The sequence below is a fragment of the Sciurus carolinensis genome, unplaced genomic scaffold (assembly GCF_902686445.1).
Source record: "Sciurus carolinensis unplaced genomic scaffold, mSciCar1.2, whole genome shotgun sequence".
NCBI lineage: Eukaryota > Metazoa > Chordata > Mammalia > Rodentia > Sciuridae > Sciurus > Sciurus carolinensis.
The window spans coordinates 2,224,059-2,296,147 of NW_025920141.1; the positions used below are offsets into that span (position 1 = coordinate 2,224,059).

At 40.1% G+C, this 72,089-nt stretch overlaps 2 pseudogenes; one reads left to right on the top strand and one right to left on the bottom strand.

The window, feature by feature from the left end:
• Positions 1 to 24,969: 24,969 nt before the first annotated feature.
• On the bottom strand, positions 24,970 to 26,502 carry LOC124974282 (thiosulfate sulfurtransferase/rhodanese-like domain-containing protein 2; annotated as a pseudogene).
• Positions 26,503 to 35,744: 9,242 nt separating this feature from the next.
• LOC124974283 (RNA-binding protein with serine-rich domain 1-like) lies at positions 35,745 to 36,561 on the top strand (annotated as a pseudogene).
• Positions 36,562 to 72,089: the final 35,528 nt, after the last annotated feature.

Genomic DNA, 72,089 nt, shown 5'->3' on the forward strand with positions numbered 1-72,089 from the left:
TTAGGGAGTCAGAGACAGGGTCAGAGTGGTGGTTAGTTAGGGCTCCCAGGAAAATAGATGATGAGACTGTGCCCATTCTTCAGACAACTGGAAGCTGCCTGTGATATCATTCTGAGGGGTTTGACACTAGGGTCTCAGATTATAAGTGGGCAGTGGAGAGAAATGTTCTCAGCTAATAAACTGCCTGGTAGAGTTATTACTGACCACATCTGCAGTGTGATACACTCTGGGAGAGGCTGAAGTGCACTCCAAGTGCCACAGCCCAGGGCCTCTCACCAAACTCCTGCCCTGGAAAACTCCTTCAGTCCAGACAGCAGTTGTCCTTGATTCCTGAAGGGCAGGGAACCAGGGAAACTCAACCAACCTATATTTGGACCTCCATGAGGTCTTCTGAATTATTATCACTTTCATGGAAAGAAGAGGACTCTCAGAGCTGCTTGGTGTTGGCCACTCTCTGTGGTGGAGCATCAGTCCTTCATTTTATGTTGGTAGAAAGACTCTACTCATCTTCCTTAATAGGTAATCCATGAGAAGTGAACACATGTGGGGTGACCTTCATTTTCCAGAATCAGATATGAAGACAACTGTGTTCTTTTCAAGAGAAAAAGGAGAATAGCACACAGTTAGGAAGGGCCCCTACTTGTATTCTGATTTGAGTTAGGCAGGTGTATTGATTAACATGTGCAAGTGTTGAAGTGTTGTGGACCTTGAAATCCTTGACTACACTATGTAGACAACCTTGTAGACAACAAGGACAACCTTGTAGACAACTTGCCACAATTGTCAGTTGGATCATACCTGGTTCTGTGACACTTTCCTTCCCATTATTGGGAGCTCAAAGGAAAAGGACCTCAGAATGGCTCCAATACCCAGGCCCAATAATATGACCAGTGACTGTGAAAATCTCTGAAAGCTGCATAACTCTCCATCACATCACCTTTTATAAACCTCAACAGCCTTTGCAGATCATGCCAGGAGAGGTTCTCAGGGAACTCAATACCTATCACACAGACCTTTTCCCTGGGAACAGAGCTTCTTGTGTCATGGTAGAAACTAGTAAACACTGGAGACAGGGCTGGCCAGATTCTGTTCCCCCATTAGGGAGTGCTGCAGTAAGTGCTGGGAGAAGCACCCACATGCTAGGAAGGATGAATTTCAGGGTTCCTCAGGCCCTACCAGGAAGAGAGTTTATTCAGTTGCTTTTTTGTTTGTGTGAGCCTAGGAAAGAAATAGAGGTGTATACAAGGAGGTGTCAACAAAAGGAAGACTGAGGAGGTGATGGGTCAATAATCTTTGGAAACTGTCACCTTCAAAAATGACCTTGGAATGCCTGGAACTACCCTGGAGAGCATGCCGAGGGGCATGGTGCCATTGAGCACAGTAAAATTTATCCATTTCTAGGGAGTCACGGAGGAGGTTGATGGATTGTCTGCAAAGGCTTTTCAAGGGGAGTCTCAGAGGCAGAGAAAGTTGACGTGTCACATTCAACAGAAAGTTTTCAGGGAATCCTAGTGTGCTAGAAACAAGTTTTCTCTTGGTATTCCTACAACTAATGTAACATAGCATGAAATTCACTCAGGAACATTTGCAAACTACCTGATACCCTTGCACACAAAGACCTGATCTTTTTCCATTTGTCCTAAGATTCCCACTGACTAAGGAACTGGGGGGCCTCAATCCTGCTGACATTTCCCCTCCTCCATGCTCATTTTGCTTTGCATCCACAGTATCTACATCACAAAACCAGGCATCACAAAACCAGGTGTACCCTTGTCTCTCTTCAGAGACCTGCCCTTTTTTCCCTCTGCCCCTGTGCCAACACACAACCTGTTCTGGGATGTGCCCCTGCCATCATGGGTGACTGCACCCATCTAGCAGCATAAACCTCTGGTGCTGTCTGCTTAACCTGGAAAACTGTGTGTGGCTTATCTGTTCACCTTTGAAACATGAGGGCCAGAACTGAGGCCAGGAGAGCCTCCTCATATTCAGAACACTGGCCACACTCAGGGACCCAGGGACCTTCTGTGGGAGTGTGGAGCATCCTGCTCCCTTCCTCACAGCAGCTTCTGCCCTGAGGACCACTGTGGCTGCCTCAGTCAGTGGGGCAACCTGGAACTATGGGGGCCCCTGTCACCAGGGCCTTGCCCCTCCAGCACCATCACCATTTGCTCAACTGGACCCCATCGTCTTCCCAATGGGTGCCCACCAATGGGGAGGTGGACAGTTCTTGAGGGCACACTGCCCATGTTCCAGACTGCAGTGCCACCAGGTGCCTCTAGTGGACCTTAGAGCATTGATGAAAACTTCAACCACTGGGAGTTTTCAGACCCTGGTCCACAGGCACCTTCCTTAGACTCCAGATGTGGAAGCACTCTCTTGCTTCCCCGTGTGAGTGCTCTCCCCAGGGTCCCCGAATTCCTCCTAGAGCTTTGACATGAGGAAAAGCGTGGGATGGAAAAAGGAGGCTGGGATGTAGGGGAACTGGAAGTAAGGTCCTGAGGTTTGGAGGACAAGTTCAGAGACCTATATTCCCAGAAATATTTATCTCACACCAGGAGAAGAAATGTGCCTTAACTCAGTTGCCCATCACAGCCCCATGAGTATAGGCAATCTGTTTCAAATTATCATCACCATCACATGGAGGACTCAAGGTCAGAGCAGGTATGTGAGATAATGTAAGCCAGGATTTGGAGCTGGCTGTCTAACTCCATATGATGGTCCCTCCCCCAGTCATTTCAGATTCCAGCATCAACCTGATTGTTCATGGCACAGAAGACATCACAATCAGAAGTAAGGTTAGGGATGCTGGCCCAAGACAAAACCCTACAGATACCACACACATTGTCCTGAACTCCTGATCATGACCCTGTGGTTATGGGGCACTCATGGGGAAGTTCACTGTCTTTGGATTCTGGATGGTTATGTTCATCTTTGCCCCACTCTGTAATCGTGCTCCCAGGCCATTGTGTGTACCATCTCAGTTAACTTGGGCTGCCATATCAGATGCTATAGACTCAATGGCTAAAACCCCAGACATTCATTTCTCACCATTCTGGAGTCAGGAGACACAGAAAAAGAATTCCTGACCCAAGGTCCCATGAGGGTTCCCTGTCTTTCTTGAGAATATGCCTGGCTGGCCTGTGTCCTCACATGACCAGCATCCCTTCAATGTCTCTTCCTTCTCCTACCAAAATCACTAATTTCCTCATGAAGTCCCACCTTCAGTATCTCATCTAACCCTCCTACAGACTAAAACCAATCTCTAAATACCATCACATTGGGGGTTAGAACTTCAACATGTGAATTTTGGAGGATAAAGACATTCACCATATAATTACCCACACCATTGAGGAATTCAAGTAAAATCACAGTCCAGTGCAGCTCTTAACGTTAATTTTGGTATAAGGTACATTGTTCCAGTGCCCAGTGCCAATACTTTTGACTTGAACATGATGGGGCAGATGCAGCAAAGGTAGGAGTGTGTATTGGTCCAGGTAAGTTGAGAACAGAGGGTGACCCTGTGGTACCTGACTACTCCTGATGAATTGCAGTACATTGCTTTGGTGACAGTCCCAACTGGAGCCCACCATATCCTGGAGGAGTGTGGTAAGCCATCCTTACTTAGCAGAATCAGACTAAGTTCAGTCATGGGATGCAGAGGCCTGTCTTACAGGACCGAAAAGTCACAGAAGCGTGTCCCAGATTGCCAGGAAGCATGTGACACCTTGTGAGAGTGGTTCCCTGTCTCCTTCTGGGATATTCCCTCTGAGAAAAGGGATCCCCTAACTCCACCCTATCCTGTCCATCACAGAAGAATTTCCTTCTGGTCTTTCCCCCTTTACCTGTGTGTCTATAAATAAAAGAGAGTTGAACTACTCCAAGTTGTTGTAGTTGCTAGAGGCCAGAGATGGCATGGCTAGACCTGTCATGCCCCTCACATTTAAAAAGAGTATTGGCTCTTGTGTGTTTATTGATAAGTAGATAAGTTTGGGGGAAATTGAGTGATATGCAGCCAACGTCCTCCTCCATCAGTTAACCCTTTTCTCATCCATGTAGGGCATGACAGAGATACACCCCACTGAGGAGGGCCTTTGAAAGAGTTTCCAGGAATGGCAGTGCACAAGCATCTTTGATCATCAATGAAACCCCAGAAATGTGAGTCAGGTTTCAGGACCCATAACCAAGTGTTGAAGGATTATGTATTGCACAGCAGGATCTGGTAGGTTCTGTCACCTATCTGTGTGTTGATTCTGAGGCATCTAGCTCTCCAAATTGCAGCACCCTCTAGTTAGAGGTCTAGGCAATCTCTGCAAATGTACCAGAAACTCCAACCTCAACGTTCCTCATTCCAACTCTGCATTGAGGTTCAGGGTCAGTTTGTGGAGGAGTAACAAGCCAGCCTCAAGTTCTTCTTCTGTTTGTTTGCTCTACAGAGGCCACTAGCCTCATGCCTGCCTGGAAATGGTCACTTCTTTGGAGTGGGAACTATCAGAGGTCATGAAAGTGGTCAATACTTCAACTTGATATTTCAGAAGAGGATGGCAGTGGGGAGTGTATGGAGGGGTTCAGCACCACATCTCCGGTCTATATCAGTATAGCTCTAAGTAATCCCTGCCATTCTAATTCTAACAAGTGAAAGAAGAAAAAGAAACAAACATCCCTCATCGGAAGCAACCCAATGTTCTCAATTAAGCTTCCACTTTCACATGACCTCTCCTGTGCCTCTGTCTCCCAGGTGATTCTTCCAGGGCTCATGGTCCCAGCATCAATATCCCTGAATTTGTCATGGGTGTTCCCTGATATGAATCAAATCCCTGACCAGCTTCTGACAGTTTCCTGATCTGTGTAGTTCCTGGAAAGAACAGGAAAGACCTGGAACAAGAGTCACCTAGGTATTCTGCCTGGGTCCCTCAGATCTCATTCTCTTCAGGTGCTACTTCATGTATTGTTTCCCCAGAACTGTGGTTCTTCCTTTGTAGAAGCTCCCACCTTGGACTGGCACAGTCCACTGCAGAATACATTCCCACATCCCTGCCACCAGCTTCTGCTTCGAATTGAGCTAGTACCTGCCTGGTATGCCTACATTGATTCTCAACTCAGTCTGTGCCTCCCTTACCCAAACCCCACCAAGACTTGTGGAACTTGAGACTTGACACCAAATGGTGCCAAGGGCCAAGGGAGGTTGCTGTCCAAAATAAGAACTTTTCCTTCAGTATGGGGAATTTAATTTTCAAGCAGAAGAGCCCCTTAGCACCTAAGGTCCATCCTAATTTTTTTTAACTGTGTAGTGATTTGGCCAAGTACGTGACTCCTTTTTCTCCCTACCTGTCCAAAGAACCAATACACCATCTTTGCAGGATTTGGATCCTGGGTGGGGATAGTGCATGGACTATCAGTGGCTCCAAATATCCTCCCACATGACTGTACTAGATGTTCCACCACATGCACTCTCACCTCCCTTGGTTCCTCAAGTCAGGTTGTCCAGGAGTAGGGCAGACCAGGCTGGGTCCCTGAACGCTGCCTTCTACCATTTGTTTGAAATGAAGTTGGATCCCCCATCCATGCAATGCTCTGGTCTTCCCTTTCCTGGTGTGCACCTCCAGAAATACAATGCCTAAGGCATGACCTGCTTGAGTTTTAGCAGCCAAACCCAAGGTGCCAGAGACCAAGGCACCCAAGACCTAGGCACTCAATGAGATCACACCTGAAGACATTCATATATGCAGCTTGGGGTCCACAAACTTTGCCACATGGAAGCCCTCACACTTGTCCACTAGACAGCCTTCTACAAACTTGGGAGAGAAAGGACTGGAGCAGCAGCCAGAAAAGGATGATTTATACCCAGATCCGTCTCCTGAGCTGCAATAATGAGGACTTTGTCAACAAGGTGGGCTGGGTCTACAATCTTGGTGTAGCTTCATAGCTTAGATTCTCAGTAGTGTGTGTGTGTGTGTTTGTGTGTGCATACACACATATATACATTCGTAAACATGTGTGAAGCTGGTGGTTGGGATTTAACACCCCCATGGTGCAGACCAGGATGGGATCATCACCTCTTCCTGTTTGTCCTAGAAGTTTCCAGACTTGGAGTCATTTCCTCCTAAGGTCACTCACACTCTCTTTCTTCTCTTCCCAGGTGTAGACTATGATTCACCTCTGCTTCCTGGAAAATTCTTCTTTTCTCTGAACCATATATAAATATCTTGGCCTTAACAAAAGAGCATAAGCAGGAGAAAGGACACACACCTAACCAGATGTAAAGGGGAAGGAGGGTCTCCCAGTAGATCAGGGGCTGGTGATACACTGGCTATACAAGAGAAGCAAGAACATATGACAAACAAGTGCAGTGACACCAGGAACACAAGTGGTTGGTGAGAAACAAAAGGTAGACCAGGAGAAAGGAGCACCAGGTAGAACTACATAGTTAAAGACACCAGGTTTACTGGGGCTTGGGGACAGACACCAAGTGAAAAAGGCAGAGAGAGATACCTGGTAAGCTAGAAGAATAAAGGACACAAGTAGGTAAGAAAGGGAGTTTCCACAGGTTTACAGGGGAGCAAGGGATAGAAGATAGATGAGGCATATACAGGACCTTGTTAACAGGGTACACAGGGCTTCTTCTATCCCCATCCTGCCTGTGATACATGACTCCTTGATTATGACTGCTCCAAAAAAGAGGATGTAGGTCAGGATAAGACATTCAAATGGATTTTATGCATTCAACTTCTTGAAACAAAGTAAATTTTAATGCAAAATTTAAGAAAGGCACAGTCTCAGAACTAAGGACAGAATTTCAATCAGACACATTTTACTTAAGACAAACCTATCACATCATTTTTGATGCTCTCAGAAAGGTGTGTTCCGTGGCTTAAATTTTTGTGGCTGTGTGGATTATTAGAATATTGAAATACTTCCATACTGAATACCTAGGAGTACTGAGTAGGCCCCCTGCTGTCATCCTGTCCCTTTGTCTCCTCTCACACTTGGGCTGTCATGATGAAGCACCATGACAGATTTGCTTCAACAACAGAATTTTATTGTTTCACAGTTCTGAGGATTTTAAGGCTGACAATTCACATGTCATTAGAAAGTGTTCTTCTGAGAGTTCTCTCCCTGGATTGTGTATGCTGTCTTCTCCTATGTCCTCACATGGTTCTCCTGTTGTGTACCTTTCTCCTAATCTGTTTTTCATGTGTATATATATAAAGAGTGAGCATATATATATATATATATATATATATATATAGTCACATATTAGTTGTATAAATTAATTAAATTAATGGGTTTCTTTGTGTCTATTCCATGCATACATGTATCATGCATGTCTTTTTATTATTATTATTATTATTTTTTGGTACCAAGGATTGAACTGAGGGACAATGGACCACTGAGTCCCACCCCCAACCCTATTCTATATATTGCTGAGAAGGGCCTCACAGAGAAGCGTAGGACCTCGCTTTTCCTGAGGCTGGCTTTGAACATGTTATCCTTCAGTTTCAGCCTCCTGAGTCGCTGGTGTTTTAGGCATGCACCACGGTATCCAGATTAAAATTTCAAAGAAATGGAACAACATACCAGAAAGGGGAAAGCAATGCAGAGAGGCATGTTTTTAGCAATAAATGCCTAAAAAAAGAATTCAAATCAACAATATCATGATTCATCATAATATTTTACAAAACAAAGAACAAACCATATCCAAAATTTTTGGAATCCAGAAATCAATAAATGTAATTCAAAATATCAACAGACTTAAAGTTAAGAATCATATGATTATTTCAATAGATGAAGAAAAAGTATTTGAAAAAACACAGCATCCCTTCATGCTCAAAACACTAGAAAAAATAGGGACAGTAGGAACATTCCTCAACATTGTAAAGTCTATGCTAAGCTCATTTCTGACAACATTCTACATGGAGAAAAATTGAAAATATTCCCCGTAAAAATTGGAACAAGGCAGGGATGCCCTCTTTCACTACTTCTATTCAACATTGTCCTCAAAACTCTAGCCAGAGCAATTAGACAGACCAAAGAATTTAAAGGGTTATAAAGAGGAAAAGAAGAACACAACTATACCAATTTGCTGATGACATGATTCTATATTTATAGGAGCTGAAAATTTCCACTGGAAAATCTCTAGAACTCAAAATGAATTCAGAAAAGTAGCAAGATATAAAATCAATTCTCATAAATCTAAAGCATTTTTATTCATAGGAGATGAATCCACTGAAAGAGAAATTAGGAAAACTACCCCATTCATATTAGCCCCATAAAAAATAAAGTACTTGGGAATCAGTCTAACAAAAGAGATGAAAGACAGCTACAATGAGAACTACAGAACACTAAAGAAAGAAATTAAAGAAAACTTTAGAAGATGGAAATATCTCCCATATTCTTGGATAGGCAGAATTAATACTGTCAAAGTTGCCATACTACCAAAAGTGCTATACAAATTCAATGAAATTCTAATTAAAAACCCAATGACATACATCATATAAATAGAGTAAGCAATCATGAAATTAATTTGGAATAATAAGAGACCCAGAATACCTAAAGAAATCCTTAGCAGGAAGAGTGAAACAGGGGCTATCAAATACCAGACCTTCAATGATTCTTCAGAGCAATAGAAAATAAAAACAGCATGGTAGTGGTACCAAAATAGACAGGTCAATCAATGCTACAGAATAGAGGACATGGACACAAACCCAAATAAATACAATTTTCTCATACTAGACAAAGGTGCCAAAAACTTACAATGGAGAAAAGATAGGCTCTTAAACAAATGGTACTAGGAAAACTAGAAATCCGTATGCAGTAAAATGAAAATAAACTCTGATCTCTCACCCTGCACAAAACTCAATTCAAAAAGGATCAAGGACCTTGGATTCAGACCAGATATCCTGCAATTTATAGAAGAAAAATTAGGTCCAAATCTGCATCATGCTAACTTAGGACCAGATTTATTTAAAATGACTCCCAAAGCACAAGAAATGAAAGCAGGAATTAATAATTGTGATAGATTCACATTAAAAAGTATTTTCTCAGGAAAGGCAATGATCAACAATGTGAGGACAAAGCCTCCAAAGTGGGAGAAAATCTTTGCAACACATACTTTAGAAAGAGCAGTAATCTTTAGAATCTATAAAGAACACAAAACTTTACACCAAGAATCAAAAAAAAAAAAAAGAAAAATCAATAAATGGGCACAGGAAATGACCAGACACTTCACAGAAGAAGAACAATAAGCAATCAACACATATATGAAAGAATGTTCAACATTTCTAGTAATAAGATGCAAATCAAAGCTACTCTAAGTTTCCATCTCACCCAAATTAGAATGACAATTATCAAGAATACAAGCAACAGTAGGTGTTGCTTTTATTTGTGCTATGGGAGTCCTGTTAAGAAAGTTTGATCATAAGCCGACATGTTGAAGATTGGGACCTACCTTTTCTTCTATAAGATGAACAGTCTCTGGTTTGATTCCGAAGTCCTTGATTAATTTTGAATTGAGTTTTTTACAGGGTGAGAGATAGGGTTTTAGTTTCATTCTGCTGCATATGGATTTCAGTTTTCACAGCACCATTTGTTGAAGAGGCTATTTTTTCTCCATTGTATATTTTTGGCACCTTTGTCTAGTATGAGAAAATCGTATTTGGATTTGTGTTCATGTCCTTTATTCTGTGCGATTGATATACCTGTGTATTTTGGTACCAATTCGATGCCGTTTTTCTTACTATTGCTTTGTAGTATAGTTGCAGTACTGGTATTGTGATACCTCCTGCTTCACTCTGCCTGCCAAGGATTGCTTTAGCAATTCTGGGTTTCTTATTCTTCCAGGTGAATTTTATGATTGCTTGGTCTATTTCTTGAAGGTATGTCATTGGGATTTTAATTGGAATTGCATTGAATCTGTATAACAGTTTTGGTAGTATGACCATTTTGATAATATCAATTCTGCCTATCTAAGAACATCGGAGATCTTTCCTTCTTCTAATTTTTTCTTTAATTTCTTTCTTTAGTGTTCTGTAGTTCTCATTGTAGAGGTTTTTCACCTCTTTTCTTAGATCAATTCCCAAGTATTTTATTTTTTTGAGGCTATTGTGAATGGGGTAGTTTTCTTAAGTCCTCTTTCTGAAGTTTCATCACTCATGTATAAAAATGCATTTGATTTATGAGTATCAATCTTATAACCTGCTACTTTGCTGAATTCATTTGAGTTCTAAAAGCTTTCTGGTGGAATTTCCTGGTTCCTCTAAATATAGAATCATGTCTGTTAAGTCTAAATTATTGATTGTGTTATTGAGATCTATGGTTTCTTTGTTCAATTTTTGTTTGGAAGATCTGTCCAGTGGTGAAAGAGGCGTGTTAAAATCACCTAGTATTATTGTGTTATGGTCTATTTGGTTTCTAAAATTGAGAAGGATTTCTTTAACATACATGGATGAGTCACTGTTTGGGGCATAGATGTTTATGATTGTTATATCTTGCTGATTTATACTTCCCTTAAGCAGTATGAAATGTCCTTCTTTATCCCTTCTAACTAACATTGGCTTGAAGTCCACATTATCTGAAATGAGGATGGATACTCCAGCTTTTTTGCTGAGAATATACCATCCAACCAAGTGCGAATACACTTTCTTCTCAGCAGCACATGGATCCTTCTCTAAAATAGACCATATATTATGCCACAAAGCTAATGTCAGCAAATACAAGAAGATAGAGACACTACCTTGTATTCTATAGGATCATAATGGATTGAAGTTACAAATTAATGAAAGAGTAAAAAACAGAAACTACTCGAACACCTGGAGATTAAACAATATGCTACTATATGATGAATGGATAACAGAAGATATTAGGAAGGAAATTAAAAAATTCTTAGAGGTAAACGAGAACAAAGAAACAACATATCAAAATCTCTGGGACACTATGAAAGCAGTACTTAGAGGAGGATTTATTTCATGGAGCGAATTTAATAAAAGAAGTAAAACTCAAAAAATAAATGACCTAACACTACAGCTCAAAGCCCTAGAAAAAGAAGAACAGACCAACACCAAAAGTAGTAGAAGACAGGAAATAGTTAAACTGAGAGCTGAAATCAACGAAACTGAAACGAAAGAAACAATACAAAAAATTGACAAAATAAATAGTTGGTTCTTCAAAAAAATAAACAAAATTGATAAACCTTTAGCCACACTAACAAAGAGAAGACGAGAGAAAACCCAAATCACTAAAATTCAGAATGAACAAGGAAATATCACAACAGACACGACTGAAATACAAAACATAATTAGAAGCTATTTTGAAAATCTATACTCCAACAAAATAGAAAATTTCGAAGACATCAACAGGTTTCTAGAGACATATGAATTGCCTAAACTGAACGAGGAGGACATACATAATTTCAATAGACCAATTTCAAGTAATGAAATAGAAGAAGTCATCAAAAGCCTTACAACAAAGAAAAGTCCAGGACCAGATGGGTTCTCAGCCGAGTTCTGCAAAACTTTTAAAGAACTCATTCCAATACTTCTCAAAGTATTCCAGAAAATAGAAGAGGAGGGAACTCTCCCAAACTCATTCTATGAAGCCAATATCACCCTGATTCCTAAACCAGACAGAGACACATTGAGGAAAGAAAATTTCAGACCAATATCCTTAATGAACATCGACGCAAAAATTCTCAACAAAATTTTAGCAAATCGCATACAAAAACATATTAAAAAGATAGTGCACCATGATCAAGTGGGTTTCATCCCAGGGATGAAAGGTTGGTTCAACATCAGGAAATCAATAAATGTAATTCACCATATCAATAGACTTAAAGTCAAGAATCACATGATTATTTCGATAGATGCAGAAAAAGCATTTGATAAAATACAGCACCCCTTCATGCTCAAAACACTAGAAAAAATAGGGATAGTGGGAATATTCCTTAACATTTTAAAGGCCATCTATGCTAAACCCATGGCTAATATCATTCTAAATGGTGAAAAACTGAAAGCATTCCCCCTAAAAACTGGAACAAGGCAGGGATGCCCTCTTTCACCACTTCTATTCAATATCGTCCTTGAAACTCTAGCCAGAGCAATTAGACAGACCAAAGAAATTAAAGGGATATGAGTAGGAAAAGAAGAACTCAAACTATCCCTATTTGCTGATGATATGATGGTATACTTAGAGGAACCAGGAAATTCCACCAGAAAACTTTTAGATCTCATAAGTGAATTCAGTAAAGTAGCGGGATATAAGATCAATGCACATAAATCTAATGCATTTTTATACATAAGCGATGAATCTTCAGAAAGAGAAATTAGGAAAACTACCCCATTCACAATAGCTTTGAAAAAAATAAAGTATTTGGGAATCAATCTCACAAAAGAGGTGAAAGACCTCTACAATGAGAACTACAGAACACTAAAGAAAGAAATTAAAGAAAACCTTAGAAGATGGAAAGATCTCCCATGTTCTTGGATAGGAAGAATTAATATTGTCAAAATGGCCATACTACCAAAAGTGCTATACAGATTCAATGCAATTCCAATTAAAATCCCAATGATGTACCCTACAGAAATAGAGCAAGCAATTATGAAATTCATCTGGAAGAATAAAAAACCCAGAATAGCTAAAGCAATCCTTGGCAGAAAGAGTGAAGCAGGAGGTTTCACAATACCAGATCTTCAACTCTACTACAAAGCAATAGTAACAAAAACGGCATGGTATTGGCACCAAAATAGAAAGGTGGATCAATGGTACAGAATAGAGGACATGGACACAAACCCAAATAATTACAGTTTTCTCATACTAGACAAAGGGGCCAAAAATATGCAGTGGAGAAAAGATAGCCTCTTCAACAAATGGTGCTCGGGAGAATTGGAAATACATATGCAACAGAATGAAACTAAACCCATATCTCTCACCATGCACGAAACTAAAATCAGAATGGATTAAGGATCTCGGAATCAGACCAGAGACCTTGCATCTTATAGAAGAAAAAGTAGGTCCAGAGCTTCAACATGTCGGCTTAGGACCAGACTTCCTCAACAGGACTCCCATAGCACAAGAAATAAAAGCAAGAATTAATAACTGGGATAGATTCAAACTAAAAAGCTTTCTCTCAGCAAAGGAAACTCTCAGCAATGTGAAGAAAGAGCCTACAGAGTGGGAGAAAATCTTTGCCAATCATACTTCAGATAGAGCACTAATCTCCAGAATCTATAAAGAACTCAAAAAACTCTACACCAAGAATGTAAATAATCCAACTGACAAATGGGCTAAGGAAATGAATAGACACTTCACAGAAGAAGATCTACAAGCAATCAACAAACATATGGAAAAATGTTCAACCTCTCTAGTAATAAGAGAAATGCAAATCAAAACCACCCTAAGATTCCATCTCACCCCAATTAGAATGGTGATTATCAAGAATACAAGCAACAACAGGTGTTGGCGAGGATGTGGGTGAAAGGTACACTCTTACATTGCTGGTGGGGCTGCAAATTAGTGCAGCCACTCTGGAAAGCAGTGTGGAGATTCCTTAGAAAACTTGGAATGGAAACACCATTTGACCCAGCTATCCCACTGCTTGGCCTATACCCAAAGGACTTAAAATCAGCATATTACACAGATACAGCCACATCAATGTTCATAGCTGCTCAGTTCACAATAGCCAGATTGTGGAACCAACCTAGATGTCCTTCAATTGATGAATGGATAAAGAAAATGTGGTATATATATACAATGGAATATTACTCAGCCATAAAGAATGATAAAATTATGGCATTTGCAGGCAAATGGATGAAACTGGAGAATATCATGCTAAGTGAGATAAGCCAATCTCAAAAAACCAAAGGAAGAATGATATCGCTAATAAGTGGACGATGACACATAATGGGGGGTGGGAAGGTTTAGAGTTGGGGTTGGAGTTGGGTTTAGGGAGGGGGGGAGGAAGACTGTATAGATGGAGGGGAAGGGTGGGAGGGGAGGGGGGAAGGGAAAAATGGCAGAATGAATCAAACAACATTACCCTATGTAAATTTATGATTACACAAATGGTATGCCTTTACGCCATGTACAGACAGAGAAACAACATGTATCCCATTTGTTTACAATAAAAAAAAGACACAGAAAAAAAAAAGAATCATGTCATCAGCAAATAGCAATAGTTTGAGTGCTTCTTTTTCTATTCATATCTCTTTAATTTCCTTGGTCTGTCTAATTGCTCTGACTAGAGTTTTGAGGACAATGTTGAATAGAAGTGGTGAAAGAGGGCATCCTTGCCTTGTTCCAGTTTTTAGGGGGAATGCTTTCAGTTTTTCACCATTTGAATGATATTGGCCATGGGCTTAGCATAGATGGTCTTTACAATGTTAAGGAATGTTCCCACTATCCCTATTTTTTCTAGTGTTTTGAGCATGAAGGGATGCTGTATTTTATCAAATGCTTTTTCTGCATCTATTGAAATAATCATGTAATTTTTGACTTTAAGTCTGTTGATATGGTGAATTACATTTATTAATTTCTGGATGTTGAACCAACCTTGCATCCCTGGGATAAAACCCACTTGATCATGGTCCCATATCAGTTAAATATATATTTGTATGTGATTTGCTAAGATTTTGTTGAGAATTTTTGCATCAATGTTCATTAAGAATATTGGTCTAAAATTTTATTTTCTCGATGTTTCTCTATCTGGTTTAGGTATAGAATGAGTTTGCGAGGGTTCCCTCCTCTTCTATTTCATGGAATATTTTGAGGTGTATTGGAATGAGCTCTTCTTTAAAGGTTTTGTAGATCTTGGCTGAGAACCCATCTGGTCCTGGACATTTTTTGTTGGTAGGCTTTTGATGACTTCTATTTCGTTACTTGAAATTGATCTATTTAAATTGTGGATGTCCTCCTGGTTCAGTTTAGGTAATTCATATGTCTCTAGAAACCTGTTGATATCTTTGAGATTTTCTATTTTATTGGAGTATAAATTTTCAAAATAGCTTCTAATTATGTTTTGTATTTCATGTCTATTCTGATATTTCCTTGTTCATTTCGAATTTTAGTAATTTGGGTTTTCTCTCTCCTTCACTTTGTTAGCGTGGCTAAAGGTTTATCAATTTTGTTTATTTTTTCAAAGAACCAACTATTTATTTTACCATTTATTTCTATTGTTTCTGTTGCTTCATTTTCATTGATTTCAGCTCTGATTTTAACAATTTCCTGTCTTCTACTACTTTTGGTGTTGCTCTGTTCTGTTTCTAGGGCTTTGGGTTGTAGTGTTAAGTTATTTATTTGTTGATTTTTTTTTTATCTTTTAATGATTGTGCTCCATGAAATAAATTTTCCTCTAAGTACTACTTTCATAGTGTCCCAGAGATTTTGATATGATGTGTCTTTGTTCTTGTTTACTTCTCATAATATTTTTATTTCCCTCCTGATGTCTTCTGTTATCCATTCATCATACAATAGTGTATTATTTAATCTCCAGGAGTTGGAGTAGTTTCTGTTTTTATTCTGTCATTTATTTATAATTTCAATCCATTATGATCTCATAGAATACAAGGTAGTATCTCTATCTTCTTGTATTTGCTAACATAGCTTTACGGCATAATATAAGGACTATTTTAGAGAAGAATCCATGTGCTGCTGAGAAGAAAATGTATCCACTCTTTGTTGGATGGTATATTCTATATACGTCTATTAAGTCTAAATTATCAATTGTACTATTGAGATCTATGGTTTATTTGTTCAATTTTTGTTTGGAAGATATGTCCAGTGGTGAGAGAGGTGTGTTCAAATTGCCTCGTATTATTGTGTTGTAGTGTATGTGATTTTTGGAATTGAGAAGGATTTGTTTGACATATATGGATGAGCCAATGTTTGGGGCATAGATATTTATGATTGTACTGTCTTGCTGATTTATGCTTCCTTTAAGCATTATGAAATGTCGTTCTTTATCCCTTCTAACTTTGGCTTGAAGTCCACATTATCTGATATGAGGATGGATACTCTGGCTTTTTTGCTGAGTCCATGTGTATGGTATGTTTTTCCCCATCTTTGACCTTTAGTCTGTGGGTATCTCTTTCTATGAGATGAATCTTTTGCAGGCAGCATATTGTTGGATTTTTCTTTTTAATCCATCTGCCAGTCTATGTCTTTTGATTGATGAGTTCAAGCCATTAACATTCAGGGTCATATGATTTGTATTCCTGGTCATTTGGCTCATTTTTGGTTTTTGACATGACTTGGTTTCTCCTTTATTTGGCTATCCCGTTAGAAGAGTTCCTCCCTTTGATGAATTGCATCATTGTTTTTCATCTCCTCCTCATTGAATATTTTGCTGAGAATGTTCTGTAATGCCAGCTTTCTTGTAGTAAATTCTTTTAGCTTTTGTTTATCATGGAAGGATTTTATTTCATTGTCAAATCTGAAGGCAAGTTTTGCTGTGTATAAGATTCTTGGTTGGCATCCGTTTTCATTCAGGGCTTGAAAAATGTCGTTCCAGGCCCTTCTAGCTTTTAGGGACTGGATTGAAAAATCTGCTGATATCCGTATTGGTTTCCCCCTGAATGTAATTTGGTTCTTTTCTCTCACAGCCTTTAAAATTCTGTCTTTATTTTGTATGTTCGGTATTTTCATTATAATGTGCCTTGGTGTGGGTCTGTTGTAATTTTGTATATTTGGATTCCTATAAGTCTCTTGCACTTGATTTTTCATTTCATTCTTCAGATTTGGGAAATTTTCTGATATTATTTCATTGAATAGATTCTTCATTCCTTTGGTTTCTTTCTCTAAGCCTTCCTCAATCCAATAATTCTTAAATTTGGCCTTTTCATGATATCCGATTTTTCTTGTAGATTCTGTTCATGATTTCTTACCATCTTCTCTGGTCAACTATGTTTTGAAGATTTAATATTTTGTCTTCAATGTCTGAGGATCTGTCTTCCAGGTGTTCTATCCTATTGGTTAAGCTTTCTCTGGAGTTTTTGATTTGGTTTATTGTTTTCTTCAAGGATTTCTGTTTGTTTTCAGTATCTCTAACTCTATTGAAATGATCTTTTGCTTGCCATATTTGCTCTTTTAACTATCAATTGGTGTGATCATTCAATGCTTGCATTTGCTCTTTCATCTCATTATTCAATGCCTGCACTTGCTCTTTCATCTCCTCATTTGCTTCTCTGATCATTTTAACTATGTACATTCTGAACTCCCTTTCTGACATTTCTTCTGCCATGCTGTCATTGGGTTTTACTGATATAGCTTCTAGGTTTGTTTGGGACATTTTCTTCCTTTGTTTTCTCTTATTGGTCAGGTATCAGTGGAATTCTGAGATATTGCAGATTTCCTCTATTGACTAATATTATCCCTGTAGATTTCCAGCATATCACCTCCTAGCCTTCAGTAGCCTGAAGTATTGGAGGAACTTGATAATGCAGTGCTCCACAAGTAAGCTGCCACTCTAGGGGTGGTGTCCTTCAGGTGGGGTATATGCCCTACTAGCAAACAGAGGCACTTCCACTTGTTGACCTATTATCTGCCAAAGGGGAGCTAGACTGTGGGCTAGGGCATGGCTGGTCTGGGCCTATGTCTGGACTGTCACCAAGGCCAGGGGAGTCTACTTGTGTGTGGAAGTCTCTCACTGGGCAGTCATTCTCAGAGAAGCTGCCTGCTGTCCAGATCTGCCACTGGGTACGGGGCTGGGGACTGGCTGTGTGCAAAAGCCCAAGACTCTCACTGGGTGGTCCTGCTCTGAGAAGCTGCCTGTGGACTAGGCCTGCGACCACATGGAGTCTGGCTGGGCATTGAAGAGGGAGACTGGCTATTCACAGAAGCCTCTTGCTGCCTGGCTCTGCTCCAAGAAGCTGCCTGCAGTCTAGGCTGATCCTCACCCAGTAGAAGAGACTCACTCAGTGACTCTGAGTTGGTCCCAAGTCTCCCAATACCTCCTCTTCTTGAATCCTGTGTTCTGCAGCAACATGAGATACAGACTCTCTCTAGTCCACCATCTTGGTCTCTTCAAGAGTTGGATTTTTGAAACAATAATAATTACAAGTCTGTAGCTAAACTGGAAAAAAGGAAAAGAGAGAAGGCCCAATTAAACAAAATTAGACTTAAAAAGAAGTGTTAAGCCAGAAACAATGAAATTCAAAGGATCATTAGGGAAATTTTTGAAACACCCTATGCCAAATAAATTAGAAAATGTAAAAGAAATGGAAAAGTTTCCAGATACATATGACTTACCATATTGAAACAAGGGGATACAAAATACCTTAATAGATCAAAGTCAAGTATTGAGGTTGAAGCAGTAATAAAAATTCTTCTGATTAAAAAAAGAAGAGGAAGAAGCATGATCCTAGAACCACATGGAATCATTGCTGAATTTTACCAAATTTTTAAAGGACAAATGCTGATCAAACTATTTCATAAAACAGGGAAAACAAGGCTTCAAACTCATACTGTGAAAATGATATTACCTTGGTAACAAAACCTGTAAGGGCACAACAGAAAAAGAGCTATAGATCAATACCTCTAATAAACATATGTAGAAAAATCTTTGATAAAATTCTTTCAGATGAAATTTAAGAGCACATTAAAAGAATGTGACTAAGTTTGTTGCCTTTGAAGGATGCAGGAATGGTTCAACAAATTCAAATGAATAAACTTAACAAGCATATAAATAAAATCAAAGATAAAAATTCCATGATTATCACAATAGATGAGAAAAATCCTTTCATAAAAATCAGCATCCGGACAGGCATGGTGGTGCACAACTACAATCCTGGCATCTTCAGGAGGCTGAGGCAGGAGAATGCAGAGTTCAAACCAGCTTCAGCAAAAGTAAGACACTAAGCAACTCAGTGAAGCTCTGTCTCAAATAAAATAGAAAATTGTCCTGTGACTCAGTGGTTGAGTGCCCCTGAGTTCAATCCCCAGTACCCTCCTGCCCTCCATACAAATCAGCATCTCTTTATGATAAAAAGCCTGCATAAATTGCATATAATATAACCATGTCTCAACATAGATAAGGCTATATATCATACAAAACTGAGAAAAGCTGAAAGCAATTCCTACATCAGGAAAAAGATAAAGATCCCCACTCTCAGCACACTTATCAACATAGTACCAGAAATTTTAGCAAATTATGAAGAGAAAATGAATAAGAAAAAGGACCCAGAAGAGCTAAAGCAATTTTCAGCAAAAAAAAAAGAACAATGCTGAGAGCACAACAATATCTGATTTCAAATTTTACTTGAGAGCCACAGTTATGAAAACAGTATAAAATTGTCATAAAGAGAGACAGGTAGACTAATAGAAAAAAACAGAGAACCCAAAATAAATACACACTGAAAATGACTATCAACAAAGGTGCCAAAGTATAGCAAAAAGTACAGCCATTTTCAATAAGCGGTGCTGGAAAAACAGGATATTCCAATAGAGAACATTGAAACTAAATCCCTATCTCTCACTGTACAAAAATCAACTCAAGATTAAAGAGACCTTAATGTAAGACATGATCCTTTAGAACTACTAGAGAGAACATAGGGAAACACTTCAAGATCATGGTGAAAGCAATGATTTCCAAGTTAGTACTCCAACAGCTCAGGAAATCAAAACAAGAATGAACAAGTATGATTGCATCAAATTCAAAACCTTCTGAACATCTTAGAATAAAATCAAATGAATAAAGAGAAAAGAAAGAGAAAGGGCAACAATTTTTGCCATCTATTCATCTGACAGAGGATGAATATCCATAATATAGGAAATACTTTACAACCAGAAAGAAGCAATATAATAAAAAAGTGGATAAATGACCTGAACAGACATTTCTCAAAAAAAAAAAAAGAAAAAGAAATGCAAACTGCCAGTAAATATATGTGAAAATACTCAACATCTTTAGCTATCACAGAAATGCAAATCAAATCTACACTGAGATTACACCTTACCCACTTGGGTAAAATGATTTCTCCACTTGGAATCGTTATTATAAAAATAGAAAGTAACCATTAAAGAAACACTGATAAGGATGTGGAGTAAATGACCTAACACTACAGCTCAAAGTCCTAGAAAAAGAAGAGCAGACCAATAACGAAAGTAGTAGAAGACAGGAAATAGTTAAAATCAGAGCCAAAATCAACGAAAGAAAAGAAAAAATTGGAAAAAGTAACAAAATAAATAGTTGGTTCTTTGAAAAAATAAACAAAATTAATAAACCCTTCGCCACACTAACAAAGAGAAAGAGGGAGAAAACTCAAATTACTAAAATTAGAATGAACAAGGAAACATCACAACAGACACAAGTGAAATACAAAACATAATTAGAAGCTATTTTGAAAATCTGTACTCCAACAAAACAGAAAACCTCAAAGACATCAACAAATTTCTAGAGACATATGAATTACCTGAACTGAATGAGGAGGACATACACAACTTAAATACACCAATTTCAACCAATGAAATAGAAGAGGTCATCAAAAGCCTACCAACAAAGAAAAGTCCGGGACCAGATGGGTTCTCAGCCGAGTTCTACAAAACCTTTAAAGAAGAGCTCATTCAAATACTCCTCAAAGTATTCCATGAAATAGAAGAAGAGGGAACCCTCCCAAACTCGTTCTATGAAGTCAATATCACCCTGATACCTAAACCAGACAGAGACACATCTAGGAAAGAAAATTTCAGACCAATATTCTTAATGAACATTGATGCAAAAATTCTCAACAAAATTTTAGCAAATTGCATACAAATATATTAAAAAGATAGTGCACCATGATCAAGTGGGTTTTATCCCAGGGATGCAAGGTTGGTTCAACATTTGGAAATCAATAAATGTCATTCACCATATCAACAGACGTAAAGTTAAGAATCACATGATTATTTCAATAGATGCAGAAAAAGCATTCGATAAAATACAGCACCCCTTCATGCTCAAAACACTAGAAAAAATTGGGGTAGTGGGAACATTCCTTAACATTATAAAGGCCATCTTTGCTAAGCCCATGGCCAATATCATTCTAAATGGTGAAAAACTGAAAGCGTTCCCCCTAAAAACTGGAACAAGGCAGGGATGCCCTCTTTTACCACTTCTATTCAACATCATGCTTGAGACTCTAGCCAGAGCAATTAGACAAACCAAAGAAATTAAAGGGATACGAATAAGAAAAGAAGAACTCAAACTATCCCTGTTCGCTGATGACATGATTATATATTTAGAGGAACCTGGAAATTCCACCAGAAAACTTTAAACTCATAAGTGAATTCAGTAAAGTAGCAGGTTACAAGATCAATGCTCATAAATCTAATGCATTTTTATACATAAGTGATGAATCTTCAGAAAGAGGAATTAGGAAGACTACCACATTCACCATAGCATCAAAAAAAAAAAAAATAAAGTACTTGGGAATCAATCTCACAAAAGAGGTGAAAGACCTCTACAATGAGAACTACAGAACACTAAAGAAAGAAATTAAAGAAAACCTTAGAAGATGGAAAGATCTCCCATGTTCCTGGATAGGCAGAATTAATATTGTCAAAATGGCCATACTACCTAAAGTGCTATACAGATTCAATGTAATTCCAATTAAAATCCCAATGATGTACCTTGTAGAAAAAGAGCAAGCATTATGAAATTCATCTGGAAGAATAAAAAACCTAGAATAGCTAAAGCAATCCTCAGTAGCAAGAGCAAAGCAGGGGGTACTGCAATACCAGATCTTCAACTCTACTACAAAGCAATAGTAACAAAAACTGCATGGCATTGGTACCAAAATAGACAGGTAGATCAATGGTACAGAATAGAGAACATGGACACAAACTCAAATAAATACAATTTTCTCATACTAGACAAAGGGGCCAAAAATATGCAATGGAGAAAATATAGCCTCTTCAACAAATGGGGCTGGGAAAACTGGAAAACCATATGCAACAGAATGAAATTAAACCCCTATCTCTCACCCTACACAAAACTCAACTCAAAATGGACCAAGGACCTCGGAATCAGACCAGAGACCCTGCATCTTATAGAAGAAAAAGTAGGTCCAAATCTTCAACTTGTTGGCTTAGGATCAGACTTCCTTAACAGGACTCCCATAGCACAAGAAATAAAAACCAAGAATCAACAACAGGGATAGATTCAAACTGAAAAGCTTTCTCTTAGCAAAGGAAACTATCAGCAATGTGAAGAGAGAGCCTACAGAGTGGGAGAATATCTTTGCCAACCATACCTCAGATAGAGCGCTAATTTCCAGAATCTATAAAGAACTCAAAAAACTCTACACCAAGAATACAACTAATCCAGTCAACAAATGGGCTAAGGAAATGAACAGACACTTCACAAAGAAGATGTACAAGCAATCAACATTATATATGAAAAAATGTTCAACATCCCTAGGAATAAGGGAGATCCAAATCAAAACTACCCTAAGATTTCATCTCACCCCAATTAGAATGGCGATTATCAAGAACACAAACAACAATAGGTGTTGGCGAGGATGTGGTGAAAAAGGAACACTCATACAATGCTGGTGGGGTTGCAAATTAGTGCAGCCACTCTGGAAAGCAGTATGGAGATTTCTCAGAAAGCTTGGAATGAAAACACCATTTGACCCAGCTATCCCACTCCTTGGCCTATACCCAAAGGACTTAAAATCAGCATACTACAGAGATACAGCCACATCAATGTTCATTGCTGCTCAATTCGCCATAGCCAGATTGTGGAACCAACCTAGATGCCCTTCAGGTGATGAATGGATAAAGAAACTGTGGCATATATATATAATGGAATATTACTCCACAATGAGAATGATAAAACTATGGCATTTGCAGGAAAATGGATGAAATTGGAGAATATCATGCTAGGTGAGATAAGCCAATCTCAAAAAAACCAAAGGATGAATGATCTCACTGATAAGTGGATGATGACACAATATGGGGGTTGGGAGGGGGACAAGAATGTTAGAAGGAGGGACTGTATAGAGTTAAAAGAGAGGTGGGAGGGGTGGGGGGAAGGAGAAAAATAATGGAATGAATCAAACATCATTACTCTATGTAAATGTATGAATATGCAAATGATATGCTGCTACTCCATGTACAAACAGAAAGAACATATATCCCATTTGTTTACAATAAAAACAAATTAAAAAACAAGGAAAATAAATTAAAATACATTTTCCACTTTAAAATAAAGATAATGAATGAACAACTATCCAAAATCCAAATTAACAAGAAAACTCTATGATGAACTCCAAAATGTCAAAACTGTAAATAAAAGCAGGATCCATTAGATGATATTAAAAAATGTAAACACCAGAAGAGCACAGACTGCAGCCAATAACAATGGATCCTCTGTTCATGAAGCTGAGTTGAAAAAAAAGGCTTCAGCTGCTAGGAGAACAGGGAGGTGTAGATAGTGTCAGAGGAGAAGCAGAGACGGGCAGGCAGCAAGGGAATACTTGGGACTCCTCACCAACAAGTATGGAAGTACTTCAATTCTGTAATAAGCCACAAAGTCACACTGGTTGGAGCCATAGATCCCAGCCCATGACCACAGGAGGAATAAGTCACTTCAGAGCACTCTGACAGAGGTGATACTTAGGTTTGAATAAAGGTATGAGCCCTGTATAGATAAGGCATCTTGGAGGATAAGTCCACATAACCTTTGCCTTTCCATTCTTCTTGTTTTTTTGAAAGTATTATACAATACTTTATTACAAATTTCATCTTAGATATTTAGCAAAAAGAACAGATAAGCACTAATCAGCCTCCTTTAAATTTTAAAAACCTCAAGAGTAAAGTTGACAAATTGATTGCTTGATCAGAACTACAATATTACCCTTAATATATACAGACTGAAACTACAGACCTCTGCCAGGTGAGCCAGGGCCTCACCTCTATAAAGAGCATCTACTAGGGTTGAAAATGGGCCCAGGAGTAGCACCATGCTGCAGAGATGGCCATCCCCACTCGACTTCTCCTTCAAACACAATTGCAGCTGAATTCTGAATCAGCAGAAACTGCAACATAATATTAAATCTGTTGGTTGATGTGTGGCTCTGTGTTTCTTGGGACCCATGTGACAGGGACAAGTGCCTGGCATGCTGACCAGAAGCTTGGACAGCCACAGGGTACTGCCAAATGATCTTCTTAAAGCAAATTTTACAGGGCCATTGAACTTATTTGGATCTCTCAAAGAGAACACTTAAAAGCTAGAAGAATAAGTGTTTGAGGGAACAGGCCTATGAGGGAGAAATCTCTTACAGAAATTAAATCAGGAAAATATGAAGGTGGGCCACATCTATAAGGGCATTCTCTATCAGATGAGCTGCTGCTGTAGACCATGGAATGGTAAACCTTCCTGTAAAGGGCCAGGCAATAAGTATTTTAGACTGTGTGGGTCACATGGTCTCTGCTGAAACTACTCTATTGTGCCACAGATCCTATGGGGAGAAATGGATAGGTCTTTTTCCACTAAATTTTACAAAAGCAGGCAGTGGGCCAAATTTCAGTATACAGAGCTTCTCAGGCAGCCAGAGAAGAGACAGAGGCAGGGGAAGGAGAAGGGGAATGTGGCAGTTGACATAAGTGGCCTGCTTTAGGAATCCATATTGAGGGCCACAATTCACATATTTGCACCAGGATGGACAGGTTTGCTGACAAGGGCAATGACTACTAATAGCCTGTGGCACAGCGAGAGAAGGCATGAGTGACACAATAACCAGGCTCAAGATTCTATCCCTCAAAAACTTTGGGCCATACATTTTACCATGCTCTATCATCTCCTGAATTAGAATACTTCAGTAATTGATCAAAACTTGACTCTATCTCTCCTCCCCCTGTGAAGTGTAGGTGGTCAACTTGGTGACCAGTTTGCCATGATGGCAAAGACTGACAATAAAGTTTCTGATTGCCTTTCCTGCAGCCTTGACCTTCTTCTATACATGGCACCCACTGACTCTGAGAAGGCTTGGGGAATGCTAAAGGCACCACTTACACAAGCAAAGGCCCATCCTCTCCAACACTGGGCTTTGGTGTGGGTTTACAGAGAGTTGTGCATGCTGTGAATGTTTCCTCGGGATGCATGGGTGTCAGGCTGTGCACTCACATTCCTCTTTTAAAAGTGTCCTGTGTAGGTCCTGAAGCCTGTCTGTCCCCTTTGTCTTGACATGTGACAGAACAGGCTGTGAATCCTTGTCCTTGACATGCAGGACAGCTCAAAACAAGATGGTGGCACTTGGGAGTGGAGCAGAGTTTATACTGGTCCCACTCTCCTCCACAGTATGAACATTCTGGTAACACATCACTGTTGTAGCACAGGGCATAACCCTTGTCAAAAACAAATGACTTCCCCTTATAAAAAGCATTGGGAAACTCTTCCAGGTACTTGTGGGTACTACCCTTGAGCGGGAACACTTCCTTACACAATACCTTGGCCTTCAGTTAGGCTAAGCCACGCTCACAAGGGATGCCCCCAGTGCAGTACATCTGCACCCTCTTCTCTCTGAAAGTTCTACATTTTTGTCAACAAAGCTAGGAAAGTAACTGAATTTCCTGATGTCTGGGGCTAAGCAGCCCTGCAATCGACCTTTTTTGCTTTCATAGAAGTTTCTGCAGTCCTGTAGAATAGTATCACTTTGTTTTTGATCTGGCTGAGATAAAAACTTTTCCACTTCTTTATGAAATTCACCTGGGGATAAATGGATTCCAGGCTTCTTGTAGGAGATCTTATTGAGGCTGATCCACATGGGCATGATTTCTTCAAATACACCAACATGCAAATCTGGAAAACAGTGAGCTCCTCCTCTGCTGGTGTTAAAATCTTTCTTACAAAGATAATCCATAAATAATGGACAAGAAAGCATGGCTTCTACATAGAGTCTGGTGGTCAATTTGCTTCCACCAACTGTCCCATTGATTCCTTCAGTAGCAATTCCAATCTTGCCTGTGAGGTGCACGTGGTGACACAGTGTTGTCTGCCAGGCACAGATCCACTGGGGATCCTCTAGGTCACAGTAGCAGTAATAAAGTAGCATCTCCCCTTCTTCACTGCCCAGGTCACTTTTCAGCTCATCAGGGACTAAAGCAGCTTGTATCAGGGAGCCAAGCAGACACCTTGTGGCTATGAGTAAAGTACTCTTTTAGAGGGTTCTCTTTGTCCACAGAAGTGATACTCTTTGAGGTACTCAATGTTGTGGCCAGTTCTTTAAAATAAAAGCAGTCTGGTGATAAATTTCATCAGCATGTTGTGTTGCCACATGTCTGTGGATGCTGATCTGGTTCATGAATAGCTGATGACAGCATTTCCACCATTTTTTTTTTTTTTACATTCGTAAGGAGATGCAGGAACTTCTTTGGTTTTGATGAAAAGGGCATAGGTCCACCTGTACAGAGTCTTTCCCAGGTTTTTCTCTGAGGACCTGCCTCTGCCTCGCAATGGTTGCCTTTCCCCACCCTGGAGTCGACACCCACGCTGCACATTCACTAGGCTTGAGACATCACCTCGCTCCGGAAGTCATCCTGCATTCTTACCATAGATCTCAATGCCTTGCCTTCTGGGGTGCTCAATAAATGCTGGTGCTCTAACTGAACAATAAAACATTTTTATCTCCATGTAACTTTAACATCCTAGAAAAGTGTAGACTGACCCATGAAGAACTATTTTCTGAATGGAAATCATTTTTGATGAGCCATTTTCACATTTGGTTGAAAGGTGAGTGCTCTCTCACAGACTGTCTACTTTCCTTCCAAGGTTCATCAGGGGAAAAAAGGAGGAGTCTATTCAAATTTTAAGTCAGAAATACCCCACCTTGGAATACATGACACACACAGGGTGGCTGATGAAGGGTTTTTGAAGCAGGGACCTCACACAGAGCTGTGGGCAAAGATGAGGAATCCACTGATGGACCACCTAAAAGGAGGCTGCACATCCAGGTGTGACAGGGAGAGACATGCTCCTGGATCTTGGCATGAGGCCACCATGGAAGAAATACTGCCACCTCAGCAGTGAGCTCAGAAATCAGTCCCTGCCAGGGTTGTCTCCAAGCAATACCACAGAACTCAGGGAATGAGCACACTGTCCTCTTCCCCCTCTAGCTTGCCTCCCCTCAAAAGTGTCTCTCATTAGGTGAAGGTAAATCATTGCCAGAGGTCCAAGAAGACATGCTGATGCAGAATGGCATGCACACAGGATGCTGCTGAGGGGTGACATGCAAAAAAGAACTAAATAGTTGCAGAGTTGTGAATGTCATATATGTATATGTATCTAATACATATATGTATATGTATCTGCATTGATGATCTGAGAGTTTTAAAGTGCTTCTCACTTAACCAACATCAGAAGATGTTAATAAAGTACATGCTGCATGACATCAGTGATGATTTGTCTATCTCTTTAGTGCAGCACTTTACTTATGTTTCTCTATTTATGTGTTTAGAGTGTTGCCAAGGTCAGATAATGGTTAAGAGAATTTGTGAGATGGAAAAGATAAACAACTTGAACTCCAAGGACTGAGAAGTAGTATCTAGTGTGGAAACATTGAAAGATTATGAAAATACAAAGCTAAGAAAGAAGAAAAGTATACATTACAGGGACCAAGAAGATTAAGAACAAAAATGGGCAATTATTTCTTAGCAAACTCATTGATGGAAAATTAAATAGAAAAAAAAGAAGTAATACAGGAAAGAAAAAGATTCTTGCTGACATCAGAAACAATTAGAACACATAGTTACTTAGTCATTAGAGCAACCAGCAGGAGGAAACTCTGTAATATTTGAAAACATTTAAACAATAGAGAAATTTGTGATTTGTTATGGGTTGAAATGTGTCCCCCAAAAGACTGTGACATCTTAACCCAGTACCAACATATATGAACCCATAAAGAAACAGATTTTGAAGACATTCAAGTTAATATGTGGACATTGAATAGACCCCAATTCAATGTGACTGTGTTCCAACTATGTGATGCGATCATCATACTCCAAGGGAAAAAGCACTGTTGCAAATGAAAAAACTCAAAACAGACCAAAAACAGGGAAGAATTGTACAATGTTATCTGTAAGAACAATTCCCTTCGTAGATGATAATGTGATTGACAATTTTAAGCACTTTGACTTCTAAAGAATTGTCACAGAAAAAAAATGGCTCCAAGCTTCCCCTGACACAGCTACACTATCTATCCTTCTCATCACATTAACAGTGACACAGCACACTCCAGACAGTCCTAATGGCTTCCCCCTGTGTTCGCTGATGTCAGTCACATTCATAATCATGCTTCTTTTACAGAATAAATTGTAATTATTTCCAGGGCCAATGTGGATTGCTGCATTTTTAAAACAGGTGGAGGTCTCTCTGTGCTTACTCAGAGGTTTCCCAGGGTTTCCCTCCCTAGACTGAGCTGTCATACCCAGAAAAGCCCATCTCTCCATAATCATGTGGCCATGCTTCTCACACCCATGGAACCACACTTACACAAACCACACAGGTGAAACTTCCAACCAGAAAGTGATAAAATGCTGTGACAGTCACAGTGAATGGGGATTAGAAAATGCTAAACTCTCCTCTAGGAATCATGGCTGGCACAGCCCTGCAGTCCTGAACAGGTTTGTGCTTTAGATTTCCCACCCTCATCCACTCTCATTATGTCTGCAGCTCTTCTTTCCCCCTTTGTCCAGTACTTGAAATTGCTTCCACCTGCTCCCTGATGTTGTCACAATCACTACAAATTTTATCAACAACATCTTAAGTGACACACATCTATCCATTCAGGGATCCTCTTGAAACACTGCAAGGAAGACCATTCCAACACCTATTTATATGCCTGGATAATCTATTGCTACAAACACTTTACATACCTATGTCCAACATCAAGAAAAATTTCAAAATGTGTATGAATTTATTTTGTACACTGTGGTCCCTGAAGTGAGAGAAACTTTCCACATTCCAGGTCTGTGACATAAGCAATTCACTCAGGATCTCCAAATTTATTTCTTAAAATGAGAATGAATGCTAATAATGTTGTAGTGATGGGAAAATGGGTTACAATATTACAACACTGCATAATGCCTACTGAATGATTTTATCATTGTTTTTATTTTTGTTTCATTATTATTACCAAAACAGGATGATTTTGTTGTTACCACTGTTTATATTTTTACTGCATGATTGCCAACTTAAATTTTACTTGCTACCTAAAACTACACACAATTGTTGTATATTGTTTCCAGAATTAGCCAATTAATTTTCTAGGACAAAAGATCATGTTTAATACCTACTAGAGACTTACAGTTCTGAGAAGAAAATGAATATTCTTTCAAGTAATTTTTCTACTCCCTTCTTTGAACATGATATTTAGTGGGTTTCTACCAATTTAATTTGTTTTTAAAGAACTGTCTTCTCTACTCCCAGTTACTGCTGCTTTCATGGTTAATCGAGCTGCACTCATGCAGCTCTTTAAACTGACTCTGTCCTTTCCACACTGCCTATGCACCCCTGCTCCTTGGTGCTGTCTCTCCAGCCCTTGGGTGAAATCCGGGGTTCCTTTAGACTTTCCAGCTTATGTTTAAAAATGAAAAATCCACTGGTTCTCTCCAGACACAAAATGAAGCCTGGTTACAGTAATTACATTGCCAATCCTAGTTTAACAGTCAAAACAGGACACTGCATTGAAACATTGAAACTTTCTCCCAGGAACAGCCAGGCTTTCTGAAATCATGTACAGCCAGGCCAGCAAGCAGGATGTAGACTTTTTGATTGGCATTTGATATATCTATCTCTTCCACCAGACCAGCCTAGTGATCTGTTTTCTGACCACTTTAACTCCAGCAGCTACCCTGAGATTAAAAGAGCAAGAAAATATCACTTGATGGATGCTATTCTTCCCTGAGCCCACAAGGATGCTCTCTGGAATACACATGTGATCAGAGGGGAAATTTCATGGACATTCCCTGCATTTTCCAGGCCCCTGCTCCTGTATATCGCCTGGTTGCTCATCACAGTTTTTAACTCTAATGGCGTAGAACTCTTGCTGTCAACATCTCTTTCCCAACCTCAGGACTTCTGAGCTATAGTCTAACTTTGGACCCTCTGATGGGAAGGCATTTATTCCAAAGTCAGTCTCTTCAGTGTTACTGGGGACTTCAACTTTCTCCTAGTTGACTCAAAGATGGTAAGAAAATGGTCTCTGATCCCCAAATGTCAGAAGAAACGTAGGCAGGTTCTCACAGTTGGTTCATAGATTGGAACTGTTTTAACAAAAACTGACAACAGATGATTAGGAAGAGCTTGCAGTTAAAAAAAGAAGAAGAAGAAAGAAAAAAGAAATGGTTCTAGTGCCAGGTTGCACTTGGGACTAAAAACCATTAACCACCTCACCACTGCAGATTACACTTAGTCAGAAAGAGGAAGCTCCGTCTGGAAACCATCTGATTGGCTGCAGTCAGCACGTTTGACCACAGGCCCGTGGTCAGATCAGTTCTCAGCACAGGATTGCCTGAAGCTGCCCTGCTGTGATTGGCTAAGACATACTTGCTTGGTTACAAGGGAATTCCTATAGTTAGATAGTTTACACTTATTTGCATATCAAGAGAGGTTAAATTTCACCATATATGGAGGCCACTTTGGGACAAACTTTGTCACCCAATATGGAGACCAACTTGGGGCAAATTTATTTCAGTTTAACAATTAGCACCATTTGTACATATTTTTAAATTTTTGAGAGAGTGACCAAAATGTAGACACCGATACTATCTTCTACAATCATCACAATCGGATTGCTTGAATTCAATATAGATTTCATAATTTCCCAGTGTAATGTTATTTAGATGAGCTGAGCATTCTGGAGCATGGCTATATTTGACCAATCAGGAAACTGAAACTGGAGGATCACGAATTTGAGGCCAGTCTCTGGAACTTCAGGACCAGAAACAAATTGTAGACCCTAAATATATATATATATATATATATATATATATATATATATAATTTTATATATATATATATATATAAAATTTAAAAAATGGAGATGTGACTCAGTGACAAAGCACCCCAAGATTCAATCCCTGGTAATGACTCTGCCTGAAAAAGGAAGTTAGATGTCTTGTAGGTTTTATGCCTACCATGACAAGTCCACGGGATGTGCCAGGACAGCAGTACATGAATGAGTACACGATGCAGTGTCCTCCACAGGCTGGGGAAGGTCATGCATTCCTCTCATCATTAAAAGGAAATGTGACACAATCCATTCATGGATACCCTGGGCCTCCAATTCTGTAATCATCATGTAAAATCCATTCTTTTACATCACAGAATTAACTTCTGATTCTCTGTTTTATGCCTATGATTTAAAAATAAAAAACACATAACAAATAAAATTAATAAAATCAAACTTCTATTTTAAAAATCACATTCATTTGCTCAATTTTTCTCTTTTGAAACAAAATCACTTTTAGTTTTTAATTCACTAAAAACAGAAAATAAATGACACAGACATTAATGTGAAACAATAATGGTTTTGGCAAAAATGCATAGTGGAATAACTTACTAGAAATGCTTGAAACAAGAATCATTTCACACTTCAGAATTTTCAATTTTGGAATATTTAAACACATTTTACTGGTTGAACATTCCTAATTCAAAAAGGTAAAAGTTAAAAAGTTCCAAAATCTAAAAGTTTTTGAGCAGTGCTATGATGTTCACAAAATTACAGATTTGGGATCATTTTCTATTTTCATTTTCACCTTGGGTATGCTTAAACTGTATGTAAATTATGGCATATGAACACTTCATAATTTTTGTCTTCATTCTTGTGGACTTGAACTCCTAGGAACTCCTGGCTCTGTTTCCTCTTGTTCATAAAATACAATGAGAATTGTCCAACAGGATGCAATATATGATATTGTTAGCAGATCAGAAACTCCAAACTTGGATCCTAGAGGCATAGGTGCAGGGGAAAATCCAATGAAGGGCATAAAACCAGCAGGAGAAGGGACACAGCTGACACTGGGGTCATCTCCTCACAGTAGTTTTAAAAGGCAGTAAGAGCAAACTGGAGGGGCAAGATGACCCCAGGGTACAGTCAGCAATGCTGCAACTGTAGCTCCCTCAGGTGGTTCTCAGTGGTGGCAGTTGGCAGAAAATACATTTGACAAACATTTTCTCTGTACCCTACTGACCTTGCAAATGCAGCCAAAGATTTCAGCTTTATCAAATTGTTTTCCTTTTCCATTGCAGGGATGGACATTTCACACATACCCTCCCCTCTGTGAAGCAGTAACTTCTCTTTTATGTCACCCAATGTCTTTCACAAATTCACCCAAGGACACCTTCAGAATGCTGGCACCTCCCTGGGTGTGGGTGACTTTTTACCATTTCCCAAATGGCAGGAGGAGTCCCTGCACAGTTCTCATTGGCATGAGGGACTTTTTGTGTTAAGGGGTTAACAGCAAGCTCCTGAATGTGCTTTCAGGTATCCAGACTCTAGAAAAGTGGTCTATTTCTCTTTGTTCATTAATATAGTTTATAAGAACACACAGTGTAGAAAGGATGCTTTAGCTTCTCCTTGAGCTGAGATTTTATTTTAACATTTATTAGAGGAGTCACATTTCCTCTATTTTTATGATAATTACTATCACATAATAATTGTACAAAGAAAGGGAACTCACTGGAATATTTCCACACATGCATACATGGCCCTCACACCACTTTCCTCAGCACCTTTTCCAATCCCTAGCAATCTTCTTCTACATTCAAATCTTTCTTTTTGTTTCCACATTTGAGAGAGAACATGCAGCACTTGTCTTCAGGTCTCTCTATGTCATTTCATTTAACACAATAACCTCAGTTCTATCTACTTTCCTGGAAATGATAGAACTTCATTCTTCTTTATGGTCTAATAATAGTCTGTCATATATATATATATATATATATATATATATAATATATATATATACATATAAAGAAGATATATGTACATATAAATAACATTGAGAATATGTATATATGTATATAAAGTATACATGTATATACATATATAAAGTATATGTGCATACATACATAGACATACACCTATATATGTGTATATATATACATATATACATGCTCAGTCATACCCACATATGTGTAACCATATTTTTCTACATTCTCATGCTGATGGACACCTAGGTTGATTCTGTATCTTAGCTATTGTGAACAGTGCCACAATCATCATAGGTATGCAGACATCTCTATGGGCAGACTTAATTTCCTCAGATAAACACTTAGAACTGGGACAGCTGAGTCACAGGAAAGTTCTATTTTCAGTTTTTTGACAAGCCTCCAATCTATTCCAAAAGTAAATATACTAAATTACACTCCCACACTGTATACATGTTCCTTTTTATCCATATCTTAATCAGTATTCATTAATGTTGATATGATAGCTATTATAACCTGAATAAAATCAAACCTCATAATTTTGATTTGTGTTTTCTTGATGGTTAATGATATTGAGCATTTTTCATATGTTTATTGGTCATTTGTATTTCTTCAAGAAAGTGTTTATTCAGATCATTTTCCCACTTTATTGGTTTATTTGTTTTTTATGTGGTTTTGAGTTTTTATATATTCTATATGCTAAGAAAAAATAATTGATAGACAGCCTACCCACAGCCTTTCTTGTGGGAGACATCTCTTTCCTGGGACCTTCCCAGAATCCACAAAGACCTGGTCTTTCAACTTCTCTGTGAAGAACCAAGTCCACTCATCCTCTCACATGACTCATGTCCCATCAACCAGTGAACCTATTCCTTCTCATGTGAACCAGCTCACATGAGGAAACTCCCCCTATCTCTCATCTTCTTGAAGATTTTCCACTGTCTGGAGACCCTGTTCTATAAGAATCAGCCACCTTGGGTTACACAAACAGCCAGGATGCAGGCTTTCTTTACACTTCCTTGGGCACAGACTGGGAACAACACTTCTCTGTCTGCAGCCAGGATGTTCTACAACTGAATCCTCACCCGACCCCAACAGCTTATTGGTTGATTTCATATAATCTTCATATCACTAATTTCTTACAACCAGAGGAAAAAGATGGGTCAGTGGTTACTGTTAAACTGAAATTCCTGAGACCAAGGATATCTTTCTGTCCTTTCTACCCAAATGAACTTATAAATCTAATACAATCTTGACCAAAATCCCAGCAGACTTTGTTTTGTAGAAATTAACAAGCTGATTGTAAAATGTATGTGGGACTTCAAATGACCTAGAATGGCCAAAATAATTTTGTGGAAGACCTAAGGATTTATATTACCTCATTTCAGGGATGAAAAAATAACGAAAGTTAGAGTAATCAGTTGTAGGATATCAGCATGAAGCTTGGCATACAGACCAGTGGAGGTAAAGAGACAGCTCAGAAACAGATCCACATACAAATGGTCATCTGATTTTCAAAAAAGATTCTAAGATGATTCAATGGGGAATGAATGGCTTTTCAACAGAACAACAGAAGTGACAATCCAAATAGAAAAATAATGACCTACACATTTCATCTCACATCATGTGTAAGAGGTTGGATTGTGATCTGCCAAGATGGACATCTAAGTCATAGGTTTCAGCATCTGCATGGATTTCAGGTCAGTCAATGTACAGAGGAGTGAGAATCCTTCAAGTTGAACACACTCCTCAGGATAAAAGGTGCTCTGTTTGAATGGCTTAGAGACACTCTGCAAATCCTCTGTCCTTGAGGCCTGGAGACATTAGTTTTAATAATAACCTTTGGGATTAGTGGAATCTGCAGTGTAAGCAAGATATGTGATTTGCACATGCATGAAGGTAACTGTCACATGTAACCTAGGTAACATGATATGACCCTGGAATAGGTAGTAAACTGGACTGGTTTCCCATGGAAGCCACTTTTGCTCTTTCCCATCTTCTATGCTTGCCTCTTTATTAGCTCTCCCCTTAAGCCTTATAACTGAACTCCAATTAACCTGTACAAGTATCTGTAAGAAAAGACCATGTGCTTGATTAATGGACCATCACAAGGTAATAAATTCAAGGATTTCAAATGAAATTGTAGGGGATTAGTTGAACAGCCTCTATATTCAATGATGAGTGTCTTTACAAGATGAGAGGGAGATACAGATGAGAGAGGAGAAACACAGGAGATAGCCAAGGAAAGAATTGAGGGAAGCCTATGGTTCTGCTGCCATAAGTCCAGAACACCTGCAGCTCAGCAGCTGAAAGAGGTTGAGAGGACTCTCCCTCAGAGCTGGCTGAGGAAGGAGGGATCTGACAACTTTTAGGCTTTGCTCCTCTGGAACCTTGAGGTTGAAAATGTCTGTTGTAAGGAGCCACCTTGTGTGTGATCATGTGTTACAGCATCAGCAGAAAAATAACAGAACACACAAAAATAAATTCAAATGTGTGACAGATCTAAGTTTAACCTAGGACAGTTATCTAGTCTAGAACTATAAAGTTTACATGATGAAATAGGAAAAAATTCTCATAACCTTGGTTGAGGTAGGGAGTGACTTTTTTGTGTGAGAGAAAAAAATGAATGCTATTCATTAGCAATAAATCAAAATAAATAAAAAGAAATTAAAACAATTTATTTTAAGAATAAACCATGAGGGAGCAGCTGAGGAGAGCAGGAGGAGGTGGTGGCAGTTAGAAGTTGCTGCTCTTTAGTGTAATTGGCAATCCATCAGGAATCCTTTCTCAGACTCAAGTTAGAAGTGAGAGTTGAGGTAAGTGAGGCCACCATTGCTGCTCTGAATTCAAGGGGAGAATGGATTTATCAGGAGTGAAAAAGAAGAGCTTCATAGGAGTAAAAAAAATAATAAAAGGTCCAGCACTAGGGATACCCCTCCTATCCAAAGCAAGGACCACTCTAAAGACAAAGGGACCACCAAGGACATGAGTGAGAAGGACCATGGCAGGGATAAGCCTAGGAAGAGGGGTAGTGCTTCCAGTGGAAGCAGTAGCAGTACCAAGTCTCTGTGCAGTTCCACCTCCAGCTCAGGATCCAGAGGCAGCACAATCTCGAGCAAGTCTCCAGTGCCTCCTCTACATCCAGGTGCTGGGGAAGCTCCAGCACATCCTGCAACTCCCATTCCAGCAGCTCCTCTAGATTCCCCAGTCCTTCTGGGTGCAGACATGGCAAAGGTGGTGATTATGCTCCAAAAGTCAAACAACCTAAAAGATGCAAAGGACAGCAAAAGGCAGAGCCCTTCCCCTAAATGCATTCCAAAATGCATGTTGGAAGCCTCACAAGGAATGTGACCAAGGATAACAATTGGAGATATTTTCCACCTTTGGAAAAATTTAAATGTTTGACACACCTGTAGAAAGGGTGCATCCTCATCTATCCAATGGCTATGCATGTGTGGAGTTTGAGAATCCAGATGAAGCTGAGAAGCCACTGAAACACATGGATGCAGGACAAATGGATGTCCAGGAAGTCACTGCTACTGCTTTGTTGGCCCTCTGGTCTAGGCCACCCACCAGCCCAGTGATTCAGCCCTCCCAGGAGAATGCTGCAGCCACCTCCCATGTGGCATGGGTGCCCCCTCAGAGGAGGAGGAGATGCACTTTACAAGACATAGGTCCCCCATTAGCAGACAGTCTTGTTCTGCAGGACACTGCCATCACAGAAACCACTCCATTCTAACTGTTCCAGATAAACAGACCACCAAAACTCATCTATACCTTATGTTCCACCAAACTCAGGGCTGTCACTTTACTATCTAAAGGATGGTTGGCAGGAAAGGACCCCTCTCTTGGGTTGGCTTCAAAGGCAGCAGTTGTGGCCTTTCCTCTGCAGGCAGGTTCTGGCTGCAGAAGTGCTGATGGTTCAGGGATGTGTCCATTGAGGTGCCCTGCAGTTTTCTGGTTAGAAAGCTCACCCATTACTGTCTGTTCAGTGGCAGAGCCCCCAGGGACCAGCAAGCTTCCTGGTGGCAGTGTGACCCAGACACTTCACAGATAACCTGAGCCAGTCTGTCACACCTGGTTATACTCTTGGTGTTGCTGGGCTATGTCCACAGGAAGGGGGAACAAGCCCCATTTCTTTTAAGCCTAGTCTTTTCCCTGCTTCTTGAATACTCTTCCTACCTTGAGGGTTGCCCCCCACCTGTTAGTTGCTATGCAACCCTGCCCCACATTTCCCTTATTCACTGAAATTGGTGAGCAAATTTTGAGCCAGCTCTGCAAGATCTTGACTGCCATCATGGTGGTCCTGCAGGATATCTTGGAGACTTGTACATTGCTTTTACCTCTCTCTTATAGTACAGTCAGTACTATAAACTTGTTTTGAGTTGTGCTACATAGTAGCATTTTAGATAAAGTTGGGTTTGTACTTTTTTATGTACTGATGAAAATGTATCCAATGACACTAGCATGAGAATGCAAAATTTAAAAAAACTCTACTAGGAATGTAAATGGCAAAACTGTAACTGGAGGAAACATCTCACAATACAGATACCTGACAATATACTCATATCTAACTGTACAAAGCAAACTTACCATTTCATAGATACAATAAAATTCTAATTAAAAATTAGGTAAAATGGACCTAAATTTAGGAGGGGAAGGTACTTGGGATAGAACTCTGGGGCAATGGAACATGAACCACATCCCCAGCCCTATTTTGTATTTTATTTGAAGACATGTTCTCACTGAGTTCATTAGTGCCGGACTCTTGCTGAGGCTAGCTTTGAACTCATGATACTACTGCCTACCAAACTGCTGGCACTATAGCATCTGCCACTGTGCTCAAGTCAGTAGACATACAAATTTTAAAAGACAATATATGAATGGTTACTAAGCACATAAAAACACACTCAGTCAATAAATAATCACAAATGAATAGCATACTAAGATAGGTCCACGTATGATACTTATTAAAATAGATCTAATTAATAAGACTTGACAGTAAAAATTCATGGTAAGAATATGGAGAGTCTAGAACTCTCACACTCTCCTTTCTGATGAAAATGGTACAAATACTTTCAAAAAGAGTTCAGCAATTTCTCTAAAATATAAGCATGGAACTACCATATTGTTCACTATCCTACTCTTAGATATCACCATGGAGAAATGAAAGCATGCATTTATACAAAGATGGGTATGTGGGTAAGTATAACAGATAATTAGAAACCACTTGTGCTAATAGCACAGACTCTTCACTCAGGCCTTTCAATGTCCAAACAGTAAATTCAAGCAGGTCAAAGTCTGCCATCTCTGCTTTCAATTCATATTTTATCTTCTTAGACTTTGGACCAGATCCCTGTTCAGTTCTGTACAAAATATACCAGGTTTATGAGTCCTAAATTTAGCTAACCTATCTTATCACACTAGACAACTGAGGACACCAATATAAGAGTAAGTTTCAAGATTTGCAGGGACATTCAACTGTGAGCTTTCATAACCTCCTGTTCCAGACCCATTCAGTGGCTCCTACAAGACTCCTGTCACTGTCATAAACTGGCACTCAGTTTAGGTTCTAGGAGCAGCAGAGCCTCACAGACAGATCATTCCACTAAATGGGAACAATTACCCCTCATTGGAACTGAGGCTGCCACACTAAGCTGGAGCATTTATACCATGTGTACTCATGACTCCCATTATGTGATAAGGCCTTCTCCAGAGCCACCTCATAGAACCAGTTCTGAGATAATGAGCAACCAGAACATAGCCTGACAAGATGAACTACTTTGCTGGCTCTGAAAACCCACATTCAAACCCTGCACACTTGACTTTGAAGCCTTTCCTGTAAAACTTCAAGTTTCCTGTCAATGCTTTGAAGCAGATCTTTGATCATTGTACCCCTACACCTGTTCTTCGTGGTGTGGCCACACTGATTAAAACTCCTTTCCAGGACTTCACCATTATTTGTCTCTTTGATTTGCATATTGGGACAGGTGGCCACTGGCATTAAGGTGCCATGATAAGCATGAATGCATCCCACTTGCAGGATGCTTCTTAGTTATTTCAGCACCCTGAAATCTGAGTACTGACACAAGACATATGTCCAAGCCTGAGTATCTCTTAAAACCTTAGAGGAAGCCTGCACTTCTCTAGGACTGGAAGCACCTTACATTCAACCTCTTCCTACCCAAGGCTGAAGAGGGAAGGGTCCCTGATGCCCTCTTCTTCCTCAAACAGCCCCAGTGAGGGCTGCAAGACAGAGATGGCTCCTTCATTCTCTAACTGGAATAGGAAATTCCTGAGAAAGGATTGGCATTTCCATGTCTGTCCTTCAAAGGAGATGCCATCTGAGTCCCTATCAGTGGATTAATGCCCTGATTACATTAAGGCCCTCATAACCCAAACTTTTCCTCTAAATCTTCATTGTCTCACAAATGAGTTTGCAGGATTCCTTATATCTCAACCGTGACAGCTTTTCCTTCACATTATTTGTAAATTAAATCATCTCTCTGTTTTTTCTTTTTTTGTCTTTTTAGAGATTTATCAGTATATTGCTATTTTAAAAGAAGTGCCTCTTAGTTGCATTGATAATTCTCTGCTGTTTCCAATTTTACTTCTTTGTTATCTGTTTCTTTTTTTGGGGGGGGGCTTCATTTTTTTCTTGAACACCTTTGTAATCCTTTTTGAGTTATCTTTTATTAATTAATTCAGCTTTCTTTCTTGAGTTATCTTTGAATTACTTGATTTTAGTTCTTTGTAATGTGGGCATTTCAGTGCTATAAATTTTCTTTTAATCACTGCTTTTATCTATAATCAAGAGTTTGATACTACATTTACTTCAAAATATTTTCTAAATTTCCATGAGTGTTTCTCTTAGACACATGGACTGTGATAATTGAACTCGTCAATGTGTTTAAGGAATTCAATGTTATCTTTCTCTTGGTGATTTCTACCTTAATATCAGGACATGTAAGTGTTTTGTGTGATTTCCATTCTTTCAAATCTGTGAAAGTTTGATCTAAGACCTAAGATGTGATTAGTCCTGGTTCATGTGAGAAATGGTGTCATTACCATGCTGGTCTTGTTACTATCACTCTGTAGTACAATTGAAGGTCTGGTATTGTGATACCAACTGCTTTGCTCTGTCTGCTAAGGATTGCTTTAGCTATGCTGGGTCCTTTATTCTTCCAAATAAATAAAGGTAGTGTGTCCTTACACAACTAAAACACATTAAAAAATAAAAATAAAAAATGAATCGTGAATGACATGCCACACTAGGAGGCTAAGTTCACCTCCCTGAATATTTTATTAAACCCGTTAGGCTAACAAGATTCCCAGGGATCCAATTAGGATGGCTGAAGATTCCTCGAACGGTGCTAAGAAATAGTCAACCCATCTCTGGGGTCCAAGTCACTTGAACCACCAATAAATTGTCCCCTATCCTGGGTTTAATGCTTACTGGGTGCAAAACAGCAGAGTTCTTTGTCTTTGTATCAACTCTGGGAGTATACCATCTGGATGCAAAGCTTGGACATGCATGGTTGGGGTAGGGGCCACAGTTCCCAGGTCCTCATAGGACAAGCATCCCAGACTTATGATCATTTACATTTAACAACATTCTTTTGTTATTTGTTCTTTTGAGATACACATGACAGTAGAGTGTATTTTGGCATATTATATATATAATTCCCTAAAGATTCCAGTCCAACTGGCCAAAGTGGGTTTTCCTAATATGACCACTATCTAATGCTTAAAGAAGACTTTCTCTCTCTACCAAACCTGCTTGCTGCCTCAGGGTTATATGCCAGATGGAAGTTTCATGACTCATCATGTCCTTGGGACCAATGCTGAACACCATGGTCTGGGAAAAGGGGGTCCTGACACTGACAACACAGTGTGGATACCCATATATTACATTAGCTTCTCAAGACCTTTGAAAGTGCTGGATTGAATAGCTCTCTTCCTAGGGAAAGCTACACAGGTTTAAGGCATATTTGTGTTCTTTATTATCAGGCCAAAGGACAATATGATCAATCTGCCAATCCCACACTAGTTGGACAGTTCAGTGTATTTGTTCCTTAGAGGACATGCCTGGAAACAGGACCACATCTATCACTGGGATATGACCAAGGGCAAGCCATAATATAATAGAAATATTCCTATCCCTTTAGTCCTTTTCTGTCACATTTTAGCACTTTGTAAATTACTGTCTCTGTACCTTTTTCATCTCATTCACTGACTGGGTTGTGGCCAGAACCTGCACATAGTCAAAGACTCCAGTTTCACATTCCATGGACAAAGGTGAGGATTGCAATAAATTTTTCCAGTTTCATGTCACATTTGTTGCCACATATTGGCTTCTAAGAAAGGTTCCCCCACTAAAGACAAATTCCACTTGCAACTGTGCCATCTACAATGTAAGGTCATGTTAAACCATCCAATTATCAGTACAAATTTCCAGTGAACAGCTCACAGGTACTACAATCCATACTGCATAATTCTTTCTTCTGCCTGCTCAGATTTTCTCCTGTCTCATACAACATAGTATGGATAACAGGTTGTATTGCTAAATCAGTACACATACTTGGTTTCACCCATGTTCAACCCATCTGTACACCAACAATTTTCAGGTAGGGAGATATTCCTCCTTAGGCTTGTGAGATCAATGGCACTGGGGCAGCCACCTGACATGATGAGGAATAGGTAAAGGCACCTGTTCAACAAGCTGTTGGTGAGAACTCTGCATTGCTGTAATACACATGCCATTTATTTAGGGCTGTGGGCTATAGGAAACTGATGAAATAGGTCATCAACTCACCTATGTAGGTACACCAGTTCACCTTATGTTCAGTTTAGTTTTAGACAGTGGCTCACCTATGGTAGGTCATTTCACACTCCTAAAAACTTCTGTTATAAAGGGCTGTAGATACTAGTTTCAGCTCCCTTCTAAATCAATGGACAAAATTCTTAAAGTACAGTTTTAATTCTTGTGTTTCTTGTCAGAAAGCTAAGTTCATGTCATCTGCTGGATAGGCGACATATAACCATATTGGCAGCCCTGGTAGGGAGGTACCTAAAGATTGTCCCAGGGCTATTGAATTTGTTTTTTCACATACTCTGTGCTGGGGATCATACTAGTTCCATTTGGCTCCCTTCTCCATCAGCCCAGTCATGGGCATTGTTATTAAGTGGAATGAGGAATGGAAGTATGCTAATAACCCAGGGGCCTAAAGGCCCTTCTACATTCTTCACATCATTTGTGATGGTGAAGGTGTTCACTTTATATCTTGCCATGCCTGGAATCATATGGGTCTTAACTGACCTGACCACCCAATGAATGTCATGGAGTCCTGGATTCTGTTGAGGTGAAAGCCCATCTCCTAGAATGTAAATGAGTTGTTCTACTGCACCCTATAACACAGGATGATATTCTCTAGTTAGCAGAATATCATTATAAAATGGAACCAGATAACATCAGTAGAGAATGAGAACTGAAGGTTCCAAGTCACCATGCCATGAGAGATGATAGGACTCTGTAGATATCCCAGAGGCCAAACCTGGAATGTTCACTGCCTTTCACAACAATTAAATGTGAACTTGCCTTGCAAGTCCAGTTTCAAAGGGTTGTAGAAAATATCATTAGCTAAGTAAAGAAAACCATGCACAGAGCCAAGGGAGAGTGTATTTCATGAGTATAAGTTTTAATTTGGAAGATGAAAATGTTCTGGAAATCCATTACATAACATTTTGAATATACTTAACATGATAGAACTATATATTGAGATGTGCTTAAGAGGTAAGTTAAAACAAAACAAAACAAAAAACAGATTTAATAACTTAAATATGTTCAGCATATTCAGTTTATGGCAAGTCAAATGTATCTAATGAACAGTTAAAAGTAAAATTAAATAAAGAAGGTAATCCACAAAATGAGAGGAAATATTTGCAATTCAAATTTGTTGAAAATTATTTTTGAGTTCCTATAACTCACCAAGGAAGCATCCCAATTTGAAAATGGACCAAGTACAACAAGCTATAGATATTTTACCATAGAAGTTGTACAGTGAAAAATCGTAGGAGAAACAGTACTGTCATGAGGGAAAAGCAAATCATTCACTCTGTGGTATCACCTTATATGAATTAAAATGGCTATTTTAAGATAAATTGGAAATAAATATTGATAAGGAGAAAAAGAAACCCTAAAATATTTTTGGTGGGGATTTACACAACTACTATGCAAAACATTATGATACTTCCTCCAAATGTTGAATATGGAATTATTACATGATTAGTCAAATCCACTTCTAGGTATATTCCCAAAAGAATTGGAAGGAGAGATTAAAACCAACACCAATGTGCACACCAATGTTCATGGCACCTTTATTCCCATTAGGCAAGTGGTGTAAACAACCCAAATTTCCCTAGATAAACAAAGTTCCCTAGATAAACAAATGAAAAATTATGCAACAGGTTGCACGTCCATGGCAGCAGGTGTGTGCCAGCATATCTGCCACTTAATGCTACTTGTCAGCCATGAGGTGAGCAGCTTTCCTCTGCTGTGCTCTTCCACTGAGATTCTACCTCACCTAGGTCCAGCATGGAGAAGGTAGAACCCAAAATAATGTTTCTTCCTCTAAGTTGTTTTTGTCAGGTATTTCATTTACAGGGACAAAATGTCGATTAATATAGGGATGATAGTTAATATTGTATATTTCAAAATTGCTAAAATGTAGACTTACATTTTCTAACAAGGAAATAAGTATGTGAAGCAATAGATAGCATATAGTAATTTATCTGACATAATATATCAAAACATTACATTAGGCCTATTATGCCATATAAATATGTGATTATTTGCTAATTCAAAATTAATATAGGGGCTGTGGATATACCTCAGTGGTAGAAAACTTGCCTAAGAAGTGTGAGGTACTGGGTTGGATGCTAGGCACTGCATAAAACGAATAAAAGAAAAGTATTTTCAAAAATGCTATAATCTATGACTCTCCAGACAACATAGCAAAGAAAAAATATATAAATTATGAAGACTGGAAATTAAAAGGGTGGAACTTACTGGTCAAAGTGTGGACAAGCTCTCACTTCCCTAACACTCATTCCTCTTTGAGATGGTCCAATCTTTCTCCCCACAGAGTGGTTATGAGTACAGTAGCACTAGTGGAAGTGGAATGAAATGACCAAGAGCTACCTTTCCGTGTGCCTTCCAATACGTGTCACATGACAGGAAGACCTGAACACTAGTGCTTGCCCTCCAGAAACTACTCTCCCACAGTCTGCCCCCTCTGTACATTCCACTCACCATCCTTCTCCACAATAACTAGATCTCCATTTTCAGGTTACACTGGTTGCTGAAAGGAAGTGGAATAGATGGAAACTCTGGTTTCACTTTTACAAAGGTAAGTAACTTTCCACTTCCTGTATCCTTCTGACTGCTGCCTATGATAAGATCCATCATCAAAAAACCCTCATGGGTCAGAGGAAGCCCTCAGTTTTAGCAGGATATGGCTAAATCTCTGGGATATGGTTGAGTAAAGGTTTTGTAAACTCAGGGTGTGGGGCAGTGAGAGACCATGGACCAGAGGTGACCACACTTTCCCCACCTGCCCTACCTCCTGGCCCCTTCTGTTCCAGCTACAGCCTGTGCCTCCTATCTCTTGCAGCCACCTAGGCAAGCTTTATGAAGACAGTACCTTTCACCATGTCTTACAAGGAGATGACCCAGATGAAAAGTACAAACCAGAGTCAGCTAGAGTCCACCAATCATGAACACTGTCTGTGCAGGATGCTCTAGACACTTCCTTCCTCCACTTGGATTCCCTCACTTCACTGAGTAGACAATCTCTGCTTCTGCCTGCCACCTCCTCATCAGACCTAATGACTTCCTCTGTTTCTGTTGGGTCACACTCATCCTTGAGTGCCTCTCAGTCACCAGAGTCTGTGATTCCTCTGGAACAAAATTCACCTCAGCCTCATGGATTTCTCTCTCCCATCTCACCATTCTGATCCCATGGCCTGCACTCTATCTCTGCTGGACCAAAGCCTTACTCCTCCTCAATATGACTCAATGACAGACTCACGGGGAACCACACCACAGAGCTCCTCATCACCAAACTGCTTGTTGCCTGCTTTTGAGTCAATGCCATCTCCTGTTACACTGCCTTCTCCTGTCACATCTCCTTCTACTTCCCATCCCCTTTTTCCTGTTCCCTTCCCTTCTCCTGTCCCATCACCTTCTCCTGTCACATTGCCTTCTCCTGTTCCTGCAATCTCAAGCCATGTCCCCTCCACTTATCTCATCTCATCCCTCTCATGGTGGCAGATGGCTACCACAGTCTGGTGTCTCTCCAATGATCCAAAAACTGAGCCCAGAGAGACCATGTTTCACACCCCACCAGAAGACTCATCCTGGGAAAACCACCTACTCTTACAGGCAGCAGCTGAAGTTACCTCTTTCAGTAAACCTGATATCCAGAAACTGCTGGAAATACTGATCAGCAAGACATAAGAACAGAACATTGATAATTGGAAGACAAAAGATGAATCAGACCATCCCCTGAATTCTCTGGGAAGCACAGTAAATTCACTGGGCAAGGAACAGAACATCACCATCCCAAAACCCTAGGACACAACAGGCAAGCCAGAGCAGCTTTCTTTTCTTCAGCACCTTTTACACCAAATGCCTGGGGGACCATTTGCAGAAGAAATGCAGCCAGCTCTTTAGGGTCCTCCCCATTATGCATAGCAAGTCCCTTGTGGCTGTTGTCAGCATGTCTGGACCCTCTGAAGACTTTCCCTGCAAACTTCCTAATTCCTTTCCAGTTTAGGTGCTGGATCCAACCAGATGACTCTATTTCTCCCACTCCTTGCTCCACTATGCTGTCCAATTCCAGCCTGTGACTCCAACATTGATCTGGTCCCAGTCACCATCACTGGCTCAGATCCAGAATCAGGACCAATTCACATCCTCTCTTCCAGGCATGTCACCCCACTTTCCCCTAAACACTGCCTGTGAATTTTCAGGTCCTACAAGTCAAGAGGGTACCCATCTGCTTTGCTCTTCTTCTTTTCAACACCTAAAATATGAACTTTTGAGGAAACAACTACAACAGAGACAGCTTTACCTTATTTGGTCCAAAATTCTCAGAAGACCTTCAGTCATCTCATTTTGAGAACAGGGCATCCTGTAACCATAAGCCCATGAAAAGGACCCCAGTGGATTTCCTCAGCCTTGAACTGAGGAGAACCTGGAGCAGCACCTTCAAAGGAGCTTATGCAACATCCATTTGGACAACCACCCAATATCTATCCATAACTGAATCTGAAGGATGCCTGGGACAGAGTCCCAAAAAGAGGTCAGGCAAAAAATAATTGTGGGTCTTCTTGGAACTCCATATTTACAGATGACAGCAGCTGTGCTATATAGGAATATGATTCAGAGAGGCCAGAAACATTTCAAGGGGGCATGGTTCTTGTTGAGTTTGGTGTTTCCAGGTGTGTACTTATCATGTCTCTGCCCCACCTGGAAATTCAAACACCCACAAGGAAACTGGGGATGGACCATGCTCAAAAGGTAAGGAAGCCTTCACAAAAAACCTCCCAGGAGATCTATCTCATTGATGCTGATTCTTGGTATGTGCTGGAGGGACATATTACAATTTTAAGAGAGATGCACAGGTGGGGCATACCCCTCAAGGTACTCAAGCACATGAATCCATTCAAGATTTAACACTCTAAGGCTTAACCACTTCCATATCCTCCCCTTCCCTCCTCAGCCTCTTGTAACTCCAGGACTGACTCCATTGCCCATGATACCAATGTCCTGGGAAAATTCATTCACAAAGGTCCAGGATTCCAGAAGGTTGCAAAATCTTCAGTTCCCACCCTGAAGTGTCCTCTCTCTGGCCCCTCACTTGAGTCCCTGAGCACAAATAAATCTGGTGACATCTGTGGGCTCTCAGAATCTCCATCACCTACACATGAGGGCAGACTGATCTCAGCCTCACAGTTAAATTCTTATGGGAAGAAATTGGAACAGTGATGCTCTTCTCAGTTCTGGAAAAGACACATGGGAACCAAGTCTCAGCCTTGAAAAAGGCAGAAAAGAGCCATTGAGGAAGAGAGGGGTGAGCTCACAAGGATCATGCCACAGTCTGACATCGGTTGTCAGGTTCCCATTTTTTAAAAGCTGAAGAAATCAGAGACCTTGAGGATGACGAAGAGTGTTCTGCCTGGGCAGTCTCCATGGAAATAAGGAAGACATCAAAATCCCCAAATGTTCATATTAATCTGGGGAATTTAGAATCTTGGGGAACCAGTAAGAGCCCCTCCCCCTTTAGTAGATCTGCTTCCCAGGAACAGTGATAGTCATGTCTGAAAGCATGCACTGAGCCACAGAACCAGCCTCAGGCTCTGGCTACTGGTGTTATCCTGCAAGACTATGCCACTGAAATGTTTCATGAGGACTGTGCCTCTGAGGCACTGTTGACTACAGACATCCTAACCTCCTAGGAGAGACTATCCAGCTCCCTCTGCATGTCCACTAGCAGTGTAACATCTTCCCAGGGTCTATATGAACTCTTAACCAGGGAAGAGAACAGCCAGGACCTGCAGGAGCCCCAGATACTTCATCCCCAGGACTCACAGAGGTGCAAGGGAAATAAGTTTAGGCCAACTGGTCAGAGAGGGGAAAGTGTATGGCCCAGGTCACAAGCCCAGAAACAGAGGTTTGCAGGAGAGTGGCCCTCCTGTGCTAGAGAAATGAGCCTCTCTATCCCTGCAACAGAGGTCATAGACACTGTGTGGGACAATTCCTCCAAGGCTATTTCAAATAGGCATTTTGGGACGGAATGAAGAACTTTCTGTAGTATATTTTCCCCAGGAAATGCAAAGGGCAGGCCAACTCCCTACCCAAAATCATGACACCATCAATTTCTACCCAAATTCGAGGATCAGTCACAAGCTGACTCTTTACAGACAAAAGTGCATCAGAATCCCAGGAACTCATGACCACATTTGGAAGGATCATAAGACAGAAAATGAAGTTTCATCATGACCTTTCTGCCTCCAAGAAAAACATACTCAAAGAGGAACCCCAGGCACCTGTGGGAGGCAATCCCATTATTCCAGGGTTCCTTGCTACCTGGACCAAAGGAGAATGATGGAAGCTATGGCTTGTGGTCACCAGGTAAGCTCCAGTGGCCACCACCATCCAATGAACAGAAACAACAACAACCATCAGGTCTTGCTGCACAAAGGATCTGCACCTCTGGCCAGCACAGCTTACGGGTGGCCACGTATCTCTGGCCACAACATGTACTATCCAATACACTGTACCCTTCAGAGACTTTTGTTTTCTGGTCAAAATCAACTTGTTTCTCACTCCTATCCTGCTAGGACAAAGTTTTCCCCATAACTGAGACCATACTGAGAAAAACTGTCCCCATGTGAGCCCATTTTTTGTTTAATAATGACTTCTTCATAATTGTGGTGACAACTGCTTTATAATATTGTTTTGAATAATTTGACAGGCTTCTGTCTGTTGTGGCATGTCATAGGGGATGAGGTCATGTCTGTTTTTCATTACAATGGATTCTAGAAGAGACTGGACATGCAGGGAGGTAACAGAAGCATTGAATACCTACCCCTACACCACATTCCTTCATTATACCTTAGGAATTCATGACTTTGATCATTACAGAAATAATATAATAGTCTTGGGCTTCTAAAAGATGGGACAATCCCATGAGGACCCTCCTCCTGATGTCTGAATCAGCTTTTCCCTCCACCCTCACCTTTGTGGGTTGTAGGGACTGTTTACCACGGGACTTACTAGCTTCACATGACACAAAATGGGCCCAGGGAGATTGGGGAGATGGGAGATTTCCTGGTCTTGAATTAGAGGTGGTCAAAGCCTCATGGCTGCTAGATACCTTGGTACCAACAGAGGTGCTTTGAAACCCTGCCTTACAGATGCTAACATGGAGATGGACCTTGCCAGCACCTTTTAGCTCAGGCTGAATGAGTTGGACATGTCACCTGCTTTTGCTCCTGCCTTCTGCATCTAGAGCCAGGATAAAAATTACTAGACAGGTGACCTCTCAGGGCTGTGTCACATGAAGCACATCAACCATCTACCCTGTCCCCCAACACCACTGATGGCACAAATATGCATACAATATCCATCTGAGAGTTGGGGGACAGTGGGCATAACTAGGAATGTGGAGGATTGAAATGGTGCCAAAGAAAGAGGCCGAATAATATGGTGATACCACAAATGTTGTCCTCAATGGGAAGTCCCTGAACTCCCAGTACCAGAAACCAAACTGGGGGGAGGAGACATCATGATTTCACCCTGGCTCCAGTCGTGCACACCCTGTTCTGGCTCCCAGGTCACAGGCCTGGAGAAGCCTCATTAGCAATGACACAGGCTAGAGAGGATGTAACCCTTTGGTAGGGAAGATTCACTTCCTGACATTATGTTGAATAAGGCTGCCTGTCTTTACCTCTTTAATTACAAAAGAGATGCATTAACAATTGGTGAAGTAGCCAGGACTAGGGAATTCTAGCTGTGACTCCCAATTTAGTGATATTTAGAAATAAACATGGTCCTCCCATGTCATCTTCAGTGGAAGGTGGGGACCTACTAAGGCCAAAAGGGTGGTCTGGGAACATGCCCACAAGTACTAATGAGTACATGAATGGATTCTATGGGAATTGGAAACTGAGGGCCACAGATGACCTGGATTTCTCCTTTGAAGGCAATAGTAGTCACTCTAAGAGGTCATTTTCCTGAGCAGAAAAATAACCTCTCAACCTGGGCTGGTGCTGGACTCTGGAAGCAGGAGAATGGTGTCTTCAGCAATAGATTTGGAGGGGCTAATGTGAAGAGGCTGCTGACCTTGTGGGATCCTGTTTTACTCCAGTGAGTAGCTACGGAGCATGGGTGGAGAGGCCTGGGGAGTGAAGGAACTGTGTATCTGGTTTGTCATCAGGATCAGTGGGGCCTGATCCTAGTGTCCTGGCAGAGCCCTGCTTTGCTAACTGAGAACACTTCCTATCAGCCATTTTCATCTCAAACATCTGGGACATTGGAGGCTGTGGTGACAATTCTTGCTTTCTGTGTCCAGTGAACCCAAGAGTATTTGAGCTACTCCCATGAGGTTCTGGTCATCTCTGTTCAAGCTCCTCAGGGTGGCTCAGACACATGCAGAGGACCTGTGGCAGTGCACATGGCTGGGAACCACAGCACTGAGGCCTCAGAGGTCAGGGTAAGGCAGTGAAACCATACATGGCACAGGAATTTGATGCATCCTGAGAGCCACATCCAGTCAGCCCATGTGCCAGATCACAGCCTAGCTCCTACTCCTTCCCTTCCTGCTCCAGTCAGGGGACAAAAGTATGATGATGACCTGGATTCTTCTGTGCCCTGAGTCCTCTTTCTCTGACACCAGCCCTGCCATAGCACATAATCTACTAGGGGCTCAGTATGTTCTAACTGCAATGTTCTTTCCCCAGGGGACTGAGACTCAAAAGTCAGCCCCCAAAGGATTGTGAATAAGGATACAGACCCACGAAATGGAAGGGTGCCTCAGTAGGGCTCCTGCTCATTAAGAGGACATCACAAAGGTTTGGCAGATTCCTGTTGTGGGGAAGGTTGTGCATGGTTTCCCTGGATTTCTTTCTAGCTCACCTCAGAGAGTTCCTGGTTTCTAAAGGGGTTTTTGATACACCTCTGCATCTTGGATCAGTTAACTTGACCATATTCCTTACTGTCATTTCACTTTATTTCCATTCCATTTTTATAGTACTAGAAATCCAGTGCCTTCAGTGATGCACCCTCAATGACTACACTACTACTATTCTTGCATCCAGAGATTGCCCATGCATTCCAGCTACTGTTTTCCCTATTATTAACTCAGCATCCTCCCAGACTCTGTCCTTGCCTCATGAGTCAGGGGCAGTGGTGACCTGAGCATGTGACCTTGAGCTAAAAGTTTTCAGCTGACCCAAACCCATGATCATGAGCCTCAGGCCCCAAGAGGAGAGGTCTGTGCCAGAGTTTTTCTCTGAAGCATGCATCTTGTTCCCTCATAGAGCTCAGCAGAAGAAGCTGAAATTAAGTACTGTCCACCAGTAACTCATGCTTCATCGAGCTTGTTTCCTACTTCCTTCCATCTAATGGAGTACTTCAAGGAAACCACTTTTAGAATCATGTCTACAGCAGGTGCTAATCTTCCAAGCAAAATCTTCCATTTCAAAAGAAGTTCACAGAGATGAGCTGTGATTCATGTGATTCAGTACTTTAAAATCTCAGCCATGCTGCTCCACTGCAACTGAGCACACAAACCACCTCATGAGAAGTTCATTTTGCAGGTGATTCTTATGCATTTGAGCAACTAGAACTAGGAGTATAGTTTAACATGTATGAAAATCATGAAGTTACACTGGTGTGCATAGTGTCTGTTTCATTTAATATCAGAAATAAATGCTGTAACAATTTATGTTTTTTTCATCACTGTCCTTTCCATCATTAAAGAAAGTAATTTCCATGGAATTATGGATAAAATATTGAGATTAAAATAATCAGAAAAAAATAACTGGAATGGAAAAAGTGCTGAACTAATTGAATACTTAACTAGAAGCTTTTAAGATATTTTATAAAATATGAGGGCTACTATTTTTTCATTTCTCACTGCTCTGTCTAAAGGAACTAACCAGAACAACTGTGAAGAAGAAAAAAGTTTATTTCAGGGCTCATAGTTTCAGAGGTCTTAATTCATGAACAGCCTGCTCTATTCCTCAATGCTTGAGGTGAGGCAGACAATCATGGTGGAAGAGTTTGCCAGAGGGAAGCAGGTCACATGGTGAGCAGGAAGCAGAGTCCATTCTTTAGATATAAAATATATACTCCATAGTCATGCCACCAATGAACCACTCCCTACAGACACACCCTACAACTTCATTTATCATTTATTCAGTAGGACCCTATCAGTGGATTAATTCACTGATTGGGATAGGAATTTCATAACCCAATCATTTCTCCTCTGAACCTTCTTGCACTGGCTCACACATGAGCTTTTGGGGGACCCCTCACATCCAAACCATAATATTTTCCTATCACCATCTTTTGTCCCTTCACCTTCTCCTATTCTATCACCATTCTCCAGGCCCATAATTTTCTCCTGTTTCATCACCTTCTTCTGTTCCATTGCCATTCTCTGCCCCATTGCCTTATCCTCTCACAGCAATCTCAGGCCATGTTCTCCACCTATCCCAATTCATTCCTCTGCTAGTGTAAAATGGCTGCCAAAGTCTCATCTCTCTCCAACTCCTCACACAGTGAATCCAAGAGAGATCATGTTCCCCACCACCAAAGGACTCATTCTGGGTAAAAAAACCCATGATTGCAGGTAGAGGCTGAAGGTACCTCTTTCATTTACTCTGCTGTCCAGAAACTGCTGTAGGAACTAGTCAGCAAGAGAGAATAACTGAAAATTTGTAATTTGAGAATAAAAAAGAAATAAGATGACCCCCTCATTCACTGTGGAGCACAAAAAAGTCATTGGGCAAGAAGCAGGACACTTCCACCCCACAAGCCTTCTAGAGCAAAAAGGCAAGCACCAACAACTTTCTGTTCCTCAGCAGTTAAAAAAAAAACAACAACAACAAAAAAAAAAAACTAAAGTCTTGGAAGACCACTTACAGAAAAATATAGCCAACTTTTGTGGGGCCTTCAAAACAGCAATGCTCTGGAGCCTTCGATAGGGATCCCCACTAGGCATCCCATTTTATTCAATGGACTCTCTAATTCCATACCAGTATAAGCTCAGACTAAAGTGCATGACACTTTTCTCTCAGCCCTTGCTCCACCAGATTCTCCAACCTCAATCTTTGACTCCAATCTTATCCTGTTCTCTGTCCCCAGCACTGGCTCAGATTCAGAACCAGGGTCATCAAACACTGTCTCTTTACATACTGTCAGCCATTCCCCTCTGGATAGTATCTGTTTCATTTTATGTCCTACAACCCAAAATGGGGATACAATGTTCTGTTCTAACTTCTTTTTAACACTTAGAATACCACCTTTTGAAAAATCAACTAAAAATCATGAGGGTTTTACCCTGTGTGATCAAAATAACCCAAGAAATCTTTAGATAACTCATAGCCAGCACATGGCCTCCCAGAAACAAGTCCACTACCAGACTACCATGGCATTTCATCAGCAATGAACAGTGGAAAAAACTGAAGTAACACCCATGAGAAGAGGATCACTCAGCACTAGAGTGGAGATTTCCACAAGATCCAGCTATCTTCAGACCCAGGGGAGCCCAGGATAAAACTGCCAACCACTGATATGACAAAGGACTAATATGGATCTTTCTAGAGCCCCACATCCAGATGACAGCAGCCAGAAGGACGGGGACCCCAGAAATACTCCAGGTGAGGAAATACTCAGGCAACGATCTGGAGTACAGTCTGAGATGATCCTAGAAGAGTTTCCCAATGAAGTTTCTAAAGGTCATCTCTGAGAAAAAAAATCAGAAAATAAAGGGACTTGATGAGACCTTCAAGTATTACACAGGAAATGATTCACCAAGATACCCAGACAAGAAACAAATACATATCTTGCATGTACATTTAAGAAGGATGTTGGAGCAGACCAAATAAGGCATGATTTCTGTAGGTAGTTGTAATTAAAGGCTTGAAACATACCATCTGTCTATCCTGTCTGAAAATTCAAACACATGGAACCTTGGAAAGGACCATCTATGAAAATTGGGAAACCTGCAGAACACCTCCCAGGAGCTCTACCTCCTGGATGCTGAAACTCAGCAGGTGCTAATAGCACATATTAAAGGTCTCATGTGGGGCAGAGATGGGACATAAATCTCAAGGTCCTCAAGTACATAAACCTCTTCAAGTTGAGGAAGTCTAAGCCTCAGTCCTTCCATAGTCTGCCTTTCCCTTATCAGCCTCCTTTGTTTCCAGGACTGAATCCTTTGTCCACATTGTCAGTGTACTGTGAGAACACACTTAGGAAGATATCACACCGCAGAATCCTCTCCCTGGCCCCTCACTTGAGTCCCTCAGCAGGATTCCAATTCTTGAAAACTGTGGGCCCACAGAGGTCTTCCAAATGGATAAGGGGGTAGCCCGCCCTTTCTGGGTCCCCACATAGGTCCTTGTGGGTAAAATCTGGCACAGCAATATTGTCCTGGGATCTGGAATGGGTACCTGGGAGTCAAATCCAAGCCAAGAAGAGGGAGGCATGAGCAATTGGATATTAGGATGTGGGTTCACTAGAACCATATCACAGCATGCCAACACTAAGTCAATGAAGACTTCCAAACTTCAAAGGCTGAAGACAACACAGAGAGACAGCTGAGAAGCCCCTGAAAAGGTTGTCACTATGAGAACTAGCAAGATGTCCAACTCTCAAATTGTTCATGTGAATCTGGGAAGTTCTGGGAAAAGTAAAATCCCCTCCCCCCTCACAGAATACTCCTGCCTGAGAACAGATGCTGAGTTAGACAACCAGCCTCAAAATATGGTCATTGGCATCGTCCTTCAAGGCTTTGCCACTGATGTGTTCCTTCAGGACTGCACCCCTGACATTCTGGCTTCCCAGGAAACTCTGTCCACCATCCTGAACATATCCAGCAGCAGCCCATCAACACCTCAGGGAATGTGTGATCTCTTAAACATCAAAAAGAGCAGCCAGGAACTTCAGAAGTCCAAGATCCAAAACTTTCAGAACCCATAGAAGAACAATAGCAAAAGGTTTGGTCCAACTGACAAGAGAGAGGGCTGCATATGGCCCAGGTCAGGCATCCAAGAAGGATGGTTTTCAGGAAGGAAGGCTTGCCATGCTGGTGGATGTACCCCCTGCACAGGTAGGGAAATAGGAGACACTATGGGGACATGTCCTCCAAGGCTCCTGCTAGACAAAGGACAGTCTCCATCAGAGGCATGTTAGGAACAGGATAAGTAATTTTTTGAAGAGTATATTCCCCAATAAAAGTAAAGGGAAGGCACATTACTAGAAAAATGTAAATTGTCGTTAGCCATTTCCCAATCCTCATGTCAGTTGTAAGCATATTACAGATAGCAGTCGGGGGTGGGGGTAACTGCTGATGCCAAGATACCCATAACCATTGTTTAATGGATCCAAGAACATAAAGTGGGGCTTCAGCATAAATTATCCAAGGATAATTTGCCTAAACAGGAACTCCAGACACTTGTTGGTAGATATTCCTGTTGCCACAAGAGTTCCTCCCCCTAGAGCAAAGGAGAGTGATGTGTAATTTTGACCTGTGGTCACTGAGCTCACCCCAAGGGACACAGTCTTCCTATCAAGAAGAATTGGATGAGCGACAGGGATAGCAATCAGAACATGCCTCCTAGGGTGTCTACACCACTCACGAGCCCCTACCAGCATAGTCCTAGATTGGCAGGCCACCATTTCACTGTCACACTGCTGTCTTCAGAGAAGTTTGCTTTCTGATGAACACCATCATGCTTCTCATTTCTTTCCTTTTGGCAATCTTTTCCCCAAAAAACATCTCATTCCACAAGGAGGAAAAGATTTTGTCATGACCATATTGTGGTGTGCTAAGAACATCTTCCTACTTAGATGTCTATTGTGTTTGAACACAGGATCTTTCTCATCTGAGGTAGGGTCTTCTGTATTTCCCATGATGGGGCATTGGGAAGGGGTTGGTTTATGCTCTTCCTCACAGTGGATTCTAGAAGGGAGAGGACAGGCAGAGAGGTCAAACTGACAGTGAGTTCCACCCTCACCCAATTCCTCACTGTATTATGTATTTATCATTTGGTTATCACATACACAAATAATAGAAAACTCTCAAGACTTGCCAGTTGGGGTCACCCTACACACACCTTTCCCAAAGATCTCTCAATCTGCCTTCCCCTTTCTTTCCCCCTCCCTTGAAATTTGGACAGCTTTGGAGAAAATTGTGTAGAAGCACCGTGTGTCATAGTGGCTTCACATAGGAGAATCTGAGCTCATGAAAGTTGGGGAGGGGCTTAGTGTGCTGGCCCTGAGTTCAGAATTGGGAGAGTGTAAACCCTCATATATCTGTGGGGTGCTGGGGATTGAACTGATGACTCTTTATCACAGATCTATAGGGTATTCCCCCAGGGCTATTAGTTTTTGCTTTGAAACAGGGTCTCACAGTAAGATGCTGAGACTGGTATCAAACTTGGGACCATCTTTCTCTCCTTTTGTCTTCTCTCTCTGTCATGCACACATGCACAAACACAAAAAAAATTAAAAACACACACACACACACACACACATGAACACTAATATACCATAAGTTGTGGAAGTGGTACACACCAGGCACTGTGGTTAAATTGGAATAAGTATTGATTTAAAAGAGAAATAGTTTTCTGCTTGAGGAATTGTACAGTGCAGGACAGAAAACACACAATTACCAAGAACCCCTCAGCCATTAATGTGGAACTACAGTTAAGGCCCATAAGCCCTGGCTTCAGCAAGGGAACTTTCAGAACCTTTCTGCATGAAGACTCTGCTCTTGTGCCCTCATCCCTCAGAACAATGCTCCACAGGTGCAGGCCTTGAGCACATCACAGTCTTCTGGGACACAGAGGAAATGGTTCAGTCTCCTACTTCTGGAGGAAGATAGAAATGTCAGGAACACATATGGGAGATGCCCCTTGGACCCTCTCAATAGCCCTTCTCAAGAGACCAATATCTTTCCCAGCCTTCCCCTTCCTTCTTTACTGTTCATAGAGTCCCCATAATCCCTATAGTGAAAGCAACGTGAGACATGCCTTTCTCAAAATCCTCTTTTGAGTGCCCATACCAAAGACCTCCCATGGTCCCCAGGCAGGTCAGGTCTGTTCTTCCTTGTTCATGCATCTGCCTGGCCCACTGCTATCTATGGTATTTAAGTATTTATCCAATGTCACACCCTCTTCCTCCAAGTACAAGGTCATGAGAAGCTGTGTGCCAGAATCAGGCACTTGGAGTAATACCACAAGTACTGATGAGTGCATGAACGAATTCTATGGGAATTGAGAACTTAGGGTCACAGATGACCTGGATTTCTCCTTTGAAAGCAGTAGGAGACACTCTGAGAGGTCATTTCCCTGAGCTGAGAAGTAAACACTCCTGAGCTGGTGCTGTGCTCTGGATGCAAGAGAATGATGTCTTCAGCAGTAGATTTGGATGGGCTGCTGTGCAGAGGCTGCTGACCTTGGGGGATCCCGTTTTACTCCAGTGAGTAGCTACAGAGCATGGGTGGAGAGGCCTGGGGAGTGAAGGAACTATGCATCTGGTTTATCATCAAGTTTGGTGGGGCTTGATCCTAGTGTCCTGGCAGAGTCCAGCTTTGCTGACTGAGACCCACCACACACCACACTTCTCACTGTCATTTCCACTAGGAAAGAAAGCAGTTTCCATGGAATTATGAACAATGGTTATGAGACTGAGACAGGAGTTAAGAAATATCTTGAATGGAAAAACACAAACCTGAACTAATGAAAGACCTAATTTAGGATACTTTAAAATTTTACAAAACACAAGGTTTTCTATGTGGCAGCAGCTAATGAAATAAGGAATCTAAATGTAGTTGTTTTGTTTGTTAATCAAAAGAATATTAAAGTTCCATACCTTACTGAATTGTGGTGGTGACCATGAGTGTGAGTAAGGTGAACATTCTCATGTCTTTATCTTGTTAACCTTACTAAAATTCAGGAATAAAATGAAAATTAGAAAATATAAACAATATAAATGTATTTTATCCTACTTTATTGTTGTTTACCTAATGATGTCCATGGGATTCCACTCTTGATTGCAAATTACTACATACTTTTATAAATATTCCCTGAAATATTATTAATTAGTAACACATTACTAAACTTATATGTGTAATGAACATGATTTCTTAGAATTTTCTTCCAATAATGTATTGCAGGCTCAGGTTCTCTAATGAAAATTTCTCACAATCAGAATTATACACATGGAAGGCATGTTTTCTTCTTAAAAAGATTCTCTACCCTGTATACTCCCACCTCTTTTAGTATTGCCATAGATTTTAGGGTAATTGAAAAATGTTCCATTTTATTCTACAACAAAGTGGAGTTCAACACCACAGCCCAGTGGAACAGCAGTTTCTCCCTTCCATCCTCTGACATCAGAAACCCCCAAAACACCTGTGCAGTGCTGGCACCTCCCTGGGTGTGGATGACACAATCAACATTTCCCTCACAAGGGCAGAAGCAACTCCTTGCACAGTTCTCCTTTGCATGAGGGGCTTTTCCATGCTCAGGTGTTCACAAGAAGCTGATAAAAGGGTGCATGAAATGGCTCCATCTCTTTGTTCATGACTATTGTTCATGAAGGAAATGGAACATTTCTTATGCTTTACTAAGTAGAAGTCAGGCATCACTCATCTTGAAAGCATATGTGGTCCCCACAAACAGGAGGCTTTTACCTTCCACAGAGAACTCTGGATTATACCATGGAAAGTGGGGAACAAATAACAACACGTGCCCCAGGAGCTGTTCCCTCTGTGAGGTGCTTAAGTGTTTGGTGCATTTAAAGTCAGTAGGGAAACACTAGTCCCTTCCAAGGGTCTCATGGGCATATCTGTAGGATTAGGAGTCCTGACCACACTCCACAGGGTCCATAATGAAAAAAGGCTATGCTGGCATTCTCAAGCACTCTCCATCATCTCCCTACTCTCCAAACACCCCTGTGTGTTTCAGGGCAAGGCTCTTATTCCCATACCTGATCCTAAGGACATGACAATTTAATTTATGCAAAATGGTGGGAACTGAGTCTGGTTAGTGATACCTGTGGGCCACCTTTATCACCTGGATCCCAGGTTACCAGTGAATCAGTTACACATGAGCCTCAGGTCCCCTCTCCCAGTATATTCACTGCATTCTGAGCACCTTACCTGACAGAGAGAGGGCACCTCCAAGAAGGTCAGAATTTAGTCACAGTCACTGACTCAAGAGAACCCAAATCAGGATGCTCCCCAGTCCAAGGCCCACAGTCACACTGCACAGGAATGTTACTTCAGATGTTCTAGGAGACCCCATGCCCTGCCCCCTCAAGTCTCCACAGGGCTGTGGGCCCAGATAAAAAATAATTATACAGTATCATTTTGGGAATAATAGAAAGGGAAAAAGTCTAAGTGTGTTTAATACAGACAAATTATTCTTAAAATTTTTTCATTTGAGGTTAGTTAAATCCATGGATGAAGACTCTATATAAAGAAGGTCAAGAATATACATTGTATAAGCCACAGCACATTATACAAAAGGGACTACTCATACTTATTACAAATAAAAGCCTCTTTGCCTAATGGCTCTACAGTGACCCTCAGGGAAAGTTTCTTGTTAGTGGGACAATAATAAAGGCACTTCAAAGGTCCCCGTGGCAATGCCTCATTTCTTGCAGTTGTGATTAGTTTACCATTGGCATGACTAGTCACCTGGCAGATGAAGTCCAGAGACATGGAGCAGATTCTATCAGGGTCCTAATTGTTCCCGTAAGAGTCTATAAGTTCTTGGCAGGAATCTCCTTAAGTCACAGTCCATTCTGAGTTGTTCAAATACAATGAGACCATGTCTAAAGCAAGTCCTATAGAAGGGCAACCACAGCTGCAGTCATCACTCGATGCTTGGATGGAATAACTGCAGAGTCCCCCACTTCAGACCTTCTGTATGGAGGATGCTCATCTTCACTGTGGACCAGGATCCACAGGGACCTGGACTCTCTGGGCCTGGGAGGTACCTCTACCACTTGCTCACTAACAATGAGGAAGACAAGGATTCCCCTTCTGCTTGATATGCACACACAGATTCTAGTACTTTCTTCCTCATGTCAGCTGCCTGTACCACATGGTTCCAGGAGCTGCACTCGAGGCCAGGAGATGCTACTTTATAGGAAAACTGTTTAATTTTATACTTTAAGGAGCCTCTAAATAAACAAAACATTTGATATTCCCAAATCAATATGTGATGTATTGTCTTTGTTTTACCTTGGGCAAGTAAAACTATTCAAAAATAAAACAAAGTGAAAAACTTCTGATTTTATGACTTCAATTTCTTAATAGAAAGTAATTTTTAATGCAGAATTTAAGATGGCAACAATCTCAGTATTGAGGGGAGAAGTTTTAATCAGACACATTTTACTTAAGACAAACCTATCACATCATTCTTGCTGCTCTCATTCCCCATAGACCTGGACCTACCCTGAACTTGGATTCCATCTTAGCCAACCAGTAGGAAAATTCAAAATGACACCATTTTATTCAACAGTGTTGACAAGACCCACTGAGACTTCACCACATCCTTTTAGGAAGATTGATGATGGAGGTGGCCTACTGTAGGAAGATGATGGCAATGTGTGTTTAAGTTTATACCATGTCTCCAAGCTGATCATATATTTAAAATATCAATTATTCTCACAACATCACTAGAAATATCAGATTGGCATCATGAATGAATGAAATCAGTGTTTTACCTTCAAGGAGGGACATTCTGCACATCCACTTTGGATTTTGGATTTATACTTTATGTATGTCTACTAACACTGTACCCAAGACCACTCATTTTTATCAAGCAATCAACCCCTTGACAAGATGTCCTTAGTGGTCTGTGGGCTGTTTACTAAATGACTAATGCATGAGATCACTTATCATCACTTCCTGGGGTACAAACAGTATGGTAGCCCTGAGTTCCATGATGCTCAGCAGAGACAAGAAAACTTTCTATACTTGCCTAATATGATTTAAACATGTGCCCTCTAATTCATATGTGGTCTCAACCACCAACATTTCACAATGTGATTTTTATTAGGAAATCAGGCCTTCAAAGAAGTAATTAAGGTAAAATTAGGTCCTTATTATTGGCCATAACCCATTTTGATTGGTAATCTTTAAAAAGAATAAAGTATTCTGGTAAAGGAATGAGGCGTCAAACAAGACTGCTATATCAAAGCAGTGTTAATCTTCAAGAAAACATGGGACAAAAAGACCTTGGATAAGAGTAAATTAAGCAAATGCATGACCACTAAACCATCTTCACTGAAGATGCTTATTATGGTATGAATCCAGAATGTCCCTGAAAGGCTCATACTGGGACAGCTTGATCCCCAATGCAGTAGTATTCAGAGGTGGGATTTTAGGTAATGATTGATCTATGAGGACTCTGACATTTGACATGGATTGATGAATTCATAATATAAATGGACTATTGGGAGGTGATGGAATCTGTAGGAAGTGGGATCTAGATGAAGGGTGTGGGTCCTTGGGTGCACTACCTTGGTAAATATATCTTGTCAACAGTCCCTTCTTGTCACTTTCTCTGCCTTCCAGCTACCATGAGGTGAGAAACTATACACTTCCACACCCACCTGCCATGATTTTCTGCCTTACCTTAGACACAAAGTAATGGAGATTGACAACCACAGAATTAAATCTCTGTAGACATGAATCAAAACAAGTCTTTCTTACTTCAAGAGTTTTTCTCAGGTATTGTGTCACAGGAATGAAAAAATAGGATAATAAAAAAGGAATACTATACCCAGAAGAAGAAGGAAGATAACATCAGCAAATATGAAAAAGCAAATCCCACTACAGGAGAAGACACAAAAATGAGATAAAGTAAAGAAACATATATTATCAATATAGTAAACTATCAAACTTTTTTTTTTTTTACTTTTTTTTCTTTTCATTTTTTTTATTGTAAACAAATGGGATACATGATGTTTCTCTGTTTGTACATGGCATAAAGGCATACCATTTGTGTAATCATATTTTACATAGGGTAATGTTGTTTGATTCATTCTGCCATTTTTTCCCTTCCCCCCCTCCCCTCCCACCCTTCTCCTCCATCTATACAGTCCTTCCTTCCTCCATTCCTGCCCCCCTCCCTAAACCCAACTCCAACCCCAACACTAACCCTTCCCACCCCCCATTATGTGTCATCGTTCACTTATTAGCAATATCATTCTTCCTTTGGTTTTTTGAGATTGGCTTATCTCACGTAGCATGATATTCTCCAGTTTCATCCATTTGCCAGCAAATGCCATAATTTTATCATTCTTTATGGCTGCGTAATATTCCATTGTATATATATATACCACATTTTCTTTATCCATTCATCAATTGAAGGACATCTAGGTTGGTTCCACAATCTGGCTATTGTGAACTGAGCAGCTATGAACATTGATGTGGCTGTATCTGTGTAATATGCTGATTTTAAGTCCTTTGGGTATAGGCCAAGGAGTGGGATAGCTGGGTCAAATGGTGGTTCCATTCCAAGTATTCTAAGGAATCTCCACACTGCTTTCCAGAGTGGCTGCACTAATTTGCAGCCCCACCAGCAATATAAGAGTGCACCTTTCTCCCCACATCCTCGCCAACACCTGTTGTTGCTTGTATTCTTGATAATCACCATTCTAATTGGGGTGAGATGGAATCTTAGGGTGGTTTTGATTTGCATTTCTCTTATTACTAGAGGTGTTGAACATTTTTCCATATGTTTGTTGATTGCTTGTATATCTTCTTCTGTGAAGTGTCTATTCATTTCTTTAGCCCATTTGTCAATTGGATTATTTACATGCTTGGTGTAGAGTTTTTTTAGTTCTTTATAGATTCTGGAGATTAGCACTCTATCTGAAGAATGATTGGCAAAGATTTTCTCCCACTCTGTAGGCTCTTTCTTCACATTGCTGATAGTTTCCTTTGCTGAGAGAAAGCTTTTTAGTTTGAATCTATTCCAGTTATTAATTCTCGCTTTTATTTCTTGTGCTATGGGAGTCCTGTTGAGGAAGTCTGGTCCTAAGCTGACATGTTGAAGCTCTGGACCTACTTTTTCTTCTATAAGATGCAAGGTCTCTGGTCTGATTCCGAGGTCCTTAATCCATTTTGAGTTTAGTTTCAGTGCATGGTGAGAGATATGGGTTAGTTTCATTCTGTTGCATATGGATTTCCAATTCTCCCAGCACCATTTGTTGAAGAGGCTATCTTTTCTCCACTGCATATTTTTGGCCCCTTTGTCTAGTATGAGAAAATTGTATTTATTTGGGTTTGTGTCCGTGTCCTCTATTCTGTACCATTGATCCACCTTTCTATTTTGGTACCAATATCATGCCGTTTTTGTTACTATTGCTTTGTAGTAGAGTTGAAATCTGGTATTGCGATACCCCCTGCTTCACTCTTTCTGCCAAGGATTGCTTTAGCTATTCTGGGTTTTTTATTCTTCCAGATGAATTTCATAATTGCTTGCTCTATTTCTGTAAGGTACATCATTGGGATTTTAATTGGAATTGCATTGAATCTGTATAGCACTTTTGGTAGTATGGCCATTTTGACAATATTAATTCTTCCTATCCAAGAACATGGGAGATCTTTCCATCTTCTAAGGTTTTCTTTAATTTCTTTCTTTAGTGTTCAGTAGTTCTCATTGTAGAGGTCTTTCACCTCTTTTGTGAGATTGATTCCCAAATACTTTATTTTTTTCAAAGCTATTGTGAATGGGGTAGTTTTCCTAATTTCTCTTTCTGAAGATTCATCGCTTATGTATAAAAATGCCTTAGATTTATGTGCATTGATCTTATATCCCGCTACTTTACTGAATTCACTTATGAGATCTAAAAGTTTTCTGGTGGAATTTCCTGGTTCCTCTAAGTATACCATCATATCATCAGCAAATAGGGATAGTTTGAGTGCTTCTTTTCCTATTCGTATCCCTTTAATTTCTTTGGTCTGTCTAATTGCTCTGGCTAGAGTTTCAAGGACGATATTAAATAGAAGTGGTGAAAGAGGGCATCCCTGCCTTGTTCCAGTTTTTAGGGGGAATGCTTTCAGTTTTTCACCATTTAGAATGATATTAGCCATGGGCTTAGCATAGATGGCCTTTACAATGTTAAGGAATGTTCCCACTATCCCTATTTTTTCTAGTGTTTTGAGCATGCAGGGGTACTGTATTTTATCAAATCCTTTTTCTGCATCTATTGAAATAATCATGTGATTCTTGACTTTAAGTCTGTTGATATGGTGAATTACATTTATTGATTTCCTGATGTTGAACCAACCTTGCATCTCTGGGATGAAACCCACTTGATCATGGTGCACTATCTTTTTAATATGTTTTTGTATGCGATTTGCTAAAATTTTGTTGAGAATTTTTGCGTCAATATTCATTAAGGATATTGGTCTGAAATTTTCTTTCCTCGATGTGTCTCTGTCTGGTTTAGGAATCAGGGTAATATTGGCTTCATAGAATGAGTTTGGGAGAGTTCCCTCCTCTTCTATTTTCTGGAATACTTTGAGAAGTATTGGAATGAGTTCTTCTTTAAAAGTTTTGTAGAACTCGGCTGAGAACCCATCTGGTCCTGGACTTTTCTTTGTTGTAAGGCTTTTGATGACTTCTTCTATTTCATTACTTGAAATTGGTCTATTGAAATTGTGTATGTCCTCCTCGTTCAGTTTAGGCAATTCATATGTCTCTAGAAACCTGTTGATGTCTTCGAAATTTTCTATTTTGTTGGAGTATAGATTTTCAAAATAGCTTCTAATTATGTTTTGTATTTCAGTCGTGTCTGTTGTAATATTTCCTTGTTCATTCCGAATTTTAGTGATTTGGGTTTTCTCTCATCTTCTCTTTGTTAGTGTGGCTAAAGGTTTATCAATTTTGTTTATTTTTTCGAAGAACCGACTATTTATTTTGTCAATTTTTTGTATTGTTTCTTTCATTTCAATTTCGTTGATTTCAGCTCTCAGTTTAACTATTTCCTGTCTTCTACTACTTTTGGTGTTGGTCTGTTCTTTCTTTTCTAGGGCTTTGAGCTGTAGTGTTAGGTCATTTATTTTTTGAGTTTTACTTCTTTTATTAAATGTGCTCCATGAAATAAACCTTCCTCTAAGTACTGCTTTCATAGTGTCCCAGAGATTTTGATATGATGTTTCTTTGTTCTGGTTTACCTCTAAGAATTTTTTAATTTCCTTCCTAATATCTTCTGTTATCCATTCATCATATAATAGCATATTGTTTAATCTCCAGGTGTTGGAGTAGTTTGTTTTTTACTCTTTCATTTATTTCTAACTTCAATCCATTATGATCTGATAGAATACAAGGTAGTGTCTCTATCTTCTTGTGTTTGCTGACATTAGCTTTGTGGCTTAATATATCGTCTATTTTAGAGAAGGATCCATGTGCTGCTGAGAAGAAAGTGTATTCACTCTTGGTTGGATGGTATATTGTATAAATGTCTGTTAAGTCTAAATTATTGATTGTGTTATTGAGATCTATGGTTTCTTTGTTAAATTTTTGTTTGGAAGATCAGTCCTGTGGTGAAAGAGGCGTGTTAAAATCACCTAGTATTATTGTGTTATGGTCTATTTGGTTTCTAAAATTGAGAAGGATTTGTTCAACATACATGGATGAGCCACTGTTTGGGGCATATATGTTTATGATTGTTATATTTGCTGATTTATGCTTCCCTTAAGCAGTATGAAATGTCCTTCTTTATCCCTTCTGACTAACCTTGGCTTGAAGTCCACATTATCTGAAATGAGGATGGATACTCCAGCTTTTTTGCTGAGTCCATGTGCATGGTATGTTTTTCCCCATCCTTTCACCTTTAGTCTATGGGTATCTCTTTCTATGAGTTGAGTCTCTTGCAGGCAACATATTTTTGGATCTTTCATTTTAATCCAATCTGCCAGTCTATGTCTTTTGATTGATGAATTCAGGCCATGAACATTCAGGGTTATTATTGAGATATGATTTGTATTCCCAGTCATTTGGTTCATATTTAAAATTTTTGACACATCTTGTTTCCTCCTTTATTTGACAGTTCCTTTAGGATAATGCCTCCCTTTGCTGATTTGCTTCTTTGTTTTTTATCTCTTCCTCATGAAATATTTTGCTGAGAATATTCTGTAATGCTGACTTTCTTTTTGTAAATTCTTTTAGCTTTTGTTTATCATGGAATGATTTTATTTCATCGTCAAATCTGAAGGTAAGTTTTGCTGGGTATAAGATTCTTGGTTGGCATCCATTTTCTTTCACAGCTTGAAAAATGTTGTTCCAGGCCCTTCTAGCTTTTAGGATCTGGATTGAAAAATCTGCTTATATCCATATTGGCTTCCCCCTGAATGTAATTTGGTTCTTTTCTCTCACAGCCTTTAAAATTCTGTCTTTATTTTGTATGTTAGGTATTTTCATTATAATGTGCCTTGGTGTGGGTCTGTTGTAATTTTGTGTATTTGGAGCCCTATAAGCCTCTTGGGCTTGATTTTCCATTTCATTCTTCAGATTTGGGAAATTTTCTGATATTATTTCTTCAAATAGATTGTTCATTCCTTTGGTTTGTTTCTCTAAGCTTTCCTCAATCCCAATAATTCTCAAATTTGGACTTTTCATGTTATCCCATAGTTCTTGGAGATTCTGTTCATGATTTCTCACCATCTTCTCTGTTGGTTCAACTTTGTTTTTGAGGTTAAATATTTTGTCTTCAATATCTGAAGTTCTGTCTTCAAGCTGTTCTATCCTATTGGTTATGCTTTCTATGGAGTTCTTAATTTGGATTAAGATTTCATTTCAAGGATTTCTGTTTGGTTTTTTTTCAATATCTCTGACTCTTTATTGAAATGATCTTTTGCTTCCTGAATTTGCTCTGTTAACTGTCGATTGGTGCGATCATTCAATGCCTGCATTTGCTCTTTCATCTCATCGTTTGCTTCCCTAATCATTTTAATTATGTACATTCTGAATTCCTTTTCTGTCATATCTTCTGCCATGCTGTCATTGGATTTTATTGATGTAACATCTAGATTTGTTTGGGGCATTTTCTTCCCTTGTTTTCTCATATTGTTCAGGAATCAGTGGGTCATTAAGATATTGCAGATTTCCTCTATCGACTTATAATGTCCCTGAAGATTACTAGTATATCCCTTCTTATCCTTCAGTCGCCTGAAGTCTTGGAAGAAGTTGATAATGCAGAGCTCCATGAAGAAGCTGCCTCTCTAGGGGTGGTGACCCTCAGGTGGTGTATATTCCCTGCTAGTGGGCAGAGGTGCCTCCACTTGTTGACCAATGATCATCCAATGGGGAACTAGACTGCGGGCTGAGGCAAGGCCTGTTTTTGCCTGTGTCTCTGGTTTTACCGTCCCTGTGGGAAAACCTCCCCCGCCCGGGAAGACTCACTCGGTGGGGACGTCTCGCTGGTCAGATTCCCTCCTAGAGGTTCCCCTCAATCTACAACTACCGCCTGGGCTGGGCTGTCTTCCTCTGCAATGATCCCAGGGGCCCGGAACTATGTCCTGGGCCTGGGAGCCTCACCCTTCGCAGGCGAGACTCCTTAGGCTGCCTCTCCCAGAGAATCTGCCTGCAGCCCTGGAAACTTCACTTCGCCCCTAGACGTGTCTCTGTGCGGCTCTTCCAGCAAGAAGTCACCTAGCTCCTGGGACCCTGCTCTGCACCAATCGCCTGGCTATGCAGCCCCTCCTCTGAGCCACCACCTGGAGCCCCATACAATAGCTCCGAGACCCAGAGACCCGCCACACACCTCCTCCTCCAGACAGCCGCCCGGTTTCCGATGCAGTCACTAGGATTCCAAACAACTCACTTCAGGTCTCCTCCTCCTGCCAACCACCCGTAGGCCTAGGCAGTCAATCCAAGTCCAAGTGACCCACCCTGTTCCTCCTCCTCCTCCTTGGGGTAGCCACCCGGGTGTTCAGTAGTGGTGGCTCCGAGACCAAGTGACCCACCATGCTCCTCATCCAGGCAGGCCACCGGTGTTCAGGAGCGGTTGCTTTTAGTCCAATCAACTCACCACTCGCCTCCTCCTCTGGCAACCACCTGTGGCTCTGATGCAGTCACTCCTAGACCAAGCGTCCCACTGCTCTCCTCCTCCAGGCAGGCCACCAGTGTTCTGGAGCAGTTGTTCTGCGTTCAAACAACTCGCCATGCAGCTCCCCCTCTGGCAACTGCCTGTGGCTCTGATGCAGTCACTTCTAGGTCAAGCAACCTGCCGCGCTCCTCCTCTTCCTCCGGGAAACATACTGGTGTTCAGGAGCGCTCGCTCTGAGTTCAAACAGTTCAGCACGCAGCTCCTCCTCTGGCAACTGCCTGTGGTTCTCATGCAGTCACTCCTAGACCAAGTGACCCGCCGGGCTTCTCCTCTTCCTCCGGGCAACCCCCCGGTGTTCAGTAGCGGTCGTTCTGGGTCTAAACAGCTCGTCACGCAGCTCCTCCTCAGGCAGCCGCCCGGAGCCCCAGTGGTTGTTCCGAGTCCAAGCGCTGTGCTGAGCCGCCTCCTCTACGATGATCCCAGTTGTCCGTGTTTACCGCTCCAGTGGGGGAAGGGGCGTCTTGCCGAGCAACTCTACTTCACAAAGTTCCCTGCGTTCCAGGGCTACTGCCCCATCCGGGATGCCTCCCCAATGGGAGAGAATCACCCGGCGGCTTTGAGTTGGTCCCAAGTCTTTCACTATCTCCTCTTTTGAATCTTGCATCCAGGAGCAACGTGAAATGTAGCCGCCCTCTAGTCCGCCATCTTGGCCCCCTCCATCAAACTTTTATCAAAGAAAAAAGATGGAATATTCAAAAGCATCAGAAGAGAAAAGATCAAACTGACAGAAACAAGTATGCACCATTTGATCATCACCCTCGATGTGAATGTTTTTATTTTCATAAAAGATGCTAACTGGTTAAATGGATTAAAAAATAAGACCTAATTATAAGCTGCCTACAAAAAACTTAACCTCATGTGTAAAGCCATACACACAGAGAGTGTGAAAGGACAGAAAATGATATTCACAATAAAGGGAATCCAAAAGTAAAAAGGAGTAGCTACATTTATATTTCACGAATGGACTTTAAAACAAAATAAGAAGAGAAAAGAAGATCATTTTACACTGATCAAGGCAACATTTCCTCACAAAGGTATGATTAAAATAAACATATAAATGATAACTCTTAGAGCACATAATTTTTAAAAAAACATGATTATAAATGAATGAAAAGATTGGCCACAAATATACATCATCCAGATCCCACCAAAAAATCAGAGACATCAGATTTACATTATATCATTCATCAAATGGAATTTACAAACATCTACAAAATATTCCATCCAAAAGTTGCAACAGACAAATTATTGTCTTCAGCACAAACAAAAAATATGTCTTCTAAAATAGAGAATATATTAGGTCATGGAGCAACTACTACCAAATTTTTTTAAAACAAATAATTTCTTGTATTTTATCTGATCACAGTTAAAAGAAATCAGAAATAACTGTGGAAATTACACAAAGACATGGAGATTGAGCAACACAATATTATATGAACAGTAGACTATACAAGAAATCAAAGAGGAAATTTTAAAACTCCTAGAATCAAATGAAATGGAGGCATAACATACCACACAGGGAAAGTTCTGCTGATAGGCAAGTTTATAGTAATGATTATGTATATCAAAAAATCGAGATCAATATTATCATGTTTTATCATAATGTCTTCAAAAGCAAAAACAAACCAAATCCAAAATTCATGGAAGGAAAGAAAGAATAAAGATCAGAGAAGTAATAAATAAATTAGAGACTAAAAGAATACTACAAAGGATCAATGAAACAAAGGGTTGGTTCTTGGAAACAAACACATTAACAAATCCTTAGCTAAACTGACAAGAAGAAAAAGAAATCCCAAATGAATAAAACAAGAATTAAAAATGGAGTTTTAAGCCAGATACAGTGAAATTCAAAGGATCTTTAGGAAAAATTTTGCAAAACTCTATGGCTAATAAATACGAAAGTCTAGAAGAAATAGAAAAATTTCTGGACACATATGACTTACCAAACGTGAACCAAAAGGATATAAAATAACTAAATAGATCAATGACAAGTATTCACAAGTATTGAGATTGAAACTGAAATAGAAGGTTTTCTGATTAAAAGGCAAATAATAAAAAAGTTCCTAGGAGCAGATGGAATCATTGCTGAATTTTACCAAAATTTTAAAGGATTAACCACCAGTGCTGAACTAACTAATTTGTAAAACCTGGAAAAAAAGTTTTCCAATTCATTCTATAAAATCATTATTACCCTGCTAACAAAACCTATAAAGGACACAGCAAAATAAAGCTATAGAAAAATATCACTGATAAACATATGCATAAAAATGTTCAATAAATACTTTCAGATTTAATTTAATAACTCATGGAAAAGATAATATGCAATAATTGTGTTTGTTTCATTCCAAGGATGCAGCAAAGATAAAGTAAACACAAAACAATAAATGTAATATAGTACATAAATAAAACCAAGGAATAAAAATCACAAAATTATCTCAATAGATGCAAAAATCCTTTGATAAAATTCAGCATTCTCATTATAATGAAAACCCTGAGTAAATGACACATAGTATAATCATGTCTCAACACTGTGAAGGCTATATATCATACTAAACTGATAAAACTGAAAGCACTTCCTGGAAGATCAGGAACAAGACAAAGATGCCCACTCTCACCACCCTTATTCACCTTAGTACCAGAAATTGTAGCCAGAGAAATTAGGCAAGAGAAAGTGAATGGTTTACCAGTAATAAAGTACGAAGAACAATTATCTCAGTTGACTGATGATATGATTGTGTATGTACCTAAAAAGCTGTAAAAAATCCATCAAAAGACTTTTAGAACTGATAAACTAATTCCATGAAGTAGGATTCAATATCATTACACAAAAATCAGTTGCTTTTGTATACAACAATACTGAATTCTCTAAGAAAGTAATCAGGAAAATGATGTAATTCACAGCAATGAAGAAAGGGGAGACGAAGGAGGGGGAAAGAGAGAAAAATGTACAACATCTTTAGCCATCACAGAAATGAAAAAACAAATCAACAAGGAGATTACATCTTACCCACTTGGGTAAGATGATTAGTCCAATGGATTAATTATTATAAAAGAAGTAACAAACAAACCCTGCTGATGATGTGGAGTAAATGGATCCATATACAATGTTGGTAAGAAGGTAAATTAGTATATTTATAGAAAACAATATGGATGACCCTCAGAAAATTAACATAGAACTACCATATGCCCACTACTGGGTCTTTCCTCAAAGAAAATGAAATCAGAAAATAAAAAAAGACACCTGAATGGCAATGTCTATTGAAACACCATTCACAATAAGTATGACATGAACTCAGGTTGCCCCAAAACAGATCTTGTAAGAAGCAAATACAGTGTATATACATGTTGGAGTATTTTTCAGGCAAAGAAAACTGGATTCCTGTCATTCTCAGGGAAAGGGATAAAACTGTTTCTTGTTAAATAAAATAATTCATACGCAAGCATGTACTGCATGTTTTCTCTCATATGTGAATACCAAAACCCAAAAATATATCCCTAAAGAAGGACCATTAGGGACCAGGAAGCAGGTATCAGAGTGAGAGAATTGTAGCAAAGATTACTGTAATAATACACACAAACATAATAGTTAGGGCCATGGAATCCCAGCCTATGAGTACAGGTGGTATCAGTCACTCCAGAGCACTCTGACTTTATGTCTGAATAAAAGTCTGAACCCAGGGTAGATAAGGCATCCTGAAGACTATGTTCACATAATATTTGCCTTTGCATTCTTGCCCTTGGACTCAGTGCCTTGCCTTCCAGGGTAATCAATAAATGCTGGTGCCCTAACTGAACTAAAGAATACATTTTTATCTCCATGTAACTCAAACATTCTGGAAAAGTATAAAATAACCCATGAAGAAATTTTCTCTGAAAGCAATTGGTTTTCGTAGGACATTTTCACAATGGGCTGAAAAGTGGAATGTATTCTTAGAGACTGTCCGTTGTCCTCCCAAAGATTACAGGAAAAAAATACACAATTCTATTCATATTTTAAGTCAGAATTTCCCCACCTTTGAATACATGGCACACACAGAGGGGCTTGATGAAGGGCTTTTGAGGCAGGAACCTCACAAAGAGGTCTGGGCAAGGATGAGAATTCCGAAGGAGGCTGCACATCCAGGTGTGAGTGACAGGGAGAGACATGCTCCTGGACCTTAACCTGACACTGTCATGGAAAACTGCTGCCACATTAGCAGTGGGCTCAGAACTCAATCCCTGCCAGGGCTGTCTCTAAGCAAGGCCATAAACCTCAGGGAATGAACACCT